General features: G+C 50.2%; 2 protein-coding genes across 2 annotated transcripts; one reads left to right on the forward strand and one right to left on the reverse strand.

Moving 5' to 3' along the window:
* Positions 1 to 35923: 35923 nt before the first annotated feature.
* On the reverse strand, positions 35924 to 48854 carry ZIC4 (Zic family member 4). The gene is given in 5 exon segments (XM_061167859.1): positions 35924 to 36405; positions 40896 to 41513; positions 47457 to 47541; positions 48719 to 48739; positions 48741 to 48854. Coding segments are annotated over 5 exon segments (1320 nt in total).
* A 6122-nt stretch (positions 48855 to 54976) lies between these two features.
* ZIC1 (Zic family member 1) lies at positions 54977 to 58491 on the forward strand. Its single transcript, XM_061167833.1, has 3 exons — positions 54977 to 55958; positions 57407 to 57570; positions 58294 to 58491. Exons 1-3 carry the CDS (start codon positions 54977 to 54979, stop codon positions 58489 to 58491), a joined length of 1344 nt encoding a protein of 447 aa, XP_061023816.1.
* The last annotated feature ends 12280 nt before the right edge of the window (positions 58492 to 70771 follow it).

Below are 70771 nucleotides of genomic sequence, written 5' to 3' on the forward strand. Positions count from 1 at the left end.
TGCCAGCTAGGGTGAGAGCTCAAAGACATCCTCTGCATCATGCAAAATTGTAAAACACACTCTAAAAACAAATGCGTGTGTCTCCAGCTTTAGTATATATAAAGATCACCTAATTTATAATATGCTTCCTAATAATGTCGGTCCCTGTGTGCAATTTTATCATCTCTTAATATACAAATGGCAATACACATCTACTATAATATGTATCACCATCTATACATATAAATCCTAATATATAACACACACCATGTAATACACATACACCTCATTTAATGCACTCTTGTAATATATGAAAAGAAAGTGAAAGAGTATGTTAATATACATCAAGAAGGTGTTTTGCCTTAGGAGAGATAAATATAGAAATATCTATATATAATGCAAATATATATATTTATGCATAAAAATATTACACCTATGGGCACATGTTAGATGATGTGTATTAGACACTAGGATCAGCCTTGAGGCCCCATTTTCTGCTGTTGAATGGAGAAGGGAATGGTTACCCACTCCAGTATTCTTGCCTGGAGAATTCCATGGACAGAGGAGCCTAGCAAGCCACATTCCACGGAGTCGAAGAGTGGGACACAACTGAGCAACTGGCACACCAGAGATGGAGCCTAGCACACAGAATCTTCTCTTTCTTCCCCACAAACTCAAGCTCGTCCAGATGTCTATCACTCCAGGGACAAAGGAACAGGGAACTTCTACTTGAGACGGAGCCAGGACAGCATAAGCCACAGGAAAACTGCCTAAAAGTTCAGCTTCCACAGCTCTCTCTGCTAGGCTAGGCTGGATCCAACTTTCAACTTGAGGTAAAGAAGTCTTAAATCTACCCGAGAGGATCAGTCGATCACATCACGCCCAGGCGGTCAGACCTGGCCAGGCCAGGTCGCTGGGGTGCTCAATACTGGGGCGGGAGCGCGCTCCAGACTCACCTCCCCCTGCAGCTCCTCCCCCCGCCCCCCAAGATCTGAGCCCCTTAGAGACACTGCTCTCCCGGCCTCCGCAGCAGATCCTGGGGCAAGTGCAAAAGGAGAAGTAATACCGGGTTTCCTATTATTCGATTTCCAGTCTCCGGATTCTTAATTCTGGCCTTTTCTGGGCGCTATTCTACGCCAAGAGAGTTCGATTTTGCCAAACGCTCCCGCAAGTCGGAATCTTGACCACTCGGAGCGACTTTGAGAACGGAAAATTCGTTAATTTTAAGAAATTAAAAGAAGTTGGGTAGGAAAGGGACTAGTGCTACTCTAGAAAAATCCATGCTTGAACCCACGCCCCCGGCGCAAACGGCCTCCGGGGACCGGACGGAAGGAACGCCCTTCGCTAACGTGGGTCGGGACGCCTCCCCGCTGCGCCGCCGCTAAGCGATTAGAAGTCTGCGAGTTTCTGCGCATAATTGAGAATATATCCTAATGTCTATCAAAACTTGGTGGAAAGAATTTGATGAATGTGTCTAATTGGCTTAACCTGCCAACTATTCAGGAGAAGAAGAGTGCCGTCATTAGCCTTAATTAAGTTGTTTTTTTTTTTTTTTTAAAGTCTCTGGCCTTAATGATCATAGAAACCGCGAAGTCCAACACCAGCATCTGTGTCATTTTAATTACCCTGTTTGTTTGTTGGGAATGTGGCAGAGTTACCCAATATTTTCCCACATCCTTTCCAATTCATAGGGGAGTCCCGCGAGCAGGGCAGGCTCGCATCCAACGCAGGCAACAAGCGCAGGGTTTGGAAAGTTGAGGCTGGAGGCGCCTGGCGGGGCTGCCGGTCTCTTCTGCCACGCGCGCCCCCGAGCGCCAGCTATTTGAAGAATTTGGACCACCGCCTGAGGAACGATTTGCCATCGGATTTCTCCTCGGCAAATGTCTCACCAAACAAATACAAACACACAGACACACACACACACACAATCCTGCAAGTTGCAAGTAAGTGTCCAGTGTAAAGGGCTGCTGGAAAACTTCTACACACCTGACCGCACTGGGAGGCCCGCGGTCCGCTGGTCATCTGTCCTCTGGGCACCGCACTCACCGAGGAGGAAAAATGCTCTTGATGCATCTGGCCAGGACGCCCGCGTTCATTCAAAACTTTCCATTTAATTCCCACAGTTTTCCTGGTTAGGCAAACAGGAAGACAAACTTCCTGGAACCCGGTGGTTGGATTGAGGTCCCACCCCACCCCACCACCAGCAAATCTTTCACACACATAAAAGCACACACAAAAGCAATTAGAGCCGATGTCAGAATGCTTAAAACTCATCCATTCTTCGTGTTAATTAAACTTTGACAATTCAGCTTGGATGGGCTGGGACCGCAAGGTTCCCCCACCCCACACCACACACACACACACACACACACACACACACACACACACTTGTATGTCAGAAACTTTGTAGCTTATGCTTCTCAGAACTTTGGCCCTCAGCTCTGCCAGTCTCTTGATTGTTAAAAAGAAAAAAAAAAAAAAGGCTAAAAACAATCCAAATTCTTGAGCATTGATAGAGATACAGAAGAAGCTTGAATCCTTGAAACTCATGAGTCAAAGGTTTTATTCGGCCAGGCACTAAAGTTTATTTCTGCAGCAACTGACAGTGCTTAGATTTTTTGGTATGATTTTTGCTTCCAGCTTCCTCAATCTAGGAGGTGGTTGGATAAAAGAAATAAGAGAGAAGCCACCTAAGCCAGAGGAAGTCTTATTCTCTAATGTCTGGGAGACAGTCGTTATTCAAAATGGAATTTAATGTTTCGGGTTGTTGTTTTTTTTTTTTTTTTTTCTCAAAATAGAGAAAAGGGATCATGAGGGAGTTAGCACCAAGCACCAAGAAAAGAACAGCCAGTTCTTTTTTTTTCCCCCCAGAGCAAGAAGGCAAGTGACTGACCCTGGCAAGTGTCATTAGCCACAGCTCTGGACTTTAGGCACCCCGTCATTTGAGGTAACTCAGGCTGGTCTCTCTGAAAATCTGAACCACTTGATAGACTTTGGATTCAGTGAGGGCCCCAAAAGCAGGTCTCAGACATTTGACAGGCCTTGGACTTGACCCATCAGAACTTAATTTCAAGAAGTGCTTCCCACAGGTCCTTCTGAACTGGGAAGCAGAGAGTCTGAAGAGCTTGTCTGGGTGGAGGTGGGTCTGGAAGCTGTAAGAAGCCTCCTCTCAGGAGCCATCTCTTGACTTAATCAGGTGCTATGAATTTCTCCTCAACCTGCACCCCTCTTGCTCTAGGCTCTGAGCTGGGGGAGGGAAAAGTCATTTAACCCTAGTCAAATTTTGGCTCAGCAGCCCAGGCTGAAGTTGCCCTGGAGTTCTGGGAGAACCTGAACCAGACAAAACCAGTCTAAAACCCTGGAGTCCATTACCCCTCCTGAGTGCTTCCAGCGCCCTGCCCATCCTTGTTGGGTGAGGAAAGAGCAGGTGTTGTGGGGAGAAAGCATAAATTTTTAAATTTTCATCCTTTGGAGAAATTTAGGCCTACAAAGTGTCACCCGAGGGGACGGCAGCTGCCGGGCATTTCTGTCAGCCCCTCCTCAGTGAGTCCAAGATCAGCCACCTGTCCCGCAGCTCAGGAAAGGCACTGCTCTGGTCCCTTCCCCTGCCCTGAGTCTGTCCTCCAGCACCCATACCAGCTTCTCCAAGGCAGACAACTCGGAGAAACCAGTGAAAGTCTTTCAGACACGACTGAGGCCGACTCTTGTGACCCCGTGGACTGTGGCCCGCCAGGCTCCTCTGTCCATGGGGTTCCCCAGGCAAGAATACTCGAGTGGATTGCCGTCCCCTTCTCCAGGGGACAGTCTTGACCCAGGGATCCAGTCGGGTCTCCCGCACCGTCTGAGCCTCCAGGGAAGCCAAATCCCGTTTAACAAGACCATTCTAGCTTTCGTGTTTGTTGACATTTCCAACCTCCTAGTCTTTTGTCCGGTAATGAAGTCCTTCTCACCCCCATTCTCGGGAAGGGAGGGGGTCTTTCCCCGACTCTCTCCCCCTCCCCCGTCCCATCCTCTCCCCAAGTTCTGGATTTTTTGCACCCATGCTCAATTACTTAAGGAGAAGAAAAAACGTCCAGAGAGGCTGCGCGGCTTAAGAAGAGACCGAAGACAAGCCCTGGCGGCCTCGGGGGAGGTGGGAGGTGGTGTGTGCAGCCTGGTCGGCGTGCTTTTGTGCACAGAGTTGGCGCCGGAGCAGCTAAGGAGTCTCCTGTCCCGGCCAGACAATGCGCGTCTGGACAACGGCGGCCGGTACAAAGGGGCCCCTTGGCCGCCGCTCTGTTTACTTAGCGTCGGGCCTGACCCCGGGGCCGCCGCCGGCGGGTACAGATGCTGATCCCGCCCTGCGAACCGGCTTTCTCCCCTCCGGCCGCCCCGACTCCGGCGGGTCCGCGCCGGCCCGCGCGTGTTTGCAAACAGCTCCATTGACTTCTCCAGTATCCGTCTGCCGGCGCTGGCTTTGGAGACATCGAAGGGGAGACTCGTGGGGCAGAGGCCCGCCGCCTCCGGAGGGTTGGCTCCCCACACACGCGTCCAAGCCGTCCGGCTGATTATCTTCGCCTCTTTCCAGAGGAGGCGGAGAGTCTCCAGCTTTCTGAAAATTTACTGTTTTAATTTCTCAGCCACAAGGTCCGTTAGAAACCTCACAGCAAGCCCACAAGCCGCTGGGCGGATGGAGCAACCCTTCTCAGAGCGCGGCGCGCGTGCGCGAGCGCGCTCACACACACACTCACTCTCTCTCTCTCTCCCTCTCTCCTCTCTCCTCTCTCCCTCTCTCCCTCTCTCTCTCTCCCTGCAGGCTAGGCCAGGGGATTCTGTCTGTGCACGTGGACGAGTCATCCATCTAGGTCTGCTGCTGGTCCATTCCTTCCATGCTCCTCTACCGAATCACCCTGGAATCCCCATCCCTGACTTTGCAACTCGCCTTAGACTTAAAAAGCAGAAGTCCGGTATCCTATCCTGCCAACAGTATCTCAAAAACATTTAGAATTTGTTTCCTAGATGTGCAAATGGAGCGGGTGGAAGGTGGGAGGTGGGGCTTCCGCGGGATGGCACTATTGGTAAAGAGCCCGCCAGCCAGTGCTGGAGACTTGAGAGACCCAGGCTCGATCCCTGGGTAGGGAAGAGCCCCTGGAGGAGATCATGGCAACCCACTTCAGTATTCTTGCCTGGAGAATCCCGCCGACAGAGGAGCCTGGTGGGCTATGGTCCGTAGGGTCACACTGGTGGGAGGCACCTCACTGAACTGCCCCCTCAAAATCTCCCCTTTGGCCAGCCCCTCTTGGAAGAGCTGCCAGTAACCCACATCTGCAAGGACAACTGTTGAGGTGCCGCAAAACCCCCAGACCCAGGATGTCCTATGCCGCACCCCCGAGTCCCCATCTTGGCCTAAAGACCCTGCTGTGTCCTCTGCACCCCAGAACTGCACACCACGACTTTGCCTGTCCTGAGCTTAATTGGGTGATGTGAGAAGCCAGCCTAACACAACTTCTCTTCCCCTAATTTCAGGAGCTCTCATTTTTTCCCTAAGTGCCCCTGTAGGATTGAGGATGAGGGTGGGTTTCTGCCAGGAGCTCCTTCTTTGAGTGCAGGGCTGACACCTCCCTGAGACCCCCTGGAGACCCACTGGTTGGAAACCAGGCTGGGGCAGGGGAAGCCAAGTTTCTGGTGCCCCAGTCCCCCTTTTATTCCCCCTTGTGACATTGTTCACAGTGATGGTCTAGTTCAGATATGATGAGGCCAGCGCCTCCCTTGAAATGGAAACAGAGGACTGAATAAAGAAGAAAAAAGTACTTTGTAGTCTGCATCGTCCATCTTTAATTCACAGACGCATCTATACTCCTGGGAGCTCTGCCTTTGATCTCTTTGATTTTTTTACACCAGATCTGTTATGGACTAAAATTCCTAGGTTTTCCATAGAAACATCTCCATTCCTTCGGGATATTGATGTTTTCTTCTTCCTGGGGGTTATGATATGGTAAATCAGATCCAAAAAAGAAGAGACAATGCCAGCATTCATTGGCCTGGGGTGGGGTTTCTCTTGGCCTTCCCCCCTTCCCTTCTCTCATATTCTCCTCTCTTCCCCTCCCTCATTCATTCATATCCTCTCTCTCCCTCTGTTTCCCTCTCTCTCCCTCTCCCCTCTTTCTCCCCTTCTTCCTTTCCTCCTCCTTTCTTTCTCTGCTTCATTTTCACCCCGTTGTTCCCGGGGAACCGAAATAGGGTTGTGCTTCTGGTCTCTTCAAGCCCTTTCAAGCGCCTTCAACTTTGGCGGCGGCAGCAGCAGGTTGCGTTGCCATGGAGACTGTACCGTCTGGCGGCGGCGGCCGCCGCGGCTCGGATCCCCGGAACAATGCCGCGCGGAGTGCAGGTTTCTCGCCCTTTTCCGTGCACTTTTCCCTTCTAATGGGGCGAGTGGCCTCAAATGGGCGCTGCATCTTGACACGACAACAATCCCTACACCCTCTTTCCCCCTCCCCTGCTTTTCCTTCCTCCCTCCACGTCTTTGATCTATTAAAAATCAAAGGAACAAAGTCACAGAGGAAAGTTGGGTTTTGTTGTGTCTGCCACCGCACAAAATGGGGCTCTTCAAACACTGTGGTGGAACCGCGGTCTGACAATGCTGGTCCAGGATTGGTTGTGACTACAGGTCAAACTGGACAGCTCTATACAAGAGGACGCAAGTTATAACCCGGCCCAGCAAGGGGCAGCCAGCCTCTCCATCTCAAACTGGCTGTAGCCAGGAGCTTCTGGCGGCCAGAGATGCACCCAGTAGGTCTCCAGGTGCAGCATGGGCGAGATGAGGGTTCTGAAGAGGCCCCCAGGTGAGGAGCCACACAAGCACTCAAAGCTAGAATATCTGCTCCATCCTAAATCACGTTACAAAGCCCCTGCGTGGCAGTGGGCTCTGCCCGGACCTGGACACGCTTCCGCTTTCTCCCCAGTACTTGACATACAGCAGGTGATCAATAAATAACCGCAGCTTGTCCTGGCTGCGGGTGGACTGTCAAACCCTCCGCTAGGGGGCAAGAGAAGGGTTTACCCAGCCAGGAGGGAGTGGTTAAGACACGGAAGTCGAGAAACAATCAACAGCCATCCTTTGCCATAAAGGATGATAAGAGGGTTGGAGGAAATGCCAAACCATCTGTAAACAGACACTAAATTCAGTGGGTTCCCCCCCGCCCCCGCCAAAGTGACAGTAACAATATTATTATAATCGTCATATGTCACTTGCCACAGTAGATTTCTGGAGAGACACCTTTGAGCCAAAACATACTTGGGCCATTTTCCCCAAGCCAAGACCATTGTAAGAACTCCAACCTTGAGACACTTGAAGCATTTCTTTAGGTAATATGCTCGTCACTCACGACTTAAATATAATAGCAATATTAATTGAGCCAGTTACACCTGTGCCTTATATGCAGACAATGTGTTTATAGATCGATTTTTGTGCCAGTGAATTCTCTACTTAGAAGAAAACACAAACTGATGTGTATTACATTCATCTCAATTCAAAGTTAATAAGAAAAGAGGACTTAAAAATTTTTACACTGAAGTATCCAATTCCTTTGGCAACCAACCTCTGGCTTTCTGTATTTAAAAGCTCCCATTTGAAATAAAACTAGGTAAAGCTCCCCTCTGTTATAAACCACAAAGTGGAGAAAGGAAAGCAAGACCAACTTGCAGTCTTTGAAAGTCTGGATGATGATTGTTTTGGTAGTATGATGACCAACATAGCATTTCTCAAGGAGCTAGTGTGCTTATAAACTCTTGGAACATTTTAGCAATCTCTGTAATGTTTGGGCAGCAGTAAGAAAATGTGCTAACAGGTGGACATTTGAGAAAATTTTATTTCTTTTCAACCCAGGAAAGAAGCTATGCATTAACAAAATTCCAGTAATTTTTAATAACAGGATTATAAGAGGGACATGTCAGTGCAGTTAGGTGTTTCATAATGCATATTAGAACAGTATAATTATTTGTAATGCGGAGAGATAAGAGGGGATGTTTGGGGTGTTGAAATATTGCTAAGGATTTGTGAACATAGAAAGGTTTGTACAAACTCTAGCCAAGATCTCCTTAGACCTATAGTCTCCAAATGGAGACTAGAAATATCTGCCTTGGTCACTAAACCTAGAGAAAAAAAAGGTTGAAAACTGTTGGCAAAATCAGCTGGGAGCAAATATATAAAGATGTTCTTGATTCCTGTGACCAGGATTTGGGCTTTATACTGTCAAGTAAACACAAATCTAAAACAAGCTATTGCCTAGAATCACAAAGGCTTATGGTATGTGTTCTCTAACCAGTTAAGCATATCACAGACACACATATATATACCCACACAAAGAAAGTTGAATTTGAGGGATTTTCTTTTCTTTTTATGTTTATCCTCCTTTATACACATGCATTTGCAGTTCCAAATAAATTAGGAAAACCATTCCCTAGAACATGAATTGGCTAAAAGTTTCTGGCCCACCACCTTCCAGTCTTCAAGGACCACAGGGAGAGGTCTATGATGCTTCTTTACAAGCAGATGGAGAGAGACCAGGAAGTAATCGTGGTAAACACCACCTAGGCTAAAGAAAGTGATTCTGGAGGGCCTGAGTTCTCCTGTCCATTTAGAATGAAGCCAAAAGTAGTCAGCAAGGCTCTAACACACAGACACACACAGACACACAGAGAGACACACACATACACACACACATACACACACAGACACACACACACAGACACACACACAGACATACACAGACACATACACACACACACATACACACATATACACACACAGACACACACACACAGACACACACAGACACACACACATACACAGGCACACACAGGCACACATACACACACTGACACACACATACATACACACACAGAGACACACACACATACACATACACACATACAGACACACACATACACACACACACATACACACATACAGACACACACATACACACACATACACACACACACACACACACACACACACACACACACACAGACACCAGGTCTCACAAAGAGTAAACCTACCCAGAGCGACCAGCACTTTCAGGGACCAACGCCCAAACCAACACCACAGCTTCATGAAAAATGGACACTAAGGGGTTATAAAAAGACATGTCCTGGACACAAGTCTTCTTTCTTTTTCCCCGTCCTCTCATGGAAGAAGCCCTCACCATGAAGATGATTTGGTCATCTCTGGAGGAGCTAAACCTTTGTCAGAGTGAACTCACACCTCTGAAGTGTCTTCTGGCTTGGGAGATCCGGGGGTCACTCTTCCCATCAAGCCAGCATCATTCTACTCTCGAGCTGTCTATGCTCTTCAGACTTCTCTCTTTCTCTACTGCGGAGACGTTGTTTACATTTTCCCAGAAGGTGCTCCCAGAGCTGCAGCCTCAGCATCACCTGAGAACTCATTAGAAACGCAGACTCTCTGGTTCTGCCTCAGGTCTACTGAATCTCAAGTCCTGGGATGGGGCCTAGCAATCTCTGATTGTTTTGATTTTTTAAGAGACTCTGGATGATTCTGAAGCTTGATCAAGCTGAAAAACCATCAGTTTAAAGGACCCTATCACTCACACTGCCGATGGATATGTTATACTTTTGAGTTTGTGTCTCTGAACTCAGGAGACAAATCTGGGAGTAGAGTCTGGGAAGCTAGACTGACAACTCTGAAGCTGAAAACTGACAAAGAAGTCAAATTGGAGGGCTGGCTTCTAGCTACTCCTTAGGGATGAAGACGGTGGAGGGGAGGCAGCCATATCTTCTTCCCCAAAAAGAAGTCTGTCTCCTGAATGGGCAGGGGAGAGCCTAAGCTCTGGTGTGGAGGGAAATGTGGAGGGAGAAGGGTTTGAGGGGAAGAGGCTGGAAGCTAGCTTCTCCAAAACAGAGAGGAGCTCGAATACCACCAGGCCAAAGGCAGTTTGAGGGGCTGGCCTGTGTACGAGATTGAGAGCAGGAGACTAAATGTGGGGGCCTGTGGGCAGCGCGGGAGACGCGCATCAGTGGGTGTAAGAAGTGGAGGCCGTGCCAGGAGGCAGTGAGGAGTGAGGAGGGTGAGGACTGGTGAAGGGCGTGGCTGGTGTAAGAGGGTTAGCGAGGTGCAGAGGAGTCAGAGGCGAGAGGAGCCCGTGGGGCCGTGAGAGGGTGTGTAGGAGTTTAAGGGGGTGCAGAGGTGAAAGGGTGGGGGGTGAAGGACAGGAGGCTGAGAGGAGTCGGGGATGCAGGACGCGTGAGGAGCTGGTGGGTGTGTGGGGGAGACGGAGAGAGGGGAGAAGCAAGGGCTGGGAGGGACTGGGGAGGCGCGTGGGGACTAGCGGATTCGTGAACGACAGAGAGCAGGAAAGGATGAGAGGGTGTGCGGTGAGAGGAAGTGGGAGACGGGGCGCAGGGAGGATGCAGCTGAGCAGAGGGGTCGGTCTCAAGGGCTGCTGCAGGAGGCAGGGTCCTGCAAGTAAACAGGGGTCCAAAAAGCCCGAGGGACCGCGTAGGAAGCCAGGAAAACTTCACTGCCGGCCCCTCACTCCCCGACCAGCTGGCTTCCTGATAAATCTGAAAACCAGTCCCCAGCCCTCCGCAGGCGCTGGCGGTACCGGCCTCTGCTCAGGGTGGGCATCTGCTTCTGAGAGGAACTGATTAACACGCTACGCTGAGCCCTACCGACAAGTTAAGGGAACGCCTGAAATGTCAGCTGAGAATGTGTTCCCAGAACTTTCGGGTACGGGATCTTTCCCGGGCCGGCGCCTGGGGCCCTTCACCCCTCTCTAATATTTTCACCCCACCCTCTTCCTTAACTCTGAATTCACAACTTTTACCAAAAAGAGAGAGGATTAAGATGGAGGGGGTGGATTTTCCACAGCTGTCCACAGGAACAATTTCTGCTTATCCAGATCTCAAATCTCACTTCTCAGGGCGAAGATCGGCATGACCCCTTGGAAATGCCCCCTGGCATCCAAGCCCGGTTCAGTATTACCCCAGCCTCCCCCTTCTCTTGGCCAGGACTAGGTAATTAGGGCCTGATGTCAAATACCATAGGCGTTGGAAACAGGAGCACAATTTGGTCGGAGATTGTGTATCAAGAAGGAAGTGAGAAGGACTCTTCTTTTCTGTACCAAGAAAACCTGGACTTGTCATCAGCCAGGGAAGAGCTGGTCTCTGAACCCCAACCTTAATACAGCCTGGCTATTTGCTTGCATAAACACAATGTCTAGGGGTGGCAAATTTAGGCTGTTTCAACTCAAGTTCCCCCGTTAATAGTAAAATTCGCATGCCTCCAAGCCATCTGTAAGTGTCCACTTACTGAGTAGAATGGAATTTAATAGCAAGTAATTGTTGAGGATTATTAAAACAATATAAGCCATATCTGCATGAACTAGGAGATAAGAATTACCTTTGAAGGGATAACATGGTAGGAAGGTCTGGGGTGCTCCCTCCAGCACCTGAAACTTTACTTTTTCACTTTATTAATAATTTCACTGCATAGTAAGATAAAAACAAAATTCACAGATCCTGGCAGATGTCATTTTATAGTCGTCAGTAAGAATATTATTAACACATAAGTTAATGTATACTATAGAATGATCTAAAAGATGTTAAATTTTTAGTGTCAGCCAAATGCAATCATTTTACCTTTAATGAATGTTAATTTCATATGAAAATAAATTTTCAACAAAGATTTTCTGAACTACTCAACTCATAAGAATAAATCAGTTACCTTCATTTCTCAACTGTAGTTATAAACTAATTTTAGATCTATTTTTTCCTCTAAGGAAAATAACATTACTATAAGAGCTTGATTATTTTCAGAAATGATAAAAATCTTTCCTCCTTTATTTTCCAGTAAAGTTGTGTTATTCATTTGAATAAGAATGGTTTTGGCAACTCTGTATCAATATTTTGTGTTAATAAAATTACTATATGTAATCTTGAGCACTGCCAGAAAAAAACACATACAGACTTCACAATATAAATATTTGATGATATTTTAACTTTGGCCAAAATTATGCACAATTTCTAGATGTCTTCCAGCAATAAGATTGAATTGATCATCTCTCTTCAATTTGACTTATTATAATAGAATAACTAAATGAACACAGAGACTAAATAATTGTTGATACTAGAATATATGTGAAATATGTTTTAAATAACAGATATTTTCTAACCAGATATGGTTTATTAAAATGTATCTATTTAAAACTAAGCAAATTTGGAAATGTCTTGGTTTCCTAAACTGATTTTTACAACAACTAAACCTGAACCTCTCTTTTATATTCATCATCATGGGTTGTGGATTCTAGGTCCCAATTCACCCATGAGCCTGAACAAACTTCATCTACCTCAAGCACAACTATAGGATAGCTGGAAACACATTGCTAGGGGCTAGAAACATATTACTGCCCTTCTTTCTCCACATCATTGTAGAATACCTCAAAGGACTGAGCCCTAAAATGTGCATTCTATCTCTTTAATTTCTAAATTCTCTAAAAGATTGGGGAACGGTGACAAGGGGCAAGGAGGGAAAAGGGAATACCTAGAGTCATTTTACTTTTACATGAAAAAAATTTTTAATAATTTAAATGATTATAAGTTTAATAAAACAAGCAAATATTCTCTGAGAACTTAAGTCATATTTCTGTGCATGTCCAATTTCCTACATTCCTAGACCTAAAGGCAAAATACACAGGCTATCATTCACATTGTTTCCTGTGAAACTGACAGACTGTTTTGAAATGGATCATACCTACCACATTATTAATTAAATAACAAGGATAAACTAAAAAAATCTTATATGTAAATAAATAAATTCTTAAGGAGGAATTATTGAAAAATAAAGGTAGTGTCCTTAATTTTCCTCTATATCCGTTACGTTTACTCTTCTTTTGAGCCCCTCCTGATTCCAATTACTCTGCAAGTTACTTGTTCTCAAATTTATCTTTTTCTTTTGCATTCTGGGCTTGTTGGTTTTACCTTTCTACTGTTTTTGTGCTACACCAAAATTCTATGGGGGACAAAGGTTTATGTTAAACAAACTTCCCCCAGCTCTGACCCATAACCTCCGGGAGTGAAAAAGTAAATTCAGCCCAGAGAACTAGAGAAGGGCTTTCAAGGAGAACTGGTGACCCACCCTCCTGTCCACCTGTAGAAGCTTAAAGGAAATCTCAAAGAGACCCGGCCAGCGTTTGGAGAAACTGCAGAGGCGGGACATTCAAATCTGCATCCCCAGACTGCAGCTTGAGTTCATGCTCCTCTGGTCAACACCATCCTTTTGGAACAAAGTGAACACTCCACTCACCCAGAGGAATGACACTCCCTACAGGGAGTGCTTTAAATGCCCCAGTGCTTTTTAATTTGTCCTCCCTGTTACTACAGATCTACCTGCCATGGAAACTAAGCCCTGGAAATTGGTGGTGTGTTGCCATCTTGATGGCAAAGAAAGGAATGTGGAAAATTCTGCAGCCAGCTAGGAAACAAAGCCAAGGGAAGTTCATTTTTTTCCCCTATGTCAAAGTTCAGGGGAAGGCAGCCCAGTGCTCTAAATCATTTCGGATCTACAAAGTACTCGTTAAAAAGAGGGTTTAAACCAATTTTAGATTTTTACAAGATGTTTTTCTCCACCTGCTAAAGTATTTAGTTTTATTGGAGGAAGTATTCAGAACCATAAAACTCAAAAGTCAAGAAAACTTCCCCAGTCCCACAGGGTTCCTGGGGACCCAGAGAGCTTCTTCACTCTCATTGCTCCTCCAGGAGCAATAAATCCTCCAGGATCTTCGGGTTCTTTCCTAAACCTCCCCATTACCAACTGTCCTGAGCATTAGTCCCCCAGTTCTCCCCACTGTTCCTCTCTCTTCCTTCGTCCACTCTCCATCTTTGTGGAAAAGTCATTTGTAGGAGAAATACAGTCTTGTGTCATGGCTGTGATCAAACAAGAATCTCTTGACTCCCCCAAATATAAACTTTTCTCCACTACCAGTTTTGTTTCCTGATTATCTTATTGACTTTTTGAAGGGTGGTGAGAGAGGAAAAAATAAAACAAAACCAGAGAGAGATGTGTATGCCACACCCGAACTGTCTTCTATGTAACTAGCAACGAGCAATCACCCGACATTAATGTATACGGTTCGCACAAACACCTAAGCGGTTTAAAAGGCTGCTCTGGGCCGTGTGTGGCGGGACATCCATCTGCTGAATGGGTAGTGTCACACGGTAACATGCTCCCTTGTCGAGGCCGATTGTGTTTTAGGCAAACATTTGCGCAAACACAAAGGCAAAGGTCAAGGACTGTTCAGTCCCAGTATGTGCTAATTCACCTAGCGAACCAATGGGGCAAAAGTTGCATTTTATACGCTCGCCCCGCCAGACCCAAGCGCAGGAGTCACGCCTGCTGATGAACAAAATCGCCTCCGATTCGCGACCAGCTCTCCTGTCAACTTCTCTCCGGCTCCCTAAGTCAGTTTCTCTGGGCTTCCTCAGCAATAACTGCAAAGATTTGTTTGCCAACAACTGGATCGTCTCTGCCCAACCTTCGGCGCAGCTCGCGTTTCTTCCACTTTCCTGAGTAGGGGAGAACTAAAACTGATTAAAATCTGGCTCATGGAAGACGCTTGCAGGTTTAGCGCGTCAATGAACGACCACTCGGCTCGGATGCCTAAATATTCGTGTCATGAAATACACAGCAGACCAGCAATATTATTCAAACCACAAAACCGAATCCCAGAGCCGCGGGTTCGCGAGAGTAAAGTGCATATAAGTACGCATCTCCAACACATACGTGTGGAAATGTGTGCGCGCGCGCTGGGAGCTGCCCTTCCAGTTTCTTTGGGGCCACTTTTCTACAAGTCAGCGAACATGGGGTATCGCTTTCCGGTGAGATGTGTCTCTCACACTAATACATGTCTACACCATCTCCCACAGCTCACTCCTAGTTATTTTTCCCACCCCTGGTTAAAAAAAAAAAAAAAAAAAAGATACAAGCGATTTCGAGTGGATGTCAGCGTAAGCAATTCGGAAGTGGAAGACTTTTAGGGTTAAAGAAACGCGCCCGCGCTCCAACCCGTAGGGTTCACTTTGCATCAATAATCATCTGGGCGAGAACCAATGGCTGACTTTTTCCGAAACCCTCCATTTAAGGGGAGAGTTTTTCCCCCTGATAAACCGGAGGGTCTCAGCTGTGCGCGTCCACAGGCAAATAGTTTACACGTGCAAAATTCATTCCTGCGAGGCGAGCCCCTGGCCCAGCGGCGGCGCGGCGCGGCGCTCGCCCGGGGCCAGAGGCCAGGACTTGTTGCCTGTGCGGCCCGAGCGGCTCTCCAAGCCCTGGGCGCTCTGGGCTCCGGGGCCTCTGGGGCCTGATGACAGGGCTGGGGGGGGGATGCCTCCCTGTGAAACGCCCGCAAAAACACAGCAAAGTAGCAGGAGGCAGCCATCCCAGGAGGGAGCCTGGAGTTAGTTTCTTTTCCCCCCAAACAACAGGTTTTTAGAGAGGAAAAGCTCTCCCCGAAGTGCATTTTTACTGCTATCCAAAACCAAAGAGAACATAGGAGAGGGAAAAAAAAAAAAGTAACTTACCCCAACCTGCCACAATACTACATTTTGGGCGTCCTTTTAACACTTTGATTCTTCTTTTAATGCTGCAGCCTTTTCTTTCCTCTTGCCAGAAACCAACTTTCAAATTAGCTACAATGTAAAAAATAAACATAAAAAAACAAAAACTAAATAAAACCGAGTTTTACCCTTCTCACATCTTGCCAGTTAGAATCTGCCTCAAGTACTTCTTCCTTCACTCTTTCTTTACCCAAATTTCCTAAACACCACCTGGGCAGCTTCACAAGGCTTAAAGTTTGTGTGGTTTGTGTGCGCAAATGTGCTCGTGTGTGTGTGAGTGTGTGTGTGTGTGTGTGCGCGCGCGCGCCCGCGCGGGTGTGGGAGTTGGTTGCTTTTAAAAAGACGTCGTTGTCATTCAGAGTAATAAAAGTGTGGCCCCCATCTTCGGGTGTGGGTTTTTACATGCACCTCTCATTTCAGTTAACTTTTTTCGAGCTGAGAAAAGCTGCTAGCTTACTTTCGGGAGACTTTGCTCGTTATTCATCTGTTTAGTCGCTTCAGAGGCACAAAAGCCGATCCGCGGCGTTATGAAAAATGGCCGGGGCGCGGAGAATGTCACAGTGGTCGGCGTATTATTTTAGCCTTCTTAAAAAAAAAAAAAAAAAAACTCAGGGAAAGTTTGCTTTTGATGAATTCAATAAAAGCGAAGCTGCAACGGAAGAGATTTTCAGCTAAAATCATACAGCATGGGGCAGAGCTTAAAACAGCCAGATGGCCAAAGGTAGACTCTCGGTTTCAAAACCCAGATCTGGAGTTCCGCCGGCTGAGCTTCTTAGTTTATTTAATCCCGCATGTATCTTTATTTATTTATTTTTTCAATTGATTTCCCCCGCTCTTTTTTGCACCTCTCTTGTGGTTCCCCACCCCACTATCCACCCCAGAGCTGCTGGCGAGACCCCGTCTCGGGATTTGCAGAAGTCACTTTGCAATTTCCCCTTTGATAATAGAGTTAAACTTTACAGCGCACGCAGCCCGGAGAGAAGCTAAGTCTGAAGGCGGTAGGCCCGCTGTTTGTGACCCATCGTCAGGTTCTTAGTTCAAATGCCGCGGCCTTTGACAGCTAAGGCCTTTGAATACAAGGACAAATGTGTTCATCCCACCCTGCCTGACCGCGCCCCCTCCCCCATCCGCAACCGCGGAAAAGCAGAAGAGCTCGGCTCACTCAGTCTTTTACCCTCACGGGTCCCTCCCTTACGATCCCAGCCTGCACAACGTTAGACTCCCAGTAAATTTCTTAAGGGTCCCCTATAATATCCTTAGGCTGGAGTGGCCACTGTGGCTTCATTCCGACTTGGAAGGGGAGCTGTGAAATTAACACATATCCTATTTAAACCTTGTTCTTGAAGTCTGATGTTGGCTAAGCAGAGAACTTGGGGAGGGGACAGTGAAAACGGATGACAGGACTTAATACCTGCGCCCCTCCTCTCAAGATGTAAAGCAGGATCAGAAAGCACCCACGATCCCATTCCTCGGACCCGGCCCTCACAGGATTTAATTTGGTTTGCCAGTTTGACCACCGTCTCCAGGAAGGCCTCCGGATGAACTCTGTTCTAGAATCACTGAGACTCTCCAGGCTGAGGCGGGTGTGAAGGGGGCGGGTCTTCAGAAGGAGTTGGCGAATTGGGCGCGGCCTCATCTAGGCTAAACCCAGAAGACACCTCCCCGCCGCCCCCATACACATGGCAGACATTAGGGGCATGGCTGGGAAAGAGGACAGAACGATCCAGAGGAACAAGGATTAGCACTGGAGATCCTGCAGGGGCAGAGAAAGGGGAGGCACCCCTGATGTGCCCCACCTCCCCAAGCCAAAGGGGAGATGCAGCCCGGGAAAGGAGAACCCCGGGGCTTTCAGGGACCCCTGCGCCTAGTACCTACTGTGCCGCTTCATAAGGGCCCCTGAATAAAGTCCCAGCCCTCTGCTTCCTTGTGGCTCAGCTGTAAAGAATCCGCCTACAGTGCAGGAGACCTGGGTTCAACCCCTGGTTTGGGAGGAGCCCCTGAAGAAGGGAAAGGCTACCCACTCCAGTATTCTGGCCTGCAGGATTTCACGGACTGTGTAGTCTGTGGGGTTGCAAAGAGTCGGACACGACTAAGTGACTTTCACTTCTGTTTCCTCATCTCTAAAATGGGCATAAAAGTAGACTCTGTTTCAAACGGGGGTTTTGGTTCACTCGTTTTAAATAGGACTGAGAGTGCAAAGCGCATAGAGAAGGAGCACAATAAGCATTTACTGCCCCGGCGTCAGGGTTACTCCCGCTGTTTTTGCGATAAATGCGGAGGCAGGCTTCGTGGGGACAGGACCTCGAGGCACAGGCTCACAACACGCACGTCTCCGGCCCCACGCCCTCCCTCTCCCGGCTCTGGGGATCCAGGCTCGGGTCCCCGGAAACCGACGGGAACCTCGACAGCCCTGGGGTTGGACTGGCTGTCCCCTCCCGCGTCGACCCGGTCCTGGAGGCTGCCGGGCTGTCCCCTTCCTTTCCCTGCGGAAACCCGGGGAACCCGCGTGCCTCTGGGAAGGCCTGGAGTGTCCCCCAGCCTGGTCGCTCAGCAGTGCCCAGACTCCAGAGAAAGCCTCCCGCAGGGCTTGGAGAAGACAAGGCGCTCGCTTTTCTTTTGGAGCCGAAGGGGAACGAAAGGGAAAGGGGGACCAGTGGAAATACGGGGCGGCCGAGGCTCAGGCCACGCACCCGCTCACTCCAGGCTAACACCTCGGAGCTTCCTTTGCAAGTGTTTCTTGCAGGGATGCCTTTTTTTTTTTTTTTTTCGCAGGAGGAAACCTCTGCCCTGGGCCTCGCGGACCCGAGAGCAAGCCGGCGGGGAGGAGCGGACTGGGCCCTCCGGAGTGAAAGTTATAGCCCCCAGCTGCTCCAGGACCCTGGAGGAAAGCAGCAGACCGGAAACCAGACCTCATCTCTGAAATAACTATCATAATCAACGTCCCCATCTTGTGGGACAAACCGAAGTAAACATCCACAAGACCCGAGGCTGGCTCATCAACCAGCTTTAAGCGGCACATAGCCGACCAGCCCCTTTACCGCCGCTTGGAGCCCTCCTCTCCTTGTGGGGTCCGAAGTGGAGATAGGTGATTCCTGGTCCCCACCTGGTCTGAAGAGGCAGTGAGAAGCAGAGTTCCGTCAGTGTTTTTCCTACTCTGGGCATCTTGCACCTCAGACCTAAATTAGAGCACTCCCACGGGCCCTCAAGAGAAGGGGTATCCACAGAGAAGGGGGTACCTCAAGAGAAGGGGGTACAACAAAGTCCAGCTGAGGCCTCGGATTCTCCCTCCTGTAGAGGAAGCCGAGTCAAGCATCCCTGACTTTCGGGCGGGGTCCCTTCCCTCCCCTCCTCTCCTGGCTGCTGCCCAGGTCCTTTCTCAGACAGCGTTCCTGGTCGTGCATCACCTCGAATATTTACACCCTCAAGAAGGACAGCGGGAGCGAGAGGGATTCCAGGACTGACTTCAGTGCCTAGGTTGCTCCGAAATGGGGGGAATCTATTGGCTTTCTTCTGAAGATTTCTGTAGTTTTCACTCAGAAGAACAAACTGCCTGTGGCCAACAGACATTTGTGAGGGTGGGGTGGAGCCGATTTACATAACTGTCCTAACACACCTCTGACCTCTGGGCTGAAGATTCCATATGATTGATGAACAGCCTCTGCTTTGCACTTTACAGTTATAATTAAACTACTAGAGACTCAGCCCAGTTAAATACCTGTCCAGCTCTGACGTGGTGAACCATGTGGTCGGTCCCAGGTACTGGCTTAACCTCAGCTTTTAGGGCACTCCTTTCAGACAAGGCCACTGGGTGAACGTTTACTCACGACATATTTCACCCCCACTCCCTACCCGAAAGATCCCCCTCTTTCTTTTCTCCTGTCTCTCTCTCCCTCCCCTCTCTCTAATTCTCCGTGTTCTCGGCTTTCTGGGTTGGGCAAGTATCCACAGAAAGGAACTTGGGCGCAGGGTGGATGACTTTCCCACCCAAAGTGGAGCTCTCGCATTAATTGTCCCAATAAATTGAGATATAGTGTGCATAATGCAACAGAACAATATGGTTATAGTCCACGTGTATGACTTAATTAAGCTATTTGCAGCTTGATGCTGCAAGTCAACGGGTGTGCAAGTGGATTAACAATTGCCTGCTCCCTTATCCTCAGGATGGTGCATAATTACTTTACTAGCAGTACATATCAATTTTTGATGATTGCGGAAGCCACGCTCGCTTCACCAAGAAGCCGCTTAATAACTCTCCGTTGTGTATTAAAAAAGTAGTGTTTGGAAATATTTTGAAGTCACTCTCAACGTTTTTATAGGTACTGATGGTGGCCTTTAATGGGCTGCCGTTTTATTCCTGATGTATATTTTATAAAAGGGCAAAGGCTAAATTCTTAAGTCCCTGCTCCGAGAGAGAACTGGAGTCCCCCTCCTGCTCTCCACCCAGCGAACGCCTTGCGCTTCACTCCAAGCCGGTTGGCTGACTGGTACGCTGTGGATCCCTATAAAGGCCGGGGCGGCGCCCTTTAAAATCTCTTTAAAATCTCTTACAGATTCCCCGCACTCGCTATCTGTCACACACAAACACACACACACAATCTCTTTCTACTTAAAGATGATTCAGAGTGACTATGAGCTCCCTGTGCTTCCAGGAGCCCCATCTCAGCTCCACAAACACCTCTGTGTCCTGAAGGATGTATGTCCCTCATGGGTAAGCCTAAGAAAAGCAAGGCGTCTGGAGGCCCAGTGGGGAAGTGTGTATAACACGGGTTGATAAAATTTGCCGGAGGACTAATAAGATTACACAACCTGAGGACAGAGACATTGACATTTTGACTTCCTCCGTTCCTTGCCCTTTGTTTGGAGTAAGATGGCGCCAACGCTCCTGCTCACTTCCATCCTGGTGGCCTGCTGGTTGGGGATGGTGAGGACGATGTGCATTTGTTTCCTGTGATTTACTATTTGAATCTTAAGTCAAGGCTGATCGTTTGACCTCTCTGGATTGAGCTAAATCCATCACCTATAATTTTATTAAAAAGCCCTGTGGCCATCAGTCATAATGAGAGTGTGGAGAGCCAGGGAAATGTCAGCTTCACAGACACGTGGCGCTTACAGCATCCCTTTCAAGCTGTCCTGAGCTGAGCAGGCACACACCTAGGGTTCCCTCTGAGGACACAAGGTTCGTTCAGCTCCCATGGGTGATGACTTTTGAAAAGAGGAGCTCTTTGCTTGCCTAAGGCCAAAGCTGAGTGAGATGATGCCAAGACTTCGGCTGAGTTCTAAGTGAGTCCCCTTCCTTTGGTCTCAAGAGATGGTTTAGGAACTGTGTGCCCATCGCCAATCCAAAGAGAATTTTAGAACATCCCCCAAATTCCTGTGAAATCAGGGTCAGAGCTGATCTCCCTCATTCTTAATATTGCTGCTGTACATCACTTTGAAACTACAGTCTATCTCAGCCCTACATCTTTCTGAGTATCCATGTTATTGCCTTGTAGTGAAATAAGTGTTACATCAGTCTCATTAAAACTGTTGAGAAGGGTAAAAATTTCCAGTGGTCTTTAGACCCAACTCAGCATTAATTCTTAAATCTAAGGTGACAGAGTCCCTATTTTGGAGGTTTCTGGGTTGAAGTCTATTTGTCCTTCTACCTGAAGCAGGTGATGTTTCAGCAGAGACATCTGAATGACAGCGGGAGTGAAAGACAAATCTAATAAAGCCTAATAAAGCGTGAGCATCGAAATGTCATTAAACTTACAAAGATGAGACTCAGAATCACCAAAAAGGTAAATGTCTTCATTAGTCTGATCTCTGAAGACTGTCGAACATTTCATTAATTTATAATTTATGATTGTTTGACAAATATTGAAAAGTATGTAAATATGAGCCGGATAATGTCTTTTCTGCGGGAGATGAGGAAATGACCCAAACTGTACGTGCCTGCAAGATTACACATAGGACCCAGCTCTCTGTTATCAAACTGTGCCGCCCCTTTAGCCAACATATTGTGCAAGTGACAAGTGAAATAGTGCAGATAAACCAATGGTTTAAAACGTAATAAAGACAACAGCCATTTGCATTTTTTACATTTTATTACAAAGGTAATTTACTATGACACATTTCTGAATGTAATTTATGAAAACATGTTAAAGCAATTACATCGCATATACAGCCCTCAGAGCTACAAAATTCAGATAAATAATAATATTATAGACCTTCAGAGACTTTCACTATTGAAAACATATCCTTTATTTCAAAAATGGGTTGTACAGAAGAAAATAATGGCATTAAATTTTTAAATTAAGAATAAAAGCTTAGAGAACAATAGAAAGTAAATGAATAATATTCTTTGCTGGAGTTGCAAAATTAAACCTTTATGATGGCAATGTGCTTATTTCACGAGGTTTATTATCCAGTTGTTTCCCGCCCCCCCCCCCTCCTTCCTGGAGTCAATGTAACTGCAAAGTATTAAAGGCTTTGGGGGAGGGAGAGACAAGAGGAATGTCTGTTTCCTCTTTCAAACTTCTGAGCTCATTCCTTCACCCCATTTCTCTTTTCCTAAGCACAGGACTGTGCCAGCTTTGAAAACTAAAGAAAAATCCATTCCCTGAAGGTCAGTACTGTCTGAGCTGATCCTTCAAGCAGATTTTCTACACCAGTCTGTCATGAGTTATCAGAATGGGAGAAGATTTTATGGGGGAAAGGAGGAGGAAAGTTTACATACTAGAACAGGAAATAAAAATTGAAATTAACCAGGAAATGTTTAATTTCTGCTCCCACCTCCCAGACATTAATTTATCTCATAATAGCTTCATATTATGTTTTAAATCTGGAATGCACAGTTAGATACGTAAGAGTCAGTCTTCAAGTATTCTTATCAACTTTGGCAGGGGAGGGGGATCTGCCTTCCTTTTGTCTTTTTAGGTAAAATGGTTTGCAAATGCTTTAGCTTTAAACGTCAATGATAAAAGCAAGTCTGAAATGGGCCCTTTACTTGCCTGTGTGGGGAAAGCCATGGGTTTATTGTGCAACCTTGAGACTATCTGCAAGGCCTGTTGTATATTTGCCTGTTTTGCTTGGAAGATCCCTTAGGCAGTGTGACCTGCTATGATGGACTTACAGCCACAATTTCCCTCCCAGCCATATTAAACCTTCAACTTGAAAAAAAAAAAAGGCCTTGACACAACTCAAATCCGAATCTAGGGGCACTGGAAGTATATAAGAATTGTGCCTAGACCTCTTTTTCAATTGGGAAATGTAACCGGCCTCCAAAATTTCCCCCAGGCCCCCACGTTGGAGGGCTCAGCACACTCAAGTGGACACACAGGTACAGGGTTCTTGAAGGAGCCCATGGGGTGCTGTCCAGTCGCCACACGTGGACCATCGCTGAATGCGGCACAGTACTTGAGAGGCGTGGGCAAGCAAGGCCCCGGTCTAGTGACCTGGACTCCGAAATCTCTGCTTACGAACTTGTGCTCTGCCCCTCCCCCTAGTATACAGAGCACGTGTCTGACGCTCCTTCCACCTTCAGGAGAAGATGCCATCGGGAAGGCTCCTCCGCCAGACATCCCTCTGGCTGACGTCACTGATGGACAGACCAGCAGTTATTCCCCTATCCCACCCTTTCAGCGCCCTGGGCCGCCCTTCTACCCGGCTTCGGAGAGAATTCTCACTTTAAGGCCAGGAATCGCCCCCACCAGCGACCCCAAGTGCAGTCAAGGCTGAGGCCTAAGTCTGTTAGGCCCGGGCACTAGCCGGGAATCGGTACCCCTCTTTGCCTCCAGAGCTGGACAGCGCCAAGCGGGTGGGCTGTGGGTGAGTTTTCACCAGGGCTAAGTCAGTCCTCGGTTCCAGCCTTTCTCTCTTGGAATGTTTAGGGGCTGCATATGCTTTCGTGTTGCAAACAGCAAGCGGGGTCCCCAGGAGTCCCTGACCCCATGCCTTGACGCGAGCAGAGTTCCCCTGGACGATTGTGACTCGGTGGGCCTTCGGGTGACGGCCCTGAGCTAGCGCATTGCCACGCACATCCCAGCCAGAGCGGACGGGCAGCACCCGCGCGCTCACATACACACAGAAAGTTCCTCAGGAAATAAATAATTCAAGAATGAATTGCACTGATGATGAACTCTCTGAATTCAGGGACTAGATGAAGGAGGGAAATATAATGAGAGAGGGGATCAATAAAGAGAAGGGGCAGAGAGAGAAAAAATACCTGCTGACGTGTCAACTGCAATGGGCAAACTCTCTTCTAACAACAAATGAAACAATGAAAGGGCCGCATGTTTCCTGCTAAGCCTCCATCCAGGACCCCGTCTCTATCTGCCCAGCCATGTTTTGATGACTCCGAATATATGCAAAAACAAACTTTCCCGTGGCGTCATTTTTCTCCTCCTTCTACTCTGCTTGTCAAGCTTTTCTTTCCAAACAGTCAGATGGTTTTAAAAACAAGGCAAAGGAGAAGAAACGGGCTGGGGAGGGAACTCCACCACCATCGCTACCCAAGAAATGATAAATAGCTTCGAACAGCTAATCGCTGGAGGGCGCGTTTACCAATTCATAATCATTTATTCTGGGTGATGTATGGCTCTCACTCTTAAATCTGAAAAGCTTCTATTTGAAGGTGTAAATAGCTTTCTTTCTTTCCTGCAGTAAACCTTCCTGCATTAGCAGTGATTGATCTCATGTACAATTCGTCCCAGAGTGCTATTTTACAGGGGGAACACTAGCTTTTGGAGATTAACTGGGGAGTCTGTTACATATTAATGAAGCCGGGAGATATACTAACGTTTTGGTAATTTAGTTATTTGTGTCTATAGCTATCGTCGTTATTTTCTTTTAGACCCCTGCGGTTGTTATCCATCGAATTAAAAAGTGGTCCTTAGAATTATTTTTTTTTCCACTGGCGACTAAACGCCATTTAATGTGAAAAACAAATGTTGACTTCTCTCTTGAAGGAAGTGTGTTTCTTGGCAAGACATCAAAGTGTTTTAAACTGTGTTGGTGGGTAATGTTAGTTTTCTTACTCTGCGGAGCCTGCGCTGAAGTAATAGCTAACCAGAGGAAAAAGAAGTCTTGGATTGCCTCTATCTTAGAAAAATTATTTGATCTTCTAGGAGAGGGGGAGGTTAAAACTCTAGGATAAAAGGGTTCCTGGCAAAAGGTCCCCCAAAACATCTGGAAATCCAAGTCAGTGTTGGGAATGGAGGTGGGGGGCGGAGATTGCCCATTGATTTGCAACTTGATAATTAATATCCCATCAAATGAGACATCAACGTCATTAATGCCTGTGTATTCCCGGAGAGAGACTTAGTGAATTGCAAATCCGAATAAAAGCCACGTTCCGCAAAGAGATTGCTTCAGGGCCCGGGATGAGATAGCCCTACTTCTCTGCTTTCTTGTAGGAATTTTATGGGGAAGGAGGTTTCCCAAAATGCTCTGGATTCCCACCGAAGATCTGGGGGGATGTCTGCGGGCAGGAAGTCTCTCCCGACACACCCCAATTTCCCAGGGTCTGTTGGGAACGCGGGACCACTGCCGATTGCGGAAGTAGGGCTAGGAGAGAAGCGGCTGCGGAACGCTTTGGAGAGAGGAGCGAGGTCTTGGAAAAGGAAAAGTGGATCCCATTTCCACTTCCGGGAATCGCCCGCTGAGTTCAGGAGCGGCCAGGAAGTGGCATAACATCCCCAAAGGACACAACTGACCCCGGGGTCCTGACCCTTTGAATCTTAGCCCCTTGGCCCTTGGGATCGCCTGCCCCAACCCGGTGCGTCTCCCCTCCCCAAAGGAAGTCCCCTCTTTATTCCCCGCGCGTCACCCATTATCACTCTCCTTCCAGAAGCCCGACTCTGGAGCTCTAGAGGATTGGGGCCTTCCAGCGCATCGTTTGCAGCGAGGGTAGCTTCTAGACGCAACACACTTTCTAGAACCGCGAAACCCTGAAGCGTGATGGCGCCAGTTGGCTGGGGCGCGCCCCTTTTGTTTTCGGGGGGCGATTTATGTTCTTTATAAAAATGTGGTTTGGGAAAATAGAAAGGGCCTTGAAAACGTTGTTACAATGAAAAAGGGACAAATTAGAAGACATCTTCCGTGATCAAAGGCGCGAGGGCGAGCGCGCATGGGCATTCACAAAGCTTGACTTATTCACTCCCCTCCTTTGCAAGCCGGGGCAACAAGCGTGTCCCCCATTGACAAGGCGCCCTATTCAGACTGCAGGTGCGAAGTGGGCCGGCGCACCCGGCCACATTATGTCAAGGTTGTTGGAGATTAGTGTTCGGCCTTAATAACTAAAGCGCTTGATTTACATTGGAAAAAAGCCCCCTCAGCCGTGAAAACAAAATCGTTGAACGCGTGATCATTGCGAGGGCGGCTGATATCCTAATACTCGCATTGTTCTCAGCTGGGCCCGGCGGCCCTGGCCTCCTCAGGAAGGGCAGGGCCTGAGTTTCTGGCCTTGGACCAGGTCTCCAGTCACACCGTCTGGGTTCTGGAAGAGAAGGCGATAGATAGAAGTTTTACAGGGGCCTGCGGAAGACAGAGTGGGAGGGTCCCTAGGAGTCCTGCTCTGGGCCCCCAGTTGTGGCAAACCTGGGATGGGAGAATCGTGGGGGATTCACGGCTCAGGGCCCGATGGTGAGGTGTCTTAAGGCTGAAAGGCCTCCAGTGTGACTTTGGTGGGACAGTCAGGGGACTTGCCTTGAAGTGTCATAGGCAAGAACAGTCTTACTCCAAGGTGAGGATTCTTTGGAAGTGACTGCAGAGCTGGAGGAACTTAGGAAGGACTAAGACACGCCCACTAATTTGGACTGCTCCAGGCCCAGCGGCTGAACTGATCTGAACTGAGGAAGGCCAGAGTGTTCAGGCCAAACCTTTTCTTCAAAGGACAGCCCACTTCCAAGGCCTGCGGAGCTGCTCGGCGCCCCTACTTTGCGTTTCCTGCACTTTCCCTGTTCTACTTTCCCAGAGATGGAGGGGAGGGGGGTGTCCACCTTGGCCTTGGTCCTGCTTCCCCCTGCGTGGATATTTTAGGGTAGATTCTCTCCGCACCGTCATATATTTGTGCCTCCCAAACTTCCCCCTTTCCCACCCATGAAAAGGAATGCAGAGAACAAGAGATGAGTGGTTGGGCCCTGAGATATGATATGTATCTATTCTAATTGCCGTATCTTTTTTAGAGGTCTAGCTACTTAAGGCAATTTCCCCAAGATCTGCGCTGGAAGAATAGATTTGGTGGGGACAAGGTGAGAAGGCTGTGAACCATTGTCTGGCCCTGAGAAGGTCGTAAGTCAGAGCTGTGGTAGCTGACCTGTCAGAGGAAGGTATAAAGGCTTTATTCATGTGGTCGCTGCAATGTTCTCAGCTCTCACAAAAGTGTTTCTTATGATTTGATTCTCTTACCTCTTTTCTTAATTAAAAAGCTGAACCATTAGAATAGCACCTGCATCGCGTCCTGACGGGGCCTGCATACTAATTCCAGAGCCTTTACAACACGTAATTATAACATAAAATCGGAGATTGAATAAAACAGAAGGATTTTGCTCCCAAAGCCCTGCTAATCCCCTTTTAAAAGGGTCTGGTGAAATAATTCAGAACAGTATCCGGAAGTTGGATTACCGCTCCTTTATTTTTTTTTTAACTTTTTACAATGAAATGATATTTCACATTTAAAGGAAGTTCTGTTTGTCTATAACAGTTTGTGTGTGTGTGTGTGTGTGTGTGTAAGAAATTTGGCAGGTTCTTTGAATGACACAAAGCATTTGACTATGGATTCCTTGCTTACTAAATGCAGTGCCAGAAAATGTAGAGGAAATTTGTACACATTTGCTCAGGTGAAAGTGGCTGCAATGTGATTGAGAATTGCATGCGTGCATCAGGCAATTGTCCTCCCTTCTCTCGGAGGAAATAAGCAAATCTTTTGGGGTGATATGCTTGCTTTTTGTGACTTAGAAATATGTACACTTCAGGCAAAACACTTTTCACTAAGATACTGGGTGTACTTTTAAAATAATGCTTAATGAATACATCCTTGAGCTCACAAAAGCTAGATGCCTCCACTAAACCCTGAGCAAGACCTTGCAGTGCCACAAGCCAAGGACCTTGAGCTGTCTGCAGTTTCTCCCCAGTTCTGGCAAAGAACATCATCCTCATCTGGCTAATCTGATCTTGCATGGCCCAGCAGTCAGTCGCAGACAAGAGAAAACTGGTCATCCTTCTGATTTTCTGTATGAATCATCCGATAATATTGTGGTTGGGGTTTCCCCATTTCTTCTTCCCATTGTTCTACAACCATGTGGCACAGACACAAACATAGAAATGTACCCAATTTGGGTTTCTGTTCTCTGCTGACATTTCTCAAGCCTGCCCATTTATTACTGAGGTTCAAAAGCATGCACAGCCTGCGTGACTTGTTTTGAATTGGTGAATATTTTTGCCCTGCATGTTGGCTCACACAGTATCTAAATTGGATCTAAAGAAGCCAAAACTGCAAGACAGGTTTCAAGTTCATTTCCCTGGTCCTGCTTATATTTTATCAATTTATGTCCTGAAGTAATTCTTTTCTTCCTTTCTCTCTCTCTCCATTTCTTTTCTTCCACAGCAGTTTTGGATGTTTGCAGAACTACTGGAAGGTTCAGAGGTAAACGCCAAGACCTCTCTTAGTTGTCTAATGAGTTTCTCTTTTTCTTAAATGATTTTGGGGTCTGGACTTGGTAATGTTCCTAGAAAACTCTCAGGCAGTTTCCTCATTGAAGATATTTGGCTAAAAAGGCAATGCTGTCCTGTTGCCCAGACAGGAAGTTGCTGACAAGCAGAACATGTTATTGTGGGATTCTCAGTCACTTGGTGACAAAGATGTTATTAATTTTCTCAGAACAAGAATGAGAATTCAGCATGAAAAGTGATTCAGCATTCAAATGAGGATTCAGCATTTTAAACAGCTATGATTATTTTTTTAAAGGTTCTGATGCCTTCCTAGAAAGAATGCGCCTTTGTGTGACTTTTGCCCCAAACTGCTCTGTCCTGGGTCGCTCACTTTTACCCCCCACTTGCACATTCCCGCCCTGCACACCTGGGCCATGAAAAGCCCACCATCTGGATTCAGAGTAAAAGCAGAATTATGGTTAAAAAATAAATAAATAAATAAATCAACATCTGGGCCGGCTGCAGTGTCAGGGTCTCAACAAGCCATGGGAGTGACTTTAAGGTGATCAGGTTTCTCCTGATTAGTTCTGCACAGAAATAAACTCGACTTCCTCCCATTTTTCTTGCGCTTTTAAACACCAGTGGCGTCTCTGTCTCCGCGCTCTCCTCCCTCCCCACACTGCACCAGCACCTAGAGCTCTCAGAGAACATACACATGTTGTTTCCAGACCCTCAGCTAGCCTAGGAGCTGCCTGGAAGGACGCACCCTGCTCTGGAGCTTGAGACCCTTGCAAGTGCCTCGCTTTCTAGGAGGGTCTGGAGACCTGATTCAAGGAGGAGCTAAGTGATGTGTCTGAAAGATGGAGTCTTGCAAGTGGTCCTAATAACAACAACGTTAACATCAAGCACTCAACACCTACACTCTAAAGGGCTTCAAGGATTATCCTATTTACTGCTCCAGGCAAACTTGTGAAGACAATTCCTGGAAATTCTCTTTCAGCAGACAAGGAAACTGAAGCACAGGGCCACGGGTGGACAAGCCTAGCCAGTCTTCCCCTCTCACCTGCACTTGCCACGTGGTGCTCGCACTGGAAGCAGCGAAGAGGCTAAGGCGTCCCCAACCTTCCCTCGAGGCTACCGGTGTGGGATCGGAGGTGGGCAACTTCCCTACAGATTTTCTCAAGGGTGAACTAGCCAGGGGCACTCGGGCTCCAGTGACCACCCCTCTGCCAAAGGTCACACCATTCAACTTTTCTACCAAAAATAACTTTTCTCCCAAGGAAGCCCGAGCACTCGGCAGCCGAGTGCCCAGCACACTCGCGCTGTCCTCTCCCTCGCTCTGGAACCTGGCCGGTTCAGTCTCGGGTCCTCCGCCTGCGACCCGCGTGGCGCGGCGGGGGCGAGGGGGCACGGGCCGCTGCCCTCCGCGCAGCTTCTCTCGGCTCCCGGGGCAGGCTGGGCTACGAATGGCCTGGCGACCCCGCGGCACAGCGCGGGCCCGGGCGGGACGAGGGCGGCGTAGCTGGAGGGGCCGAGGGCTCCTCTGGCGGCCGCGAGGCTCCAGGCACGGGACCAGGCCCAGGGTCCCGGGGCCTTCCTCGTGCTCACGTGCGGGGTCCCCCAAGGATCCCGTCGGTGAACCGGCTTCACTGAGCGCCGTCTCCCGCAGAGGCAGGGCGCGGAGACCCCAGGCTCCATCCCGGCCCAGGCCGGAGGGGGGACCCTTCCGCGAGAAGGACGGGAGGGGGCGCTCACCCAGGACTGCGGGCCGGGAACCTCTTCCCCCTCGTCGCCCTCGGACGGGCCGCCCCCTGGGGCTGTCTTTCCACACTCGCGCGTCTCCCTGGCACCTTTACGCGCCGGGGTCCCTCCCGCAACCTCTCTGCGGGCCTGCCACCCTAGCCCTCCGAGCTGGTTCTCCCGAGGTGTTCTCGAAGGGAGCCTAGCACCCAGAGCCCCAGAGTCGTGTCCTCCCACCCACTCAGCTCATCTCAAGCCCCAGCCGGGCCCCGAAACCCCCCTTCTCTTCCATCAGGAAGGGGTCCGGCGGACGCTGTGCCTGCGCGTTAGGAGCGGAGGAGCAAGGCGCGCGGGTGGCCGCAGGGGAGGGAGGGAGGAGGCTCCGGTGGTTCGGGTGGTACTGGTACTTCTGAAATAATTTCTCCAGTGGCTGGACGGGGTAGGAGAGAGCTTCTCCATCAGATGCTAAAACTCACTGAATCCCAACCTCCCAATCCGGGCTCAGAGAAGGGTCCTGTGGGCTCGGGCTTGGCTTCCGGCAGTTCCCTGAAGGGAGGTGAATGGTCTGAGCACCGGCTACTCCCAGACGGGAATGGCGTCCGCTGGAAGACACCTGCGGGCAACTGTACTCGAAGCACCCTCATGAGGGCTGATGTTCGGCGTTGTGCTTAGTCGCTCGGCCGAGTCCGACCTCGCGGCCCCGTGGACGGCAGCCCGCCAAGCTCCTCTGCTCGTGGGATTTCCCAAGCAAGATGCTCGATTGGGGTCCCATGCCCTCCTCCAGGGGATCTTCTCCACCCAGGGATTGAACCCCACTTCTCCCGCATTGCAGGAGGATTCTTTACCGTCTGAGCCACCAGGGAAGCCCCATCAGGGCTTAGGGAAGACGTGGAGGCAGCCTGCCCTCTCGTTTTCTTTGTTTTCTTCCTGCCAGGTACCAGGCATTTCTCTAGGAAGTTAGATGTGGTTTGTGAGAGGTTGCGGTACTGCAAGACAGCCCTGCCGGGAACACACCTAAAGCATCGGCCTACCTTTTCCCCTTCCGCGATGGAAACCAGTTAAGGGGTGCCAGTGTTACTGGGGTGAGAGTGGGGGCGAGAGAAGTCTTCTCTAAGACCCCGCTCTGGTGGAGCCTTCTGTTTTTGCTGCTCCAAACGACTAGACTTTGGAGATGTATCTGGAAGTCGTGACGGATGGCAGGGAAAAGGACGGGATGCTGCTGGGTGGGCCCCAAATCTCTCCCAAGACGACGAGGCAATAACAGGACACTCGAATTCCAGAGGGAAAGGGGAACATCACATCGTTTATTTCCAAAGAAAATAGGGAAACGTATCTCCATGTACATGAGGATCTTTGGAGGGAAAAGGAATCACGGGTTTAATTCATTTTTACATATTTACAGCAGATTGAACCACAGGTTTCAACTATATTTTCATTCAACAATCACTTTCAGTGAAATACATAACAACTTTTTTCCTTTCAAGTTAGTTCATAATTTAAGGAGCTAAGGGGACAGATGATAAATCACTAGCAGTGTGGGTAGAGAGGGTACCAAATAGTCTAAGGTTTCAGCCAGGCTTTCTTGCCTGAGTAAATTATGATCACAAAACATTTGCCTGTCTGTATAATTCACATTCATTGCAATCGTTACATTTTCCCATAAATTAGCAATATAAACAAACATGTGGGGACCTCCAGTAAACAAATAAAAATCAATATAAGAGACAACATTTTGTAGCAACTATAATAACAGCATGGGTTACAGCTTGGGGAAACTTCTTTACAAATCATTTAGTCAGCACACACGGGGGTAGGGAGGCTGGAATCCTCCTTTATGTAAAACACCTTTAAAACCACATCAAAACGTCTGGGGCAAGCTGGACTGGGTGAAAGTCTCTCTCTCTCTTTCCTGGGCACAATGTAAAATGGAGGACTGCACTTGGGGATGGGGGAGCAGGACGTTTGCATGCACTTTGGGGTCGAGGACCTTCTGAACTCCAATTGCCAAGATGCTTTAGAAAACAGGAAATTATAAAAATGTCTCTCTCCCTCAAGCCCCTCTTCTTTCTATTAATGGCAGAAAGGGCTTGCTGATAGCTGCTAGTGGGAAGAAACACACAATGGGTCTATTTTTAGCTGAGATTGTCTTTGAAGGAGCAGGAAATATGAACAATTGCACTGCTGCAGCTTTAGGTTCCAAGGATCGGGAGCAAGAATAGTGGGAGCTTGAGGGGTCCCCAGGTGACCTGACTTGGACTGAGTGCAGAGCAGCAGAGAGAAGCAGGCCCGCAGTGAGGCTTAGGGTGTCTCTGCTGTGGCTTCACTGTCTCTGCATTCTTCCCCTCCTGTCCCAGAGCCTGGGCAAAGAGCCCCCTCAACATCTGCACACCTCCACAGGCTCTGGGCCTGATGTCTCTGCAATGCTTTTGTTTTCCCCTTGGCAGGACTTAGCCCTAAGTTACCAGTTAGTGTAGTCTGCATGTATTTTTTTTTTAAAAGAAGTTAGATTTTATCTCTTTAGAAACGGTTTGAAACTAACGGGGCAGAGAGAGTTTGACAGAGAGGAGAACAAATCGCTGACAAAGAGCCTTTTCCGTTTCATCAGCGTTGTTAGGACGACAAGGAGGAATGTCTCAGATAATAACTCCCACTTCAAAGATTTCTCAGCTGAATAGAAAGCGGACCATCCTTTTTATTCAACCACAAGGACTGGCACTAAAGAAGACTCCACTGTTTGATTTTTTTTTTCCACCGTGTTTATTTTTCCCCTATTCACAAGGGTACTTGGATAAAATAAACAACAAGACAATTAAGGGAACATGGACTTCTAACTCTCCTTCCATCTTCCCTATCCCCTTGGCCTTGGGCTCTTGAGTCTGTAACCAGGCCAGCTAGGCCTCTGGGGGTCCCTACACCCCACCCTGGGGAGAAACAAGTTTGGGGGTGTATGAGAAACTTCTGGGACAGAGGGGCCGAATGAGCTGTGCTGGGGGCCAGAGTGAAATGTCCCAAAGGCACAATCTGAACTCCCCAGACTCATCCAGGGCGGTTCCTGCTCCTTCCCCCATTCAAATTCAGGCCTCCAACCTGCTCCCGAGGCGGAAAGCTGCTCGGCACAAAACCGAGCTGGGGATGCTCATTTGTTAAGCTTCCGAGCTTGCCCGAAAGTTATTTACTCCTGACCCTGGAGCCTCTTCAGGGCGCAGTCAAGATGCGCGGAGTCCGGCTCCTCCCTTTCCTGAAAGCGTCCCTGGTGTCAAGCGCCCCTCCCCCGCCCCAGAGTGCAAGGTGAACCCCTAAACGCTGGCGAGGCAGGTCCTAAGGAGGAAGTATATACTGGAGACAGTGACAGTATTAAATGGCGTGAAAGCAAAGGTCAGCGCAAATGTATCTTAATAGAGTGTCTGCAGTGAAGTGTGCCGCCTTTGAAGCGGCCGCTCCCCGCGCGTATTTCCATGGCGAGCCTAACGCGGCATGCTGGTGCACCGTCAAACTCACACTTTCAACCCCAAAACCCGACTCTTTGAACAACCCGAGTTTGATTAGACCTTTCTCCTTTTCTTTCCCCTCTTACAAACCATTTCCTCGCCTTTAGAAACTCGCCATCAAACCCAAATGCGCCCTCTGATCACCGCAGAAAGCAGAAACAAAGGGGGCTGAGCGGCGATTCAAGCGGCCCTTTTCTTCCCTCACATTATTATCCATTTTTATTATGATCGGGAACAAGTGCCCATTCGCGTGGGTTTTGTTTACCGGAAATTAAATGAAAATGATTTAGTCCGCGTCAAACAAAAATATATACTTGTATACACAAGAAAAAAGGCCTGTTAGACGTAAATATTATGTCCTTAATGAAAAGCCTGGACGGGCTCCAGGCTCGGCCTTTCAGGATTTCAGTGCGACTTGCCCATTGCCATAGAAATCCTAACTTACCATGAAGATGCACCGTGGCGAAGAAACATTGCTTTGTGCGCGGCCCCTTTGATGTCGCAGGCGCGAGATGCGGGCGCTCAGCTGCGCCGGGCGAGATTACCTTGCGAGCAACGCGGTGGACATCTGTAACAAGCAAATGAAAAATTAAAGGCGATTAGTGATCGACTACGCATTTTTTATTTTATTTCATTATTTTGCATGGGGGTGGAAGGAAAAATGGGGCCTAGAAAAGCAAGAGAAAGAAAGGAGTCCTCTTTGGAGACTGGGACTTTTTTTACCATCTTCAGAAGAAGCAAGTTCCCCAGATGTCCCCTGCACCTTGGCGGCGGGGCGGGAGTTGCTGGATGAGAGAACCGTTTGCAGCCGACCTCCAGCCCTTGGCCAGACGGCCTCTGGGCCCTATTGTGGTGGGGGCAGGGCGGGAAGAGGACTGCAGAGCCCCTTCCACAAGGGCGAATTCACTAAAGATGTATTTGGAAGATTCTAGTTTTTATTAGGGATCATGGAAACAGTCCCTCTCCAGTTAGGACGTTATTTATCTGATGGAAGTGTATGGCGATGGGGCAGGAGTGACAGTCTTCCAACGGTGTCTGCAGAGGCAGGAACAGAAGAAAAGCCAGCAGAGTGGCAGAATCTGGGCTGGTTTGCTGTGTCCAGCTTTTTAACTGAGCTCTTTGGGGGCTCCCCATAGGTAGGAGTATCACACCTCTACTTATCTCCAAATTCTTAAGGGACTGAGATGGGTCTACCAAAACTTTTCCCTGTCTTTTTTATCTGCCCCTACCCCCAAATCTTAGCAAGACTTTTGGGGCAGCGCCATCCTCCCTTCAGAGGGTAACTGACTGGGAACCAGGCCCTCATCTTTCCTCCCCCTTGGCGACAATTGCAGGCTTTCCTTTTCCCTGCCCCCAACATCTGGTTCTTTTTCAGGGATTTGGTACCCAGCACATCAAATACACATTCAATCTAGACCCATTGGGTGTTTGCCTTCAAAATATTTATTCTCGCAGTTTGTCTCTTGTCCCACGCAACCCCCCCCCCCCCCGTTTTTAAACAAAACCAACATTGTGTGATTTTTGACAAAGACCATCAGAGAATTGCTGCGATGCACCCGGACACTGTCGCCCAGGCGGGACCCCTCTGCTGCGGAGGCCTAGACTCAATGACGTCACTGGTCCACTCTGCATCCCAACCGCCCAGCACCCACAAGACTCCACAGCCAGCTCCTGGACCAGGGCGGGGCGTGGGGGGAGCGTGACTGGTCTGTGGAGTCCTCAGAGCGTTGGCTCCCAAAGCCCCTTTAGCACACTCTCTGTTGTGTCCCGTGTTGGGCCTTCTCTCCTAGCCCCGGTGTATAACGTAGGCCGCGGCCGCAGCCCAGGCCGCAGACTGCCCGGGCCAGCCTACGGAGGAGGCGCACACGATCCGCAGGGCAGGTGCCTAACCGCCCCTCCCACACCCCCACCCCCACTTCCCTCTCGCGTCCTTTACAGAAGTGGCTGGAAATCTTTCGGTCTGGGACTGGAACAGCTGGGGGAGGGGGAGTGTAGGGAGGCAAAAGAAGAAAGCAGGAGAGGAGGTAAGGGCTCGTGAGTTTCCTCTGCCACCTTCCCGCGCAGGAATTCCGAGGCGGCTCCGACTGGGAGCTGGGAAGGGAGTAGGGGTCGCTGCGCAGAGCCCCAGGCCTCGGGGAAAACATTTCCCACTCCGTGAACACACAGGGCTTTGTGGTCTTACTTTTGCCACCTGCAGTTGCCAAGATTGCGCAGAAACTCTCCTGAGATGTGTTTGTTTGCTTTTTTTCACCTTCTGCCTCTTTCTCCATTTACCTTACCCCAACCCCGGCTTCACGCTACCCGGCCGAGGGCATCTGGGTGGGTGGGCAGGGTGCTGGATGTGACTGCACAATCCTTGTGGGTACCTTATTGATACTTTGAGACAATGGCATATTCGGTGAGCTCTGCCCCCGATTAGTGGTGACCTCCCTCCCTTCCCGCTCCCCTCGCTTCCTCCCTCACTGTCTCTTCCAGCCTCAGTAGCCGGGCCTAGACCTGCCCGTCAGCGGAGCGGAAGCAGCACCGGCAGCAGCAACCTTCGCACAGGCGGCGGCGGCGGCGGGGCCAGGCGGCGGCGGCGCGGGGCTCGGGGGCGCCGCGGGGGCAGCCGCCGCGGGGCCCGCGCCCGGACACACGTACCATTCGCTCAGGTCGGCGCCCCGCGCCGCCGCCGCCGCCGAGGAGGCCGCCGGGGGCTCGCGACCGAAGTCCGACGAGGGCGACACGAGGGCAGACGGCGTGGCCGAGTCGTAGCCAGAGCCGGGCGGCGGCGGCGAGCGCCCGTGCACCTTCATGTGCTTGCGCAGCGAGCTGGGGTGCGTGTAGCACTTGTCGCAGCCGCGCACTTTGCACGTGTAGGGCTTGTCACTCGTGTGCACGTGCGAGTGCTTCTTGCGGTCGCTGCTGTTGGCGAAGCGACGCTCGCAGCCCTCGAACTCGCACCTGAAGGGCTTCTCCCCTGGCGGAGGCAACGCAGAGACGTTAGTGCGCGTGGTGACATCGTTACCCTTTCCCAGTTTCTCTTCCATTTGGGGGAAGAGGGCCACACACAAAAATTCAGAAACCTGCTTCCCCGGCGCAGCAGGCCCGGCACCCCTCCCCCCCACTCCGAGCGCCCCCCAGCTCTCCCCTACAAGCCTGCGGCCCTCCCCCTCTCCCGCCTGGGCCTGGGGGGAGGGGAGGGAGGAGGAGCGACAAAGACTCCATCTTAGTCCAGTTGCCTTCCTGGGAATATCCAGAGCCACTCCGGTTGTTTTCCTCCAAATTTTCTCCACTCGGAGCCAGAAGCACCTTTGCCCGGAGAATAGAGTTGACTGTGGAGCTCGCATCTGCTCAATTTAAAGTTGCTGTTCCAGCCAAATGTCTCTGCTCGCCCCCCGCTCCCCGCCCAGCGGCCCACCCCGCACACATCCAGTTCCTGGCCCACATCGTTTCCTAAAGTAGGTTTTGTGCAAACGCCGAGGCGATGGGATACTTTCAGGATGCGCAGCCGATGCACACGGCGCGTGCCCAACGTGTACTCGAGCTGCCGGGAAAGGTATTCTGAGAAATGATTCACTTCAGTCGCGATTTTTACGGGAAATGGAGCCCCCTCCCCTTCCCGTTTACCCCCCAAGGGCAAACATTTAGCAGCATTCTTCAAATCTTGCCTAAACTGTCCGGGATCCCTCCAGATACGCGCGCAGGCAATAATATTTTATTACGCTGCTCCAGCGGCCTCCTGGAGACTGTGCCTCGGGCAGCCGTCTCTCCCAGTCCAAACTGACTGCGAGAGGTCGAGCGGCCTCCAGAGACCACCCACGACCCACGGTCCGGCCTCCCGGGCCCGAGCAGGGAAACCAGCGAGGCAGGTTCTGCCCGGGCCAAGCGGGCTCTGTGGCCTCTCCAGTGATCGCACACTTGTCGCGGCGGCTTCAGCATGAACGCAGCTGCTGCGGTCCGGCCAGGCCTGGCTAGGTGGACGGGAGGGCAGGCGGGCAGCCGGCGTAGACCCGGGAGGGCTCGGCTCGCGGTGCGATGCCCTGTGGAGCCGCGCGAAGGCGCGAGCGCGCGTTAGGGTGGAAATACTGGCCGCGGACCGAGACCCAGCCTGGGAGCTCACAGCCCGCTGGCCTCGCTAGCGTCTGGGGGAGGAAGGGACCGCAAGAATCCGGACGCCCAGTTTTCTGCAGGAGCTGCAGATGCTTCGGGAAGGAGGGGAAGAAATGTCCGGGAGCTTTAAACAAATGGAGGCTGTCGGGCGCCCTGGGTTGAGGGAGAGGCTATCAAGCGTCTGGCCAAGGAGGAAGGGATGCACGGCTGGAGGACTGTTTGCCTTTGTGGTCCTTCTCCCGCCGCTTCCAGGAGAGATGAGTGCTTTGGAGCAGGTTTGAATAAACAAAGCCCCTGTTCCCGAGTCCCGTGGAGGCTTCGGCTGACCCAGAGGTTTGCGCACAGCCCTCGCCTCCGCCCGGCAGCGGGTTAGAAGCCTAAGGCTCCCTCACCGCGCGGCCGCTGTGAGTTCCCACTGCAGAAGTATTGTTAATTCAGTGGAGACACTGGGCGCTGCTGGCATCTGCCGTTTCTCGGCACACTTGTATAATTTTATTTAAAAAAAAAAAAATAGGAGAAGGATGCAGAATAAACCAGTGTCCCGATATGCCTCTCCTTTTCTCCCTTCTGCTCCCTGTCAACATTTGCAAAACTACAACTTTTCTTCCTCCCTTCCTTCCGTCTTTTCTTTCTAAAATCACTTACAAAAAACCATGTAATTCAGGGCCTGCAAAAGAAAGCAAGACTTGCCAAGACAACAGAGGAAAAATAGAATTTGAGGTCGATTGCAACCCCCAGTATTGCTTCCCTCCCCAATCCATCTTGTGAGCGCCTTGTTGAACATTCATGTAAAACAGAAATAATGATTTCGTCCCAGACGAAGTACTGAGGCGAAAAAAGCAGGGCACAGAAGGTGATACGGGCAGGCTGGTAGTTCGCAGGCCCAGGGGAGGCTAGGGGAGGCCGCGCCCGGCGCCCGCCCGGCCTCTCCGCAGCAGCAGGAGGAGCCCCAGGCTCCTCGCCTAACTGCACACCCCACCCAGCCCACCCCGCCCCTACACCCAACACGCAGCCTCCCGCCCTCTCCCTCCCACCAGATCTGGGCGCCGCGCCCTGGGTGGGTGGGTGGATGGATGTGGGGAAGCAGGGTTGGGCCGGGGTCCTGCAGCCCGCCCCGAGCAGCCTGGGCCTGAGGCTGAGTCCTGAAAGGCCGGCAGTCTCCTCCCAGAGGCTCAGCCGCCGAGAGAGGCCTCCTTCCCCCGCCCGGCGCCAGGCCCGCCCGACAAAGTTAGGCAGCGGCAGGGCGGTTCGGCTCGCGCCATTTTCTCGCACTTGTGGCTGGGCCGGGATCTCCGAGCATCGGCCCCGGCGCGGCCTCTTCTCTGCCTTGGATCCCAGCCCTGCCTCCCTCTACCGTCAGCCTGGGAAAGTGGGGCGAGCCACCGGCCCAGGGGTCCGGGGAAGGGCGCCGGGCAGCCGGCCCGCGTCTCCTTCGCGGCAGCACCATTGTTCGGGGATCGCTGTGACCACCGCGAAGAGAAAGCTTTCGGAATGGGCTCGGAGCCGCTGCCTCTGAAGCCGGGCCCGGCATTCGGATCCGAGAAAATCTCAACTCCCAAGAAAGCGGCTCCTGATTGCCGCTCCCGCGACTCAAGGAAATGAAACGCCATTAATATTTGAAAAGGCAATTATTTTCCTGTTGAATCGAGAACTGTCTTCATGAATAATTTGCAGTGAGGTCTATTGCCATTTCAGAAACATTTTGTTCTTGTTGTTGTTTTTCTCCTCTTTTCATTACTTAGGAGGAGGGTTTGAGGGAAACGCCTGGGCAGAAGCTCTGTAATTTTTTTTTTTTTTAACTCCGTGCTAATGAATCAGGACTGCCAGTAGAAAGTGAAAGGATGTACTTAGAATTCTGTTGTGAACAGACGCAACCTGAGCCAGCTCGGGCGCACTGGACTTGCTTCTCTGCTGTAGGTCGATTGCACTGAGAATTTAACCATTTTCTGCTTCACGGACTTCAAACAGTAGGCCGGCAAAGAGCAGTAAAAGTTTGTTTGTTTAAAACCCCCTGTCATTAAAAATGAGTTCCTTCTCTGGCTCAGGACTCGAGTCTACCTTCGCGGTGCGGGTCGCCAGCTCCATGAATAGCGAGCCTGAGGGCGGCGATCTGGGTCTCACTTCTCTCCTTCTTCCCCTGGATAAAAATCGGAGGGGGCGGGGAACAAACTCTTGCAAGAGATTGTGGCGGGGGGTGGATCCTGGAAGCAGCTCGGATAAACCGTATGTTTCCGGAAATAAAGTAGGAGACGAACAGTGAACTCTTCTTGCCTCCGAGTGTGCCAGTGTCCTGACGAAGACCTTCCCCAAGACTGCAGGGTTTGGGGGGAGAGAGTGGGATTTTAGCAAGCTTCTTTTCCTGGGCAGTGCCAGCCTAGGGGGATTCTTTGATAATTGCTGATGTTTCCACCAAGAATAGAGGTAAGGCAGAATGCCAGGGAGTAGAAAGGGGCACTAACTAAGCTGGAACTTATTTCATCCTTTCTGTCTCTTCCATACGTCCCCTTCTCCCGCCCCCAAAATGGAGGAGGAGAGATGTTGACTTCATAAACTTTGAGGAAGCAGGGCAAGAAGACCCTAGCTAAGGAGAGCAAAAACGCTGGCTGCTAAACTAATTAATATAACTTCACAGGCTGTTCTGGGAAGTGTGAAAACTTTCTCCTTGCAGTTGCATTAATTAGAGATGCTTCTGGCCAGAGGAGTTCAACTTTTCAGGCTCTTGAGCTCGCTCCTTTCCTTTCTGTTAACTAGAACTAACAGATGTTGTTGACACATGTCCCCATTTCACTTAACAGCTCAGTAAATGACATTTAAGGCAGATGAGTCTCCTTGGGTCTCTGCTAAAGCAAAAGGGTCTGTGAAACATCCAGAGTATGGGTGGCCACGGCTTCAAAATAGAGGTGAAGTTAGCCCACGAGACTCCCAAGTCCTAAAGAAGGCATCAAGGGGCTGGAGAGTTCTCTGTCCAGGTGGCGGTCAGGTTGTCAGGCTGACCCCTGCAAGACTACTCCCCACACAATTCCGAAGGGACCAGGAAAACGGACTGTTCCTGCATCTTCACAACTCTGATGAACGGTGCCCTTTAGAATACCTTAATAGCAAACTCGATGAGCAGGGACCACACATTTGCACACACAGAAACCCAAGCACCCTCCCCACCCCCTCCAGCAGAAATCTCACACTATCCTTCCCATACACAGCCTCAGGAAACTTCTGCGACTCTAATAGAAAGGCATAATTAATATTTTATGAACTTGGCTCATGGAAGCACCAAAATATTCCTCCTCCCCCCAGGTGGAACTTGAGGAAATCCAGCCCCAGAGGGTCCGCACGAAACAGACAGTGCCGAATACTGACCTGTGTGAGTTCTTTTGTGTATTTTGAGATTTTCTGATCTAGCAAAGACTTTCCCACACCCCGGGAAGGGACAGGGGAAGGGCTTCTCGCCCGTGTGCACGCGGATGTGATTTACAAGTTTGTACTTGGCTTTAAAGGGCTTGCCCTGGCGCGGACACTCCTCCCAGAAACAGATGTGGTTGGCCTGCTCCGGGCCGCCGACGTGCTCCACGGTGACGTGCGTGACCAGCTCGTGCATCGTGCTGAAAGTTTTGGAGCAAAGGCGCGGGGGCACCGGGCCGTCGGCCGCCAGCCACTTGCAGATGAGCTCCTGTTTGATGGGCTGGCGCATGTAGCGGAAGAAGGCGCCGGGGCCGTGGGGCGCGGCGAGGGTCACGGTCAGGTTCACGCCCCCGTAGCCGTGCAGGGCGGCGGCGGCTGCCAGGGCGTCGCTGCGGGCCACAGGTCCCGGCGGGAAGGGTTCAGGTCGCGCGTACATGTCTCCGGGGAGCCCCAGACGCAGGAGTCCATTCAGAGTGCCGCCAGGGGAGGCCTGGGGAGGCTGCTCGTGAAGGCCCGGGAACACCGAGGGGCTGGAGGCGGCAGCGAGCTGGGGGCCATGGTGTCCGGAGCTGCTACCTGTTGTTGAGACAAACAGTGCGAATGAGAAGGTGTGGCGGGGGCTGAGCGTTCTGCCGGGCCCCAGGGGGCAGGCCCAGCCCAGCCACACCGCGGCCTCTGCGGTCAGCGCCGGGACCGGGAGTCAGACGGCGGCGGTTGCGACCCGGGTGGACACCGCGGGGCAAGCGCCGCCGTCGCGGCCCGGCTGGGCGGCTGTTTCGTAGAGCCCCCTGCCGCTTGGTGAGCAGGGGAGTGATTGTGCCGGCGGGGTAGAAGGAAGGGGTTGTGGGGTGCGCAAAGCTGAGTCTGTGGGTTGCTGGGGGGGGGGGGGGCGGGCTCTGCTCCAAAGGGGTCCGACCGGCCGCTCCGAGTGCGCTTTGGCGGCCAGCTCCCCGGGGTGGGGGGGGGGGGGCGGGGGAAAGTGGCGATGTTGTAGGCGGCGGTGGTGCCCGAGCGCCCCGGCCATATATACGAATTTCAGCGCCCAGATCGGCTGAGGGAAGGAGGCTTGCTGCATCCCGGCCGGGGCTCCCTGGAGCTCCTTGGGTCGGGGCACTCAGGCCACCGTCACCTAAAAGCGCGGAGGGGACAGAACGATCACAAACAACTTCTGCAAAGTTCTCCGCCCCCCGCCCCCCAGCCCCCCGAGTTTGGGGTTGTGACTTTTTTTTTCTTCCTCTCTCTCTCTCGGTCTTTAATGTCTACTTGAAATCCCTTGCACTACAGAGGCAGCAGCGGGGCGCGTGAGGAAGTGAATAGAGACTCGGGGCCGCGGCCCGGGCCCGCCGAGAGGAACAATCGCCTAGGTCGCCCATTGGCCCGCGGCCCGGCCCGACGTCAGCGATGACAGGTCTCTCCGCACGGGGGACACACACACAGACACACGGACGGAGTCACAGCTGCTCGGCTCCCCGCCCCGCCCCCCGTCGCGCGCTGCTACTGCTCATGCGCCTTGACCCGGGCACGGCTTCCTTTCTCTACTCGGGAGCCCCCTCCGCCTCGCTCCCGAAAGCTAGGCAGGTCGGCTCGGCCTGCGCGCTCTCGGAAGCGAGCGAGGCTCGGTTTTGCCTCCAGTCACCACGACTTCGGGGAGGGGCCGTTGCGACGTGCGTCATGTCCTCCGGGCGGCCCGGAGCCCAGCCCTGCCGCCGCGGGCGCGCGGGGACGGCTGCCTGCTTCGGCAGCTGGTCCCAGGTGTCGGGAGGAGGCGAGGGCCGGGGATCCCGGGAGGAAAGACGGCTGCAGATTAGGAGGCCGAGAGCAGGGGAGCTCCCGGGCTAGCAGCCCTTGCCCCTAATTTTGTTTTCTCGCTTTCTCCGAATTTGCTTGTGTCGCTCAGCTTTCTCGCGCTCGCTTTCTCCAGCTCTCGCTCTCGATTCCACGAGCCCTCTGAACACACTTCGCCTTCCTACTTAGAGCCTTTCTCCTCCGCTCCTCCGCTCCTCCGCTCTTTTCCCTCCACTCCATATTTTTCCCGTTTAGCCTTGTCGGCCCCTCTTCCCGGGTGCCTGGAACGCTCAGAGACGGGCGGACTCTAGAATCGGGCCCGGAACCGAGCCCCAGGAATGGTCCAGAGACGGTGATGACCTAGGAGAGGCTGGTTTTGAATCCACGCCGCCCCCCGGAGAGGGCCCAAGGACCCTTCCTCCCGGCCGCAAATCACAGCGAGCCGCGGGTCACAGAGACAAAGGCGGGGGGTGGGGGGGGGGGCGCGGCGAGGAGGGCGGGTCCTCGACCCCAGATCTCTTCCCTCGGTCCGTCTGCGGTCCTGCCCCTGGGAAAGGAGACTCGGGAATCGCTTCCACCCTGAGCGCCCTCAGGCACTTGTTGCCTGCGGCCGGAGTCTGTCCTCGGCTAGCTTGCCTAGAGCCGAGGCCACGTTGCCCGGCCGGGCTGTGAGAGCCACGGCCAGCCGCGGCCTCCTCTCCCGGACGCCCTCCCGGGTTCCGCTGTCTTGGGGTGGAGGGTCGGCCGGTGGAAGAAGCCTTCAGTCCTGGCCCAGCCGAGTGTGGCCTCAACGGGGCGGGGTGGGGGGGAGCGGTTCTTTGTTTGAGCCGACCGGCTGGGGCCGGCTGCAGCACCCGGCGTTTTAAAGGGCTGCTTGTCTTCAAGCCTGCCTTGCAGTCAGTAGCCGAAAATGCCAACCTAAGTTGTCTCCGGCCTCCCCGGCGGCCACAGAAAGCGCCCTCAAAGCAGTGAAAGACTTAAGAGAAGTTTTAAGGATTGGGTAAAAGACCCGGCTCCCCTAGCAGGGGGTGAGGCGTTTGGACAGGTTACGGGGAACTCTGATGGAGTTGACTGAGTTGCCTCAGCCACCCCCAGCACCAAGGACTATTCTTAAACATTTCCTGGTCAGTCAATAAGGATTTCTTTTAATTTTTTTTAAAATAATTAACTTATGTATAATGGTTGGCAGAGTCTTTGAGACTTTCTTCATTTAATGCATTGTTCCTTGCTCAGGGCCGCAATTTAGTGAGGGATTAACTTCCACAACAATTTCCCTCGGCTTTGACAAGTCCAGGTCTTTCTGCTCCTCCGGCCGGAAGAGCTTAAGCAAGCTACCAATAGATGCTGCGTTAGCATTAAAAAAAGAAGAAGATGAAGGAGAGCGTTTGACAGCCGGACCCCTTCTGCTCTGAAACCAAGGGCTTCCACCCAGTGGTGCTGAGACTGGACTTCAAGGATTCTCCTTTCCTAGGCTTTTTCACCCTCTTGCAAACTCTCCCTTGCTGGATTTTATCCCCTCTGCCCACAGGTGCCTCCTTTCCATCTGCCCGCCCCCCATTTTCCCTTCCACAAAGCGCTGGTTTCAAGGCGTCCCATGGAGAAGGTGTCTTTTTGAATGGTACAGCGGTCTAGGCGAACCCATGAACCCATGATGGGTTCTGAAAACACATAGTCCAAAAACAAAACCAATGTCTTCCTTTATGGGACCTCTGGCCCAAAGGCTCTTTCTCCTAACCATTTATCAACATAGAACTTAGATCCTCCTGTAGCATTCAGGCCTAATTCAGTGTAGGGGCACTGCTGCACTAGTCCAGCAATTAAATTATTTTATTTAAATTAAAATATTTTCTTTCCCAATCAAAAGTAGGTGATCTACAACCTAACGTTCAGGTTGTTTGTCAAACTAACCATCTACTCTGGCTTCCATTAAAACTGATTTGCACAAAGAGGAACCACTCAGGATACATATGCGCTGTGACCCCATCTGTGTCAAAAGCTTTGAATAACAGCACAGAACAGGAGTATTCAAGTTGGTCTTTGGTTGTGGACTCTTGGAAACCTGGCAAACCTGATGAACATTAATAATCCTGTGTTTGTTGTCCACACTCATAGCATATAACATTCCATTAGAAGGTGGTGAAAATAAAGATGCTTTTTTTTTTAACCATCTGAGTTTGTGGACACCCCCACCCCTGGAATTCGAAGCACCTCCACAGAAGCCAGGGATAAGAAGTAGAGGTTTTACATACAGAGACTGTTACTACACCACAGAGTGTTTCTTGATAATTTCACCCGTGAAAAGCTTTGAACATGTGTGTGACTTTTTGTGCCAACAGTGAGAAGGCAGATGCATCTGATTCAGCCAAATTCACGGACAGTAACCCGGCCCCGTGGAGCTCCTGCCCAGATGCAGCCTTCTCCTGAAGCATTGAAAACATCTGGATGCATCCTGGGTAGATGAAGTCAGGGGTCAGTTGACCTAAGGTCACTAAGGTTGCTTAATCTTTGCAAGTGCCTTGGAGCCACGTGGTTCACACTCTGGTTGGCTAAACACAGAATTGACCATGCATTCTCCCAGAGGGACATTTCCCCAGGGACAGATATAGGGAGGGGAAAAAACATTTTACTCACTATTATTTATAAAGAGGGACCTTTGGGTTGATAACATAAGGGTCTTCAAGGTGATTCTCTGAAATAAACCCCAAAGCAGCATCCAGCTTGTCACAGATGACAGATAGGGCACCGAAATCAGGGAGGTATAATTTAGTTTTCAAGGCTCTTCCCCTGAGTCTTTCAGAACCCAGGAAGCAAGGATTCCAGGTTCCACTGACTATTGATTGGGCAGGCTGAGTGGTGCTGTCCCTCAGTAATGCTCAGAATTTTTCTTTCAGAAAGTTATCTCTCCACACTTACCCCAAATACCAAATGCTTGACTGGAGCAGTCTACTTTCTAACCATGCTGGGGAGTATAGCATTGTTGAGTTCACATTTCTGCTTGATATACAGAAAGAAACAAGATACATTCTGCAGCTCAGAGACCTTCAGCAGAGTTCCAGGAAGCACTACTGGTTTTCATAGGAGCCTGTTTGGAGCAAGTTCCACCACCAGGCTCCAGACATCCCTCCAGACCTCTGACTCATGCCCTAAGTGTGGTTTACTCCAGCTATGATAGAGCAACATCATAAACTAAAGTGATTTTCTAGTCCTGCTGGATAGAAACATATTTGGTGACCCTACCATCTGCCATAGCAACTCACATCACTGGCTTAAGTGAGCAAAGGTCTAATTTCTCTTCCTTCAAGAGGAAAAAAAAAAAAAAAAATGAGAGAGACGTACAGTCCATAGCTGGGCTATTTTTTTTCTATTTTGATCTTTTCACCAATGCTAAGTGATGATTTCTTGCAGGTTATGCTGAGAGCCAGGATCCCAAAAACTGAGGGCCACTGCTCAGAGCCTGGCCAAGCACTAACCTTGTTGGCTGAATAGTCTGCATCTGGGTCTGCAAAGTCACTGGTTTAATCTTTTCTTCTCTCTTTCTAGCTATGGTTACACCCAAAGCAGGGGTGCAAATCCTTTCATAGGCTATTTGTAGACAGAATTCAAGATTCCTAGAGTGAGAAGCTGTCTCTAGTCTTAAGGGGGAAAAAAAAATACCTTAAGCCCCTGAAGCCTTCTATGGGTCCATGACGACATTATAAGAGGAGGTGAGATCTATCAGGATTTTGAAGATAAAAGAAGATACTCCTCCCCTCTGCTATGGAAGTTTGGGATTTAATTATCATTAGTGGAAGTACATATGAAAGAAAATATGCTTGGATAAAATTTAATTTCCAAACAAACCGCCTTTTGACAAATGATTAGTAAACATGGTTAAAGGATCTTCCAGAACAGCACTGAGGAATTAAAACAACAGAATTTACATAATAACCACATTTCTCTAGAGAATTCTGCCATCAAATCCTCCCAAAATAATAGAAGAGAGTCATTTCGTAAGTTGTCCATTTAGCTTTTGTTGAGAAGGTTGCTTTTCCTATCAACAAGGCAGCTGTTGGTATTGGAGGCAACCATCAGCTGGTGGTGTAGTTGGAATGAGGCGGTCTAGATGCCTGAGAGGGGGAACTCTCAGCCCTAAATCATATGCTTATTCTAAATGGAATATTAAATTAAATTCTTCACAATGAAGGTATTCCTGACAGAGCGGCTGTCAGTCACTTCCCGTTCAGACACCACATTGTGGGAACATCGTGGCTGCCACATTGCAGAAGGCTGGTGTCCCTGGTAAAGATGATGCATATCATGTAAACCCCATCACCAAGATCAAAGTCTGCTCCTTTCATGGAAGCCAATACATGTCAAACCTCATTCCAATCAAATCGTCCGGAAATGAATTCAAGATGAATATGTCATAGAATAATGTGACAGTGGAACTGCAGAAGGTCAGGGGTTGTTGTTTCAATGAGAGAGTCGTCAAATATTAATTCTAGAACGTCCAGATGAGTAGACATTGAGGGGGATTAGCTGGTTGCTGGTGGGAAGTTGTGTTGTTGATTTGTATGCAAATGCATCAAACACTAAGGTTTTGTTTTAAGTTTCACTGGAATTCAAGAAACACCCCAAACTCACAAGCAACATAACCAAAAAATCAACAACAACAAAAAACATACAAAAGTAACTTACTTCCTACTTAAAAAATAACTTCAGCAGACCAATATTCAAACGAGGATACTAACTTACTTGACTCTTTCAGGGCATTTCGGTAAAGCCGTATTCGTTTCCTCATCACCAAAGAAGTCTTGGATCTCATTTTCTGACTTTGAGCCTGTTTGGGAAGAAAAGACAGTCAGTAGTTAAATGATTTCCTAACATGTTTGTATGGCAAGACTGTATGGACTGAATATATGAGTGAAAGTGCTGGTCTGAAGAGCTTTTCAGTGTTTCTTTGACTATTTTCAAATTTGCAAGTGAAAGAATTCTGCTGAGAACTATCCCTCTTTACAGCAAAACAATATATCCTGGGTGATGAAAAATATTAAAAAAACATCATTTTCCAACTAGATTTTTATCTGTAACTTATTTGTGGGTTTCTTCGCAAGTAGAGTTACCCACCCTTTCCATCAGCCAATGTTCGAACATGTCTCATGCCAGAAATTGGAATTTTTTAAATCTGAGAAGCCCCCATCATTTTCTTTAAACTTATTAATTAATTAAGTTTAGCGAGAAGGAGGGCTGGGTGTCCTTTGGGAGGTGAGCAGGTTAAAAATTGAGTTGTAAGTGTTGGAACTGATAGGAGAGGGAGTTTTTTTGCAGGTGCTTAGCTCCTGTTATGCCCAAGGTGATGTGGAATCCCTAAACGTCATATGGCTTGCACCTCCTCACCCATTTGGAAGCCATAGCTGTTGGTTTTTTAAAGTTAATGTAAAGTTCATCAGATTGCGGGGAGATCTTTTCTATCATTTGGTCCTGGCTGTCCACATTTCTTAGTCGAGAAGCTCAGAAATAACCCACCCCACCCCCAAAATATTCGCATTCCTTATCAGATTCACTTTGTGGATACAGCTACCCAGTCTCTGGCCATCTTAAAGACTTAAACCCATCCTGGGGAATCCCTGCATCTGTCAGGCAAGGCCGAAGGCAGTGGAACAGCCAAACAGGCGATTCACCCAGCCCCAACCCTCAATTTGGACTAGAAAGACAAACAGTCATTGAAAAGTTCTCAGGCCGGACAAACACAGCAAGCTCTTTGTCAATGAGGACGTCTGCCTGTCTTGACACTCCAGCCCACAGAACAAGCAGTTGTTTAACTTGTTGAACCACAGGCCAAATCCAAGTGGGGCTCTGCTATCTCAAAGGCTTTCCAGTTCTCTGTGCTCAAAGATCTCTTTCTCTAGCCTTCAATCCCCAGCCCGGGCTTGAACTGGCTTAGGTGTTTTCTCTCTTCCCTCTCCCGTCTTTTCTAGGTTCAAGTCTGAGGGGTGGGGGTAGGGGGTTAGACTCACCTTTTCCCAGAGTGTTTTATTTATTTTCAATTCTTTCTAACCAAAAGGCATCTGTCCCCAAAGGTAATAAGCTCCTTTCCGCACAGATCAGGAAAGAAAGGAAGCCCAACTTCACATTCCTACAGAAGGGCGGCATGCTGGGAGTCCTTGCTCTAAAATTTCCTCATGGCAGGATGTCTGGCACAGGAAAAGTCCTGGTTGGTTGGAACTAATAGAATTTACTTTTTTGCTTCAGAGGGAAATGGGTGTGAGCTTCCCTAGAGACCTCTGTCCACCCACAATGCTGCCTGAGCCCTCCCTTTAAGAGGCTTGGGTCACTTCTACCCCCAGTCCTGGCGGTCCTTTGTGCATTATAAACCCAAAGGCATGCCAACAAATGTTTCAGAGGCTGGACTTCAGGCAGGCAACTGGGACCGACCTTAGGCTGCTCCTGTAGCAGCTCCATCACCGGCCTGTGCACGGAACCTGGGTAAATATCTTCTCCTTTGGTTCAAACTCTGACCCCACTTAGCAAGCCAGTCATCTTGCTGAAGGAGGGGTAAGAGAATCTAGGAGCTGTCCCTGGGCCCCTGGACCTCAGGTTCTTGCCAACCCAGGGATCTAAAAGCCCTGACAATTCTCGGCTTGGTTTTCCCCAGATGGTTGCTCCTGACTTGTCTTCTCACCCCAGCCCTGGGCACTGAATCACCAGCCGGAGCACAACCTGGAAACTTACTAGACTCTGCCTTCCTTCCCTTGAGACAAGGAAAGGGTGCCAATGAGCATCGGTAATTCATCGCGTTAGGGGAAAGCCACGAAAGTGGGGCCAGTGGGTACAGGCAAAAGGCATCAGTTTTCTTTGCGGGGGAACACCAAAGCTGCACGTTGTGGGGTCGCCCTGGCAGGCTCCGGCCTGCCTAAGGTCAGAGGTCGTCTTCAGCCTGCTTCCCAAGCCAGCGACCTCAGTCCCCGAGCCTTCCGCGCTGCTCCACACTGATTACCCCGCAGGCGCGCCGGCAAGGGGATGCCCGCCTCTCGGCCACAGCTCCGCCAGCGGGGCAGGTGCAGAGCGGGGGGCGGGCGGGGGGTGCCTGCAGGCTGCCTAGGAGCGTCCGGGCTCCCGGCCTCTGCCCGCGGTCTGCGCTCGCCAGCTGCACCCGGCACCGCCCGGGTTCCCCTCCGTCGGGCCCTCAGGCGCCAGGAAGTTGGGCTGCCAGGCTGAGTTGTGCGACGGCCTTGACTCATTCTTCTGTTCCCTAGAGGGAAAAGCTAGGGTTCCTCCAGCTGGGGGCTGAAGTCTGGGCGACCTCCGTGTGCCCAGAATAGAATCTGCGTTAGTGGGTCCCTTAAAGGACCAGCCTGGACGTTGAACCGTCCCTTTGAATCGCCTCCCGCCTCCAAGCTGCCGGCGGCTAAAGTGGAAGGGTACGCGGTACCTCTTCGCGGGTCGCTCTGAGGCCACTGCTGTCGGAAAAGGGGTCGAAATATGATCTTGAAATCCAAAGGGAGTTTCCTGCAGACGGTGCAGGCTAAGTTGCGGCCCCTCCAACGCCCCTTCTCCATTCCTAAGACCTCGCTGGCTCCCAGCAGTCCCCACGGACTATTCATCAACTCCAAACTTTCCTATTAAACCTTTGGGACAGTGCTAGATTTCTTTCACAGTCTCTGTTCCCGCCCCAATTGTCCCTAATTTCTAGGGCCTCTATATGTCTAGGGCAGTGCCGAGAACTCCAGATAGCTGCGGCCTTCTCCCTTGGGAGCTAGTCACAGCCCTGGTTCGCATCCGGGAGAAAGCAAGCCAAGTGCCCATTCCACGGGCGGCCGCGCGAAGAGAGTGGATCCCAGCGGCCAGCGACCCGAGGCAGGACCGGACCGCACCAGGGCGAGGATGCGGGCCCCGCAGCTGACCCAGCCGGCATCTCCCGGCAGGTTGGGGCGGAGAGGCTCCATCATCTTGCAGCCAGCCGGCCTAACTCGGCTCCTTTGGCCCCGGAGAGGGGAAGCCGAGTCCTTCCCCGCCGTCCTGGGTAGGGGGGCAGGACGGAGAAGCTGCCTACAGGGGCCCCCCTCCTGCGCGGGCCTGGGGGCGAGGGAAGCTCAGGGCCCTGACTCCTCTTCTGGTGCCAAAGGTGGGGCACCCGGGCGATTTACAGAGAGGGGAGGGAAGGCGGGCGGCACGAGCTGCTCCAGGTCCGAGTGCCAGTGGGAGCCCCATTCATCCCCCTTGCCCACCCCCCTCTGAGAAGAAGGGATGGACTCATCCCCAGCGTAGCCTCTCCGCGGAAGGGCCCCCTCCTCCCCTCAATGTCAGTGGGGTGGGGCCTATACCCACAGTTGAGGGGCTAAGGAGGGGGGGGGATGGGGAAAGACATCTAGCTGGGCCTTTTACCCCAGAGGGGTTTGGGTGCGTTCTACCCCGCGGCTGGGGGTACAGGTCCGGTCAGCTTGCCCCCCGGACTCACGCACTTACCCCGCTCCACCTGTTGCCGGGATCGCCTCATTTCTGCACATCACTTTGGGGTGGCTGAGGGGGGACCACAGAACCCTCCAAGCCTCTCTTTTGTGGTTCCGGCGAGGCGGTCATCTTTCATTTCTCCTTTTCCAGCTTTCGGGGAGCAGTTGGGGAATGTATGATGAAGCAGAAATGAGCCGTCAGGATGATATTTTAATGGCTTATATGTCACGTTGGTGCATGTGGCTTTGAACTGGAGCCGCTTGCGTTTCCTGCAGAGAGCGCCGCAAATCCCACTTGATAACTTCTACAACCCACAACTTTTTTTTTTTTTTTCTCACATTCACTCTTACTCTGTATATTTGGACGCGTTTCCTAAAAATACCCTCTTGTCAACGTCCCCCTTGGATATTCCACGGACTGGAGAGGAGAGGACTGACTTTCTTTTTTGTAGAATTATTTTCCCTCGTCCCCCCTCCCAACCACTACCCTTCCCTCCTCAGTTCCCCTCCCTGTTTTTTTCTTTTTTTTTTGAAAGGCAGGCGAGGTGGGTTCAATATTTGTTCTCCCTGGTGAAAGCAGCACAGCCTATAGAGAAAACTTCACCTTGCAGATAAGATTTTTATGACTACCGTGAGGCAGGATCCAAATTCCCCTTACAGGGAACAGAAAAGACTCTGAGTGGCTCCGCTATATCTTTTTTGAACAAAGTGTATGGTAGTTAAAGAAGAAGAAGAAGAAAAAAAAAAAAAAAAAAAAAAAAACACCCTCAACCCCTTTGCCTCCATTCCCCATCCCAGTTCTACTCAAAGTTGGCAGGGAATTCCGGGGCTGCTGGACTCAGACTTGTTGCTGGGGACTGAACATTTGTGTGTGTGTGTGTGTTTTTTTTTTTTCTTTCTCAAATTTCTGTTTCCCAGCACAACAAGCTCAAATGCTCAGCCAGGTTCCCTCAGACACCAGGAAATCATCCCAACTAACAGAAGTCCAGTTTTGAGGCGGGAGAACCCAGGAAAAGAGCAGCTCAGCTCGCCAACCCCAAGCCGGAGTCTAGCTGGTGAAAAGACAGAAAACCGGGAAGGAGGAAAGGCCGACTCTGACCCTGCCTTCCTCCAGCCAGTGCAGTCTGAGCAGACAGCTGGGCAAAAATATTCATTTTCATTTTCCTCTCGCCCAGGCACTGGTGAGTTTCCTAACGGGGCCGCCTGTGAAAGGATGAGTTGAGGTCTCTTTGTCTGAGAAAAGAGTTTAGGGCTCTGATTCAGCTGCAAAGAAGCCAAATGAAGTTAGAAACAAAGGGCAAATTGAAGGATTCCGACTCTTGGCTTTTTGTGTTTTCCTTACTAGAAAATAATTAGACCTAATGAATATGCAGACGCTTCTGCTAAACCCTCGGCCCGGGCTGCTGGGTTTTAAACAGAGCTGCGGAGAAATGCAACCTTCATCCCCCAACCCCCCGTAACTGCATGCATTTTTTGAAATGCATAAATGTTGCTCGCCTTAATTGATTGAGTCACAGGGATTTTTTCCCCTGCTTTTAAGTGCCATACTCCTCTACCTTTCAACAATCATTTTAATATATAGTCAATGGCTCTTTGTGGACGGGACAAAAAGCAACTACGCGCAGTTGTTGAATAGACTTTGCGCTGGGCAAAGACAGGTTAATCGAGGGCCGCATCGCGAAAACAAGCGAGTGTTGTATGTTTGCACTGAATCCAAATGTCTGCATTTTCCTAACTAAATCAAAGGGAGTGTTATTTCTTTTTCTGCTCACTCATCTGAAGGTAAGTAAATTTTCTCTGGCGATCAAAAGCCTGGTCGGCAACAAAGACCGCGCCCGCTTTTTCCACCGTCCTGGTGTGGCGAGTTGCGGAATTTCAATAACTGTGACAAGGGTGACTGATTTGTGAACTAGAAAAGGTTTGAATGTCACAAAATTTACATTGGTCCTATCTATCGGAGATTTAAATACCAAAAAAGTATTCGGGGATTTCTAGGGAGCTCTGGGCAATCCTGAAGAACAATGGCGCGTTGGGAAATTTACAGTTTTACCTGAATGAAAGGGGCCCGGGTTGGGAACACGAGTGCAGAGGGAGGGGTTAGCGGGAGGGCCAGACACGGGAGACTAGGGAAAAGGGAGAAAAGAAAAGAATAACACAGGAAAGGAAAAAAGAAAAATCGGCAATAATATTTTTAATTTGCTTAAAAACAACAACGACAACAAACTTCAACCAGGAAAGTTAGAGCCCTGATCCCTGATCCACCTGAGCTTTTTTTTTTTTTTTTTTTCGGGGGTGTGGGTAGGGCACAAAAAGCCTGACTGATTTAATAACAGTGAGAAAAATCGAGGCAACCGCTCATCCTGAGAAATAACATTTCTTGTGAAGAGAGTGTGGAGTGCCTGTGTGCCCCCGCGATCTTAAATTATAAGCAGGAGGGGGACGAAGCAAGAGGGAAGCAAACTTCAAAAGGACCAAATAACAAAAGCCTCCTTTGCTTCCCTTCAAGGCGGGGACAGGGGGGAAGAAAGAAAAGAAAGTTGCTGAATCGGGACATTCTGGAAGTGCCTTAGCTGTGTTTACCAGCCCCATCCCCGCCTCCTGTTCTCGGAGACGCCCGAAGTCGCTAATAGCTCAGCTAAGAGCAGGTTTGCAGAAGGACAAGACAGAGAGAGAGAGGTGGAGAGGGAGAGGGGTACGAATAAAAAGAGCGAGCGAGAACGTATATGACCGCGAAAAGGAAAAGAAATCGTGGCAAAACATTTTTTCCATGAGAAGAGGGAAAAATTTGGCTAAAAAAAAAAAAGTTGCTACTCCTGGCAGCCCTGTTTGTCAAAAGGGGATGTCAAGCGCTTTACAATACCTGGGATTGATGAGGCGGGCGGGCCAATGAACGGCGCGCGGCGCCTCGGCGCGCCCTCCGCCGGCGCGGCGGCTGCGGGCGGGGGGAGCGCCGCCGCACCAATGGGCGCCCGCGTCGGCGGCACGTGACGCCTCCCCCTGCTCCCATTCATCAAGGGGGGGACGGTGTCGTCCTTTCAATTCATTTATCTGCAGGAATGATTGCTGCTATCAGTCTCGCGCTCACCGCCCGGCTGAGGAGGTGAAAGTTTCTCCCCAGGAAGATAAACCGCAAAAGACAATATTGTGCATGATTTGCGCCTTTTCTTTGGCTTTTTCTTTCTTTTTTTCTCCCCCTCCCTTCTTTTTTTTTTTTTTTTTTGCAAAAAGCAGAGGGGGAAAAAGGAGAGTGAAGGAGCGAGGAGGCGAGCCTGATAGAAAGGAGAGAGACAGAGAGAGAGACAGAGAAAAAAGAAAGGGCGAGGGGCTAGTGGAGAAGTGAGGAGGGGCGTACGGAGCGAGGCGGAGAGACAGCGAGCGGTCGCGGCTCCGGCGCTCACATTCCTCTATGCTACAAATCCGGGAGGAAGTTTTTTTGGGGGGCTGAGATGCTCCATGCCTTTCCCCGGGCAGCCTTGACGCGGGGTCCTCTCGGCAGAGACTGAGCGACGAGAAAGGGAGAGCCGGGCCGGCGGGGTCCGGTCGGCAGGCGCCGGAGCCCGCGTTGCTCGCGGCCCGCAGCCGTCCGGCTTCCCCGCGCTTGGCCGGGCGGGCGCCCCGGCGCGCCGCGCCGCGCCGCTGCCTGCGGGCTAGGACTTCGCGAGGTGGGTCGACTCCTCCTCCCTCCTCTTCTTCTTCCTCCTCTTCCTCCGCCTCCCGTTCCTCCTCCTCCTCCTCCACCACCTCCTCCTCCTCCTAATTTTCCCTCCTCGGCGGGCGAGGGTGGGGGGGGGCGGGGGAGGCCGGGGCTCGCCCCGAGCAGCCACGATGCTCCTGGACGCCGGCCCCCAGTACCCCGCGATCGGCGTGACCACTTTTGGCGCGTCCCGCCACCACTCGGCGGGCGACGTGGCCGAGCGAGACGTGGGCCTGGGCATCAACCCGTTCGCCGACGGCATGGGTGCCTTCAAGCTCAACCCCAGCTCGCACGAGCTGGCTTCCGCGGGCCAGACAGCCTTCACATCCCAGGCTCCCGGCTACGCGGCTGCGGCGGCCCTGGGACATCACCACCACCCGGGCCACGTCGGCTCCTATTCGAGCGCAGCCTTCAACTCCACGCGGGACTTTCTGTTCCGCAACCGGGGCTTTGGCGACGCGGCGGCTGCAGCCAGCGCGCAACACAGTCTGTTCGCGGCTTCGGCCGGGAGCTTCGGGGGCCCACACGGCCACACGGACGCCGCGGGCCACCTCCTCTTCCCCGGCCTTCACGAGCAGGCTGCGGGCCATGCATCGCCCAATGTGGTCAACGGGCAGATGAGGCTTGGCTTCTCGGGGGACATGTACCCGCGGCCCGAGCAGTACGGCCAGGTGACCAGTCCGCGTTCAGAGCACTATGCCGCGCCGCAGCTGCACGGCTACGGGCCCATGAACGTGAACATGGCCGCCCACCACGGCGCCGGCGCCTTCTTCCGCTACATGCGCCAGCCCATCAAACAGGAGCTGATCTGCAAGTGGATCGAGCCTGAGCAGCTGGCCAACCCCAAAAAGTCGTGCAACAAAACTTTCAGCACGATGCACGAGCTGGTCACGCACGTCACCGTGGAGCACGTCGGCGGCCCGGAGCAGAGCAACCACATCTGCTTCTGGGAGGAGTGTCCGCGCGAGGGCAAGCCCTTCAAAGCCAAATACAAACTGGTCAACCACATCCGCGTGCACACCGGCGAGAAGCCCTTCCCCTGCCCCTTCCCGGGCTGCGGCAAGGTCTTCGCGCGCTCTGAGAACTTAAAGATCCACAAAAGGACGCACACAGGTACGGAAACGGCTGTCCTAGACAGCCCTCGGTTCCCTATCCCGGGCCTGGGACCCGCAATTCAAAAGTCAGCGGCGGGGGCGCACAAACCCGGCCTCGGTTGGGTCTGGAAGTCAGATTTCAGCAGACAGACAGCGAAAGTGTGCTCTGGGTTTTAGTTTGAGGCTTGAAAGTCTAATAACATATGGAGAAGGTTGGAGGAGAAGGATCTGGGCATATAAAATTTTAAATAAGAACTTAAGAAAGGCCGGGAGAGCTAAGAGACAAACCGGCTTTGGGGAGCCCTTGGTGCGCCAGAAGCCGGGAGAGGTGGCTGGCGCCCGGCGGCGGTGGAGGCGGAGGCGCCAACCGCTTCAGCTGCAGGCAAATCTAAACGTTTGCTTCCAGCCAACATCCCCTTTCTACGCACCTTAGTGAGGACTTTGCTAAAGGGAGGAACTGAGGAAACTGGAGGAGATCGGATGAAGGAGCATAGAAACAAAAACAGAGAAAGAAAAGGGGGGTGGCCGTGGTGAAAGCAAGTCAGTCGGGCCTGTGGAGGCTTTTGAAGGTTTATGTATATTTAAACCTTGGCTTGGCTTGTCATTTTAATAATGACTTGTCTGTAAGTAGATTCGAGGAGTCGGGAGACTCGGCAGAAGGCGGAGAAGTCCTTTTTGTCAGTTAGATTCTATGAGGACGTTTTCAAAACACCGAATACCTTGAGCTGGCCTTTAAAAATAAGGAGACCAGTCGGGAGCAGTTAAAAGAAAAGTTCGCGGCGAGCTTAGGGCTGCAATCTGGGTCGGGCAAGCCGTTCTGGGCTTCTTGGGCCAACAAAGCCGGGAGTCCGGGCTGCTTCATGATTCTGGTGGGCCTGGGTGATTTCTGAGAATCGCGTGTGGAACTTGGCGTTTAACGCTTGAGTCAGAGAAGAACTTGCAGTGCTGAGCTCTCGGCCCAGATTATCCTATAAAATGTGTGTATAGGAGGTGGGGTGGGGTGGGGGCGGCGACGGCGATGAGGAGGGTGCGGAGCGTTGAGGAGGGGGTAGGGGGGAGGAGAGAAGAGCGAAACAGCAGGAGAATCAGCCGGGAATGTGAAAATTAGAAATCGAGAGCTAGGTAGGAGCTTCCAGGAGTCGTCTGTATAGCCCCGGGCCTAAAAACCTGCAGCCAGACCTGCTGCTACTCTGGGATCTAAAAAACTACCACCACCAATAATAATAATAATAAAATAGTAAAATCTGGATCTAATTGGATTGAATTAAAATAGTTCAGATGTTTATAATTCCAAGGCAGGTATATGATTTCATTAGCGACCCGGGTTTTTGAGCTTGAAAAGTGCTAACCCTGAGCTGCTGCTTTTTTCCTTTTTGTCTTTACTTTTAATATTTGTTTGTTTTTCTTTTTAAAGAGCCGCGGGGTTTGTTCTAATCAGACCTCTCTGTTTCTCGCCTTTCGCACCAGGGGAGAAGCCCTTCAAGTGTGAGTTTGAGGGCTGCGACCGACGCTTTGCCAACAGCAGCGACCGCAAGAAGCACATGCACGTGCACACGAGCGACAAGCCGTATCTCTGCAAGATGTGTGACAAGTCCTACACGCACCCCAGCTCGCTGCGCAAGCACATGAAGGTAGTCGTCGCGCTCTCGCCGCCCGCCGTGCAGCCAGGAGCCCTCGCGGCTCTGCGGCCGGGGCCGGGCGGCCGGTGGCCGCTGGGCGGTGGCAAGAGCCCGCAGAGGCGGGAAGGCCATGATTCCTCTCTGCAGACTGCGCAGAAAGGGCGGGGGCTGGAGAAGGGGATGCGGGCACCCACGGCCCTTCTAAATGCACTGTTTAATAATGAAAGTCAAAAGAAGCGAGCAGAGGCTGCGACGGAGGGGGAGCCAGGACACTCCCGGCGGGATGGTGCTGCCGAAGCTGCGGCCTCGGCGGCCTGGTTGGCAGCGCCTGCCACGGAGTTGGGGTCTTGCACGCGGGCCTGAGCGCCGGCTCACCTAAGCCTGAGCCAGCAAATTTCAGCGGTTGCTGGGGTGGGTGTGTGTGTGTGTGTGTGGGCACCACTCGGGCTCTGGCCTCACATCCAGCCTCCGGCTTCCCAGATCTCTTTTCTTTTGTGAGTCGGGGCGGGGAGGGGGGTGCACTGGCCTTTCCCGGAGCCGGGTCTCTGCAGCGCCGAGGCGGGGCAACCAAGCCCAAGTCCCACGGGTCGGGCCTCCCTGGAGTTCAAGGGGATCCAGGGCTCCCGGGTCGGGGGGGGATGTTGGGGGCGGCAGGCAGCGCTCGGCCTTCATGCTCCCTAAGCAGCCGCCGCGGCGGCTCTTTATCTCTGTAAAAACGCGACTTTATTCCCGCAGGTCCATGAATCCTCCTCGCAGGGCTCGCAACCTTCGCCTGCCGCCAGCTCGGGCTACGAGTCCTCCACGCCGCCCACCATCGTGTCTCCCTCCACAGACAACCCGACCACCAGCTCCCTGTCGCCCTCATCCTCCGCGGTCCACCACACAGCCGGCCACAGCGCGCTCTCTTCCAATTTTAACGAATGGTACGTTTAAAATCAGAAACAAAACACCGAACAAAACCCTATTTAAGAGACTGAGCACACACGCGTATACAACACTTAAGTGAAAGAACCCTGAGCATCACACAGCATCCCCACCCCCCAATCCTGTCTTTTCTAAACCTGCCGATAGAACCAGGACCGAGTCAGAGAAGGCACCAAACCTTTTCTTTTCTTTCTTTTTTTGGGCAAAGGCTTGCTCGCCAACGGGTGGGAGGGTGGGCGGGCGAGGAGAAGGCGGCCGCCTGACCAAACGCCGCCAACCCCGAGGGCCGGTTTCTCCTGGGAATCGGGAACAGGCTCTCGGGGATTTGGCCTTTTCCTTTTTTTTTTTTTGCTTTGCATTCTTGTAAATACAGAAATTTTAGCTTAAAACTGTACTGTTGGATTCTGTATATAGTTATATCTCGGTTGGAACGGGCGGGTGGGATCGTGGCGTTGTGGTCTTTGCATTGGGGGAGGGGGGAGGGGCCGGGCGGGAGCGGGAGGGGGAGGGGAAGGGGGGTTGGGAGGCCGAAAGCCAACTGTTTGTACTGAATGGCCAGAATGTTCTAGTAAATGTGTACCAAAATGTGAATTACTTTGTACGATTACAGTCTCCACGTCGACCTAACAGAATATTATTGGTATTAATGTGCTTTTTTTGTATAAAGTGCAAAAGATTTCGTCCCAAAGTCTAAGTACCTTAGTGCAGTAAAATGTCGTTTCACGTCCTGTCAAGAATTCGTATAGTACGACCCTGGATCTGCGTGTCAAACTGTTCCATTTGTTTATGTAAAGTGATATTAAAAAAGATATAAACTATACCTGTCCAGTTGCTTTTGGCAAAAGATACAACCACATAATGTATATAATTCCTAGTTTCCATATTTATCCGCATGTAAAGGGCCGGTTTATTCATGTTACAGCTATTCAATATTTATGGCTAGAACTCGTATGTACACTTTAGTTTCCAGAACTGTTTGGTAACCTTTCGTACCTTATTAAAGATTCTGAAATCTCAGTGATTGTGGTAGGAATTTCTTCTTCACCCCCAGCAACCTGCTGCCTCTTCTACCAGCCTTAGTGGGTCTCGGGAAAAGCTCACGAGTCTTCCCTTTCTGTCATCGCAGGTCGTATAAACATGATAAATGAAAGCTACCCTGCTGGCTCTCCGAGAGGGTGTAATTAGTATTTATATCAAAATTTATGAAACAAATTTTCGGCCGCAGTATAATTTAAATGACCTTTGCAGACGTAGAATAACAACCATAAAAATAACAGAAATAGATTGCACAGGCGACATCAATATTAATGTAGGCGAATTGTCAGAAGCTCAGGGGCTGGATCTGCAGCTTTGCAAATGAACTTGCAGCCTAGGGTTCCGCTGTCCCCCAAATTAAATTCCCCCAGCTGAAACCAAGTTGCAGATTTACAATATCATATTTTAAATTGCCGTCTTCAATTAAACCATTTATGGCCATAACTAATTTTCAGGATATCGACGCATGCTTTTCCAGGCCTGCCTTCTTTGTACAAAAGTAAACGTCCATAAAGCGTTTTACTTATATTTCTTCAAACGTGATGCTAATTTAAATTAATTACCTCCTATGATATGTTATTATTCCTATAATTTTGCCACTGTTATTAGTTCTCTCAAAAATACATCTAGGGAAGAGAATTATTTTATGTAATTTGATTATCTTTCTATCTCTTTTATTTATTTCTCATTTACTTAAGAAATTCGTTCCATTGGCTGGCGTTGATACAGTAAATTTGTAAATGAGGAGACAATATAAAAAATCTAAATTACTTGTGCTTAATGACTGTAGCAGAACGCCTTTTCTCTAAATCAGATTGTCTTTCTTGCAGTTTAGTTTGATAGATTTGCAAGCTATGCTGCTGCCTCGAAGTTAGCTGCACTGGTAGGAACGCAAGCTTCTTTGTCTCTGGTTGTAGCTTGCATGATCGCCCCATTAAGCAGACAGCGTAGCCGGAGATCACACATCAGGGTCTTGGCTGTGGCTGCAAGGGTGTGGATGGGTCAGAGCTGGAAGTAGAAGCTGACCTCACTAGAGGCCAGGAGGAACCCAGACTTGGATGTTTAATATACTGTGTGTGTTCAGGAAGTCACAGGCCATGCTGACTCTGAGAATGAAAGCAAGAGGGAAGAACCCTCAAGAGTATAAGAACCCCTGAAAATACATCTGTTCCAAAGTGTACCTTCAACCCATTACAAAGTCAAAATGTTAAATTCTCTTAAATTTGGGGGGGCTTTTCCTTTCGTTGCTTGCTCTTTGTCACTTTTAGTCAACAGAATTTTATTGGGTAAGGAGGGGATCTGCTACACTTTCTGCAGCAGATCAAAAAACTAGAGCTGGTGGTGTTTAACTTAAAAAACAAATGTTATTGTGATCTATAAGAGTAGATACCAACCTTTCATGCAAAGAGCGCCACCTTGCAAGGTTTGGTGAGATTTAAGGAAGCTGGAACACCTAAGCAGAAATCGCTGCTGGTTCTGAAGTTTTGTGATAGTACAAGCTGGGCCCCAGTGGCTTTGGAGGTTTAAAACTAACAACATAGTATTGAAGTGACTCCAGACATTAGGCCCAGTAACTAATAAACCTTGAAAGAAGAATAAAAATAGCTCAACTTTCTAGGGAGAAAAAGTAAGCACCTCAGTCAATAATCCTTTTCTTTAGAGATCAGAATTTCTGGGAGCCTTATATAATTATAATATTCATAGTAATAACAGTACTTTTGTAACTTTGTTAGGTTGTTGACATTTAAGAAGATAGTGAATTTTTTCTTTGACTATTCCTGAAAGCAGTTTACCTCAAATTTTGAAATATAAATGTCTCATTATTGGTTATATACCTGATACGCTTTTAAACTTTAATAACATAGTATAATAATGAAATATCATACTGTGATATATGAGTTAAATAGGATATTTTTAAGATAAGTTTTAGGGATATTTACTTCACTACTTCATAGTGTAAAAAATTTTTTTAGACATTGAAGGTCAAATAATTTTTATAAAAAAGCCACAAAACCATTTGAGGAGTACTGTGTGTGTGAATAATCACTCCCACCAGAAAGGAATTTTTCTAGTAGCAGCCAATATTTATGTCAATTCCTTTTAGGCATTCTCTTTTCTAACACTTATCACAAAGAAAAAGTCATTAATGATGTAGGTTGCCTAAAATAATGCTTTATACTTAAATGTAGTCTATTATTTTGCTGGTACCTTTAATGTCTGCTTCTTGAGATGTATTCTTCATACTTTTCTTCATGGGCTATTAGGTTTTGAAATACATGAATGTGAACAGCGAAATACGTTGTTAGACCCTATTTAGCAGGAGCTGAAGATGCTGCAAATGGCTGGTTTCTGTGCGTAGCTGTGGATTTTGATTTAGGCAGAAAGTCGTCCTGGTTCATATTTTGACTGCATTGTATTCTGTTACTATCAAATGATAAGAACAGCTAACAAGTTATTAAAAAGTTATATTGTGTTAAAACAAAAAATGCCTGAGTACAAGCAATCATATTTGAGAAATGAAGAGAAATGAGTTGTGGTATGTGTGTGTGTACATTTATAGAGTAAGCATGTAAATATACAAGCACCATTTATGTGGGGGCTAAGTAATTTTCAAACATTTCAGGTCCTTTGTTTTCTTCTTCAAAAGCTACCCCCAACTGCTTTAAGCATTTGCAGCTGATGATTTTGATTTTTTTAAAGCCAAGCATTCAAGTTAACCTTTAAGAAGCAAGCCACCTCCAAAAGAAAGATGTAACCTTTCAATTGCCCATATGCTTATCATTTTTTTTCTTTTTCCTTTTTTTTTTTTTGCTTCAGCTGACAATGAAAATAACACTAACCTTCTTTGCTGATGGGCCTGGCATTTAGATGTTTTTATTTGTTGATGGGGAAGTTTTCTCAGAACTTTTAAAGTCTGGCAACAGAACTAAATTCCCTAAATACCTTACCCAGCCTTGCCGCCTTCCTGATGTTCCCTTTTTAGGTCAAATTGTCATCAGTGTCCTGGAACCCGTGTGAACCAGTGCTGGTGGGGTTGGTACCTGAGCATACTGCTTTTCAGGAAGCAGCTTGGGGAAGGCCATGGTCCTTAAAGAGAATCAATTTATGATGGGTTGGGGAGGAACTCACTATATGTGCTTTGGCAAAATCAAAATGAAGGTACTGAGCTTGTGCCTTTGATTATTTGTGAGCTAGTTATGATGTCAGCAGATTCCCAACTCACATTTCCTTCTTTTTTACAACTCAGAATACTAATTACAAATTTATCTCCTCCTGTCTGGGTATAGCGTTCTCCTTGTTCCTAGCATCAAATGTTGTTCTTAGAACAATGTGTTCATATAAGGAAAACGAAGTCTTTGTTGTTTTCACAAAATTTGCCACAGTTGATATCACTCTCTGGTTTTAGAATTCTTTAAAATAGAGTTACAGTGGAAAGATTTATGTTATCTATGCCAGGCAAATCACTAAAGGTTCATATTACTCCGTTGTATTTTTTTTTCAACTTTTTACCAACCCATTCACCATCAGTAGTAATCTGAACACATTTAAACTGGTTATATATACAGAATGAAAGATTTTATGGGGGTAACTATAGAGCAATCTTTTTTTCAAATGGTAATCACTAGTTTGAGGCTAGAAATAAGGAAAAAAATGTTAATAACTTCCTATAGCATGTCACATTTGAGCCTTTCCCTCAAAATTTTTTGCAACTATAATGGCATAATATTAAAAAAATAAGGGAAATGTTCTCTATTTATCTATGCAAGGCTGGTTCACTCCAGAATGTCTCACCAAGCGAGAGGAAACACGATCAGGCCAAACAAACAAGGGGCTATTTTTACCATGCAAACTGAATTCTGGCATTAGTTCCTAACGTTTATTTCCACTTTAGAGCAAGGACCTAAAACAGTATGAAGTTGCCAATTGATGCTATACCGGTGGGTTTTTCAAGAATAAGAAACTGACTTTAGCTATCTAGTATGGAAAAAAACATTGCTTGGCAATAATACTAGAGACTTACCATTGTCTGTCAATCGTCCACAGAAGTTTGGCTGTCTCTGACAGAGCGGGTGTACTTTGTAAGTCAATGCGTAAGAATTCATGGGTTGTGAAACTTGCACAGTGGTATTTTCACCTACAGCATACACAAGAATCAGTTATTAAGCGTGGATATAAACAGATGGGAATGCTATTTTAAAAAAAAAAAAGACATTCAACGGCTAGCGACTTTAGCAAACTTTTAAAAAGCATGATTATTTTGCATCTACTTTTGTGTAAAAATCCCCATTAAGCTACAGAAAACATAAGGAGAAAAAGAAGGTGAGAGAAGCTCACATCCTAACTCCTTTAAACATTTTTTTCTGTCTATGCGGGAAAATCCTAGCCTCTGGCAGAGAAAACTGAAAGTTGTGGAGGAAGGTAAAACCACGGAAAAGGATCGGGGTGGGTGAGTCTGTGAGTCAAGGAAGATTGTTGTCCTGGAGAATTTCTTGAAAACATACAGACAGAGGCTTTGGAGGTGAGTCTGTGGTGGTGGGATGGAGCACCAGGGCTTTCCCACAGCACCTCCACCGAAGGTCTGGCGGTCAGCGTTTGACGGGCCCCCGTCGCCACCCTGCAACCCGGCGACGGGCTTTCCAAGTCACTGCCGCGGGCTGGGGCTGGGGCTGGGAGAGTAGTGCGCATGCGCGGCCCGCGACCCGCGAGTCCACGTGCTGATGAATATGCATGAGGCGTCCCCCGCCCACGCGGGCCGCCGAGGAAACAGCGCTGAGGCTTCGGCCTGCGAAAGCCTGTGGCCTGGCTGCCAAAATAGTGCGGCGAGGAAGCTGCACGTGTTTGTTTTGAAACCTCGCGGGTTTAAGTAAGATCACCAAGCCAGGCAGACAGCGTAGGCTCCAGCGGTCGGGTGGGCCCTGCAGTTTCCCCTTCCTTAGAGACCGCCCCGGTGGACCACGAACCATGCCGCTTGGAAGCGGTCCTCCTCCTGTCCCTTTCCAGGGCGCTGGCATCATGGCTGTTCTTACATCCCTTCGCCCCTTGGAGAATACGTCCCCTCCCGTTACCTGACCCTCTCCAGCCACAGACCCCACGCCTGAGATGGTGGGCAGGGTTCTGAGGGTTCCCTAGCGCCCACCCTCTTTCTTTGCTCTGATCCAAGCCTGTCTTTGTCTTTCTCCCCCTTTTCCTTTTTCTCTCCGGGTTCCCAGTCCCTACCCGCTCATCTGGTGGGCTGTCAGCCCCTTGTTTGTGAACAACTGCTCTAAGGTTTTCACTCGACCCTTCCCAAATAAAACGTCCGATTACACACGTTTAAGAGCTGGTGTAGTTCTATTAAGCTCAAAAGTAGCCACTGGTGGAGGAAGTACTCTGCCCAGGAGAGCTGGAAAGTGTGGGGTTTGGGGAGAAAAGCCCAGAGTTCAGGCGCTGGGCTATTGCTTTGCTTTCCTGGTGACGTCCTTTGGGTTCTGCACTTTGCATGATATTTTGTGGCCAATGTGCTGACATTCCAGAGCTAGTGAATAAACTGTCTGGTGGAGTGACCAACACTTGTAAGCGAAGGGGAGGGGTTGGCGCGCCCCTGGGTTCCTCCTTCCTCACACCAGTGTCCATGGAGTTAGGCTTTTGAGTGTTTCGGTCAAAAATCCTAGGTTCCATGACATCAGAAAATGGCTCCCAGACAGGCCCCAATCCTCTTCTGAATTTTACTTTCAAGTAGAGGCAGGCCCATTCCATGGGGTCCACTCCTCTTGCTCCCCTCACTGCCAACAGGAGAGGCCTTTTATCACTGCCCGGTTCTCAGTGCAGCTAACCAAGAGCCAGCTTCACTCCTGCCAGTTCTGAGATCCCGGCGCCATAGCATCATTTCACCTGGCAGCCGTCACTAGCCAAGTCTTCAGCTTTGAAACTGGAGGTGCAGCAGAGGGATTTTGGAAACGTTCCTGCTAGGAAAAGGCCTACCCGGAGGCCTCCGAGTCTCGGGTCTCAGAGCCAAATAACATAGGGGTGGCTGGATTAGAGCTGCCGGGTACCTGGGCCCGGGGAGGCCTGGCAGAAGTCAGCCAACCTGGATCGGAAAGGGGTTGGCGCATCAGAGTTCTCTTGTTCGAGGTCCCGGGAGGACAGTGCACCCCTCGTCTATTTAGAGGAGAAGAGGCCCTCGATCCCCCGAACCTCCGTTACAAGGGCCACCCCACAGGAAACTGGTTCCGATTTGGGTCCCTTTGTGTCTTAATATGTTGGGGGGGGGGGGTGCAATTTTAACTCTTAACTCCACGCTAATTATGAAGACCTGTGTCGGCTCATTCTAAGCAGAAAGCTCAAACCCAGCGTGGGTTCCTGCGTTCTTGCCCCAAAGGCCAAGGCCCAAAGAACCCTTTTCATTTGGCCTGGGGCTGGAGGGGAGGAGGGGCGGGAACGGGAGCGGGCCCGGGTCCGCGAGCCGGCGGCCCTGCGTGGCGGCCAGGCCCGGCTTCCCCGCTTGGCCGCCAGCGTCCGTGCGGGCGCCGCGGTTGCCCTCTCCGGGCCAGTGAGTTGGGGACGCCCCTTCCCCGCCCCCGGCGCCCCCAGCGCCCCCGGGGTCGGCGCCAGAGACCCGGCGGCCCGCAGGCTCTGACTTGAGGCGGCGAGGCGGGCTCTGGGGCCTCCCCGGGCCAGGCCGAGTTTAGCCTGAGGCGGCGACGGCGGGGGACGCGGGTCAGGGCCAAGGAGCCGGGACCCCAAAGCGGACAGGCGCTGTCTTCCCCTCCCCCGCCCTCCGGCCAGCCCCAGCCCCTGCCCACGCTGCCTGTCTCCGGTAGGACTGACCGTCTGCCCGGCCTTACTTGGCTGCCCACCTTGCCCGCCATCTAGACACCAGATCCGGTAAGTCGCGTTCTGCCCTCACCCCGCCCCGCCACCTTGCTGGCGGACTCCGCGGGCGGCGGCGTGTGCGCGCGAGCCGCCGGAGGCGCGCGCCCAGGACTTGGGCCCCTGCGGCTGGTGCGCGTGAACACACAGCGCCCGGGGCAGTCCGAGGGCTCGCTGGGCCCCGCTGTGCGGCGGCGGCGGGCGGGGGTCCAGCCTCGCTCCTCCGGGTCCTCTTTGTCCCTGTGGACACCCACTAAAGTATCTTTTAAGAGTAAGCTTCTGCTGGTCTCCAAAGTGTGTGTGTGTGTGTGTGTTTTGGGGAGGGAAGCAGGGGGAGGAGAATTGCCCCTTGCCCTAAGCAGTTTCTAATTCCTGAGGTCCCCAACAAAGTTTACTCATGATTTCCATTCGAATGCTGTGAAGTTATTATCATTACTATTTCAAGTGAAGATTTCTGAGAGTCACAGCTTCTCAGATATACGTGCCTCTGGAGGGCATTTCGACAATTACCTTGTCCACTAACTCCTCTCCCTTCCCACTGGAAAAAAAATAAACTTAATTTTTCAGTAGTTGCCTTAGGACACGTCGTTTACAAGTCCCTAATGTGAGGGAAGAAGGGAAGAAAGAAAAACAAGCTAGGCATTTCTCGTTGGGACTCCGCGTGCTCGCTTATTGAAACGTGAGAGATGGCTCTGGGGGGAGGGGAGGCAGGGCGCTGGCAGAGTGCTTTGGAAGGCGCTGCCCCGGTGCACGGGGCTGACCTTTGGCTGACACGGCCACGGAGCGGGCCGTTCGTTAACGAGGATTTGATACATTAGACATCCGAGCTGGGCGTGTAAACCCACACTCTGAATCCAGATTTCGCTCAAATTAGTGTACGAGGAAATGATCTTTTTAAGTCCTGAGGCTTAACCAAGTGTCAGGAGGGCCGACTGCTTCCTGAAAAGGGCAGCGAAAGACACTGGGCAAAAGGCACATTCACTGCTCCTTAAAAAACACACAAAATCAACCCCCAAATCATCAGAAAAATTTCCCAAATCCTCCAAGTCGCTACTTTTAAGTGATGCTTATAAATAAAGCTTATCATCTCGTTCTAGTGAATTCTGTTGTATTAATTCCTAACACGAGGCAAAGCTGTGAAGACAGTGTCACAGTTATGTATATATATGTGTGCATGGAAATATATACACATATATGATATATATGTAATACACATTTCTATAATTTTTTCCTCATTAATCACTGGAGATGTTAGAATGTGACAGTTCATTTCTGCTAGGCAGTGGGCCACATATGGAAAGGAAAGTCAGATTTTAAAGCCGTTTCAAAGTTGACGCGTCTCGATTTAATTTGGTTCGACTCGTATCCAGATTTCGGGGCCCATCAGGGGAAGACAGGCTGGCCACTGGGATCCCGGCCTGGCGCGCGGCGGCGGAACTTGCAGCTCGCCAGGCTCACGGATGAGACTGAAGTTGGGGACTTGGCTGTGACAGTGGAATAGGAGGCCAGTTGGAGGCTGCAGAGGCTCCCGCGGTATTTACTGACTTTGGAAAGGTGTGATTTTATTTAACTTGACAATAGAGCTCCAACATTAAAAAACAAAAAAAAGCACCCCTAGAAAATGTTTTTCTCCTCCTTCTCCCAAAAGCAGAGCCCGCGAAATGCTCTGAATTTGAGAGTGGGGGGAGAAATTCGCTCCTGCGCGAGTTCCCAGCCATTCTTAGGGTGGAAAGGGGAGGAGGAATCTGTGCCCTGCAGCCCTGCAAAGGCCGATTTCCCTCAACTACCAGCCTGGGGGAGGGTCGCAGCGGCCGTGGCAGTTTTCTACACCTGAGTGTTGGCTTCTGCCTCAGGCTTTTGCTGGGGCTGCACAGGGGCGGTTCCTGGAACGAGAATTTATTAGGCGAAGCAATTTTTGGCCTCCAATTTTTGCTCTGGGAGCCTGCCTCCAATCCCCTCTGTCCTCTGAGCGTGGATAAAAAGATGGAAAACTAAACGAGAAAGGCACCTACTATCATGAAAACAAAGAGAGTTTAAAAACAAGGATGCTAGGGGAGAGAAGTGATTCTCCCAGACCGACGATGAAGAAATTCAGACAGGGCCCAGGAGAGGTACAGGATTTGTTCCAGACAGAGCTCTGTAGACCGAGTCCCACGCACAGGCTGACAGGCTCGCGTGTCCCCGACCTTTAGGATCAGGGCAGCTGAGCGGGCGGAACACTTTTCTGGATTCAGGCTCTGCCCCTCTTTGGAAAAATCACACCTCTGCACAATCTTGAGAACGCCCAAGGTTTGGGAGGGTTACAAAAGCTGGCCTCACGGTGAACAGGAGAGTAGGGGAAGAAGGCAAGGTCGCGAGTGGAAGGAGCGAGCAGAGTTTGCTGCCAGTCCTCTTCAAGATCGAATTCATTTTTCCCCGGGGCGGGTCCCAGCACATCTTTCTTCCCCAGGTTTGGAGCGTCAGCAACCGGCGCTTGGGGCAGAAACTCTCCGGATCACCAACTGCCAAGTTGTGTCAAGTTTGAGGTGGAAAAACGGTGGGAGTGTTTCATTTTAAGGTCCACTTCTGGAGTCAGTGGAAACCTTCTAACGTTGACTTGTATAAAGAGGGGAAGGAAGGAAGCCCCTGCAGCTTGCAGACTTGCCTGGAGCTTCTTTGGCCCTCTTGTCTAGACCGCCCACCCGCGTCCAGCCCCGGGCGTCTCCGCGGACGCGTGGGCCTCCGCACGCGGTGCCGCGTCTGGGCGCCCGCGTGTGCTCGGAAGCGGACGCCGCGGTTCTGACTGCGGCAGGACTTTCCGGCCAGCGCCGGGGCTGCCCCTTTGGCCGCTTGCGGGGTGCCTCGGCCCTGACCCGGGCCCCCTCCCCGCAGCCCCCCGCGGCCCCGGGCCTGGCCACCGCAGGGCTGCCCCGGGCCTGACGCGGGCAGCCGGCCGTGACGTCAGGGGCTCCGGTGGCCCGAGCCCCAGCCCGGCCCGGAGGCGCGCGGCGCGGGCGTCAGGAGCGACCAGACGCAGAGGCTGCAAGGGAAGCCCAAGGTTTTTCAGGAGGCCGCTGGTTTTGAGAGTTATATGTGTGCGTGTGTATTGGTGTGGGTGAGCGAGAAAAGAAAAGGGGGAAAAAGTGGAGTGAGAAGCGTGATTCGGTTTCTCAAAGCACAGTCAGCAACTTCCCTCGCGTCCGGGCCCGCCCCTGTGTGCGCCCTGCCGTAGCGGTGGGCTCCTCACTTTGTAGCTGGTTTGGCAAATTTTCGGTGGAAGCGCCAATATTTGTTCCTTCGGGACTCGCACCGACAACTTCCCTGTAGATTCAAGCTTGAGGAGCTTAATTATCTCCAGAACCCAAGGGAGTGAGATCGGGTGGGCATTGCGTCCTAAAGATGGACCTAGGATGTTCGAATCACCCTTTCCATTTGGTTAGATCTTTAGCCAGAGATCTGATATTATTATTGTTGTTGTTGAGTAAAAGGAGGGGGGGGGGACCCCACACACACCGATAGGGTCAAGATAAATGAATAAAGTTCGGTATTAGCAACGAACCCTTTCACTGGTAACGTCAAAAGCAGCTTTCCTTTTTCCCTTTGTTTTAAAAGGAATTAGGCATGCAATATCTAGCTCAAAATAGAATTTTAAGCGGTAATATCTTCTTCAAAATCGCACCAATTCTTGGTTCTAGCTCTAAAACATTTTCAAAAATCCCTTCGAGGATCACTGCTGAGTAAACACAGGCAGGGTCACTGTGAGGCATATTCTCTCTTGGGCCCTTCTCTGCAAAGGGAACAAATTTCGTGTAATATGATAAATTCCACAGGTGATAGTGAAGTGATTTTCTGAAAAAAAGAACAAAGTGAACTTAAACTAAAACCCCACCTAAATTAAAATTTTTATGTAAATGAAAACAATAATCGACAAATTCAAACGTCTGAAATATTATCTTATTTGCCATAAATTTCCTCAAAATTGGCTAGTTGAATTAGCCATTTGGAAGATCCTGAATATAAAAATAAAACTCACATATATCACTGCATATGTCAGTAAATAGCAGCTCTCACAAATATAAAATTATCTTCATACATGAGAATACAGAATGCATCTGATAGTACCCAGAGTCAGAACACAAAGCCTCTCTAGTTATATCTATAGGAGGTAAAAATATCCTGAAAAGTACTTTAAGTAGCAGGTAATTTGTTAGAGTTTCACTGACAGAAAAAGAATGAACTGAACTTTAATTTTTCTTTTGAAACTTTTAGAACCCTATAGGCAACTTTTGATTCAGATCTGTGATGATGACCATTTTATTCTGAAATCAGTAATTTATTTTGAGCCAATAATTATATGATAAACATTTAACAAGTATATACTGATTTCTCAGAAGAGACTTAGTTCATAAAAATGAGGAAAAATGGA

This window comes from Dama dama, chromosome 19, assembly GCF_033118175.1.
Source record: "Dama dama isolate Ldn47 chromosome 19, ASM3311817v1, whole genome shotgun sequence".
Classification (NCBI taxonomy): domain Eukaryota; kingdom Metazoa; phylum Chordata; class Mammalia; order Artiodactyla; family Cervidae; genus Dama; species Dama dama.

Bases quoted from the DNA above. Each gene is read 5' to 3' on its own strand.
- ZIC1 (XM_061167833.1), top strand. From the start codon at position 54,977: ATGCTCCTGGACGCCGGCCCCCAGTACCCCGCGATCGGCGTGACCACT. The intron at 55,959-57,406 runs GTACGGAAACGG...CTTTCGCACCAG, and splicing joins CCACAAAAGGACGCACACAG to GGGAGAAGCCCTTCAAGTGT. The intron at 57,571-58,293 runs GTAGTCGTCGCG...TTATTCCCGCAG, and splicing joins CGCTGCGCAAGCACATGAAG to GTCCATGAATCCTCCTCGCA.